The sequence below is a fragment of the Pelecanus crispus genome, chromosome 21 (genome assembly GCF_030463565.1).
Source record: "Pelecanus crispus isolate bPelCri1 chromosome 21, bPelCri1.pri, whole genome shotgun sequence".
NCBI classification, from domain to species: domain Eukaryota; kingdom Metazoa; phylum Chordata; class Aves; order Pelecaniformes; family Pelecanidae; genus Pelecanus; species Pelecanus crispus.
Genome location: NC_134663.1, coordinates 3300375 through 3372007, shown reverse-complemented (window position 1 = coordinate 3372007; position 71633 = coordinate 3300375). Strand labels below are relative to the sequence as shown.

At 44.4% G+C, this 71633-nt stretch overlaps 2 protein-coding genes across 2 annotated transcripts; one reads left to right on the top strand and one right to left on the bottom strand.

The window, feature by feature from the left end:
- The first annotated feature begins 36160 nt into the window (after positions 1 to 36160).
- On the top strand, positions 36161 to 40726 carry NEFL (neurofilament light chain). The gene is made up of 4 exons (XM_075724070.1): positions 36161 to 37213; positions 37764 to 37888; positions 38836 to 39155; positions 40234 to 40726. The coding sequence occupies exons 1-4, from the start codon at positions 36161 to 36163 to the stop codon at positions 40410 to 40412; spliced, it is 1677 nt and encodes a 558-aa protein (XP_075580185.1). The 3' UTR covers positions 40413 to 40726.
- A 6392-nt stretch (positions 40727 to 47118) lies between these two features.
- NEFM (neurofilament medium chain) lies at positions 47119 to 51334 on the bottom strand. Its single transcript, XM_075724068.1, has 3 exons — positions 50273 to 51334; positions 49754 to 49878; positions 47119 to 48487 (listed from the first exon to the last, which is right to left on the bottom strand). The coding sequence occupies exons 1-3, from the start codon at positions 51332 to 51334 to the stop codon at positions 47119 to 47121; spliced, it is 2556 nt and encodes an 851-aa protein (XP_075580183.1).
- Positions 51335 to 71633: the final 20299 nt, after the last annotated feature.

Sequence of the window (71633 nt, the reverse complement as noted above, 5' to 3'; positions counted from 1 at the left end):
CTTATCTGCACCAACTCAATGTGAGAAGGCCAATACCTTACTTCTGTAGGTAGTTAGGTCCCAAATCCAATATTCCTGAAATGAAACACAATGGGAAATGACACCTTAAGGGGTAGAGCATTCAGAGCTCTCACTTGTAAAATTGCTCTATCATCTGTAATTCACTTGAGTCCACTTACTGCTGCCACACGCACTGAGAAAGAGCCTCACGGGCCAGCAGCAAATTCAACTCTTCAGCTCATGAATGAGTAACTGCTGGAAGCCAGACTTTATTATTCATATTAGTAACTCCTTCAGTGGTCATGATCCTCAATCAATGTAAATCAGCACAGTCTCACTGAAAGGAATTGTTTTGCTTGCTTTTCACATTTCATGCACCAAATGTCAGTCTCAGTAATGTCAAAAAGGGTTGTGACATTAATTTCAGTTAGAAATCATCTCACTGATATATTTCAAGTTGTGATGCCAAGACCTTTCCCAACAGCTGGATATTAAATTGTTTTATCTTGCTTTTGAGCTTCTTTTAAAAAGGTCAGTAGAAGGCATAGGCAGAGGTTATCTTGCAATTCCCTTTGTCTGAAAGACTGCTGCATGTTTGATGAAAGGTTTTGCAAGTCAGTGGCCTTGGGTAAAATCTCATAATCAAAATTGCTGGACTGAAATTTGTGACTATTGCTAGGTCATAAAAGAACAAAAAAGTTTGACAGAAACAGACCTTTAGTACTTCAAGCTTTTATTACAAGATCTGTGAAGTAAGATGAAGATCTCTGTTACCTTGTCCTGTCAATAACTGATCTGATGAGGTATGAGCTACCCAAAGGAAGCCGGCCATAAAACTATGCAAGCGAAGTCAGCAGATTCGAGGAAACAGCAGAATACCCATTGTCAGCTGCTGTAAACGAGCAGTTCTTCACCAATGTCAGTGTTTCTACGAGGATTTACATTAACTGAGGTTCTGATCTGTTGCCAGAGGGGCAGACACATGAGCTCTTTAGTAGGTGACTGAAATGGACTGGAACCTTCCACAAGAAATGACCATTACCAACTCATCATTAGCTCATTAGAGAAGGAAATCTGTAGGTGTCCGAGTCTTGTATCTAGTTAAACTCTGCATTATTTAAAACTCCCTCAGCTACTGACTTGAGCTTTACAAATTAAGAATGATGAAAAGCAAGCAGCAAGTTAACTCTTCCTTTCAAAAATACTTAAGTAATTTCCTTTCCATTCTTCACAGTAAATCAGCCTAAAGAACAGGCCCAGGAAAATTCAGCAAATGGGCTTAAAGGAACCGATTTCACTGGTTTCTAAAGGGACACTCGAACTCACAGAGAAAGAATAGTAGAGGTGGCATTGCTGTTTAAAACTATATTCCATGGCTAATTACTGTGAAGAGAACAGCAAAAATCTCCTTTTTTTAACCTTTGTGTTAAAGAAATTTTCAGAGCCTGGAACATAACCTAGGGATTCCAAATTCCCACACTCTGTTTTGATCGCTGTATTTTATTCTTTTGCTATTTTATTAAAAAGCATTTGATGCTGGAGGAAGAACTCTATTTATAAATTCAAGAAAGATCACTTTCACAACTGGTGGGCTGATTGAACTCCTCTCTCTCAAACTGGTATTTGTCTAGGAAAAAGCTGTAATACTGATGGCTTTTCTTGCATCTAGTTGTTGATTTCTACATGACTAAATGGTCACAGGGTTATGTTTTCGGCCCCTTGTTCCTAACTATATTAAAAAACATATTCACACACTTTCTAATACTGTTTTCTATGTAAGCAATTGCATACAGCAGCTCCATGAATGGTTTGGAACTGTCAAAAGGAAGCACAGAATTCTGCTAGATTTGGAACAGCAAAGAAGTGTCCCCAGGGCAATATCTGGTTTATGACACCATTCACACCGTTAATATGCCTGGGCCCCCTTGTGCTATCCAACTGAATAATTACTGTGGAGATAAATGTTTTGTAGAAATGTATTGCTGATAAAAGACTTAATTTCAATACCAATGTACTATGGGGTTTATTATGTTATATTGTTCCCATTTGCTATGGAAAATTAAACCAGTTTTGTAATCAGTGAGATACAACAGAGCTCAGTTAACTTCCTGATAGAAGAATAAACTTTGTTATTGCTGCTATTGTGGCATTCTTCACCTACCCGTAAGAGACATTTCATTGCAAAAGACTAAAGGATAAAGGAAAAGATTACTGAATACATAATTACTCTCTATTTGCAACGCATGGAACAGCAAGGAAAGCTGTGATGAAAGTTTGTTTTAGCATTAAAAACAGTTAGAAAGGTGCTTTGCCAACACTTTAGGAGCTGAGAGGCGAAGTCAGTAGTAATGCTTGGACTATTAAGATGAAGATTTCAGCAAAATTCTTGGTGTAACAGCGTGAACTTCAAGTAGTGTTAATCAACGAAGGGTACATTTTGCTCTAGCCAGTAGTTTAGTATCTTAGACAGAAACTCTGCTTATTTATACCAGCATGAATGCAGGTTGAGTTTTTATCTCCTTCTCATTCCTGCTTCTCTACTATCATATAGGCCAGCACCCTCAACTAGAGCCACCACGACACAACTGCAGTAAAACAACAGGTACCGAGAGACTTGCAAACTCTGAATTTATATTTCACCTTCTGTGCCAGTAAGTCTGCTCCTCCCTCCTTTTCGAGATCATGTGAAAGATTAAAAGGAGAGAGTGCTGGCAGGCATTTTCATTAAGAATGACTGGCTAATTCCAAAGCGCCTATTAGTAGAAGCCCTCTTGCAATGCCTGTGGTATCTATCCATCACAGCGGAATCATGGGTATCGACTATTTTATATTTAATGTATCTCTTACATCTTTAATGTCTGAAGAGCTTGTTCCCGAAAGTGTCCTCAGCAGGGTGTAGTGTGGTCAGATTTAATCAAAATTTCCAAGGCTGGAAATGAGCTTCCAATAATTCTTAGGAGTTGTCTTCAGCAGACTGCAATCAATAACTCCTTTTTAAAAAGCAGTACTCTTTCTTCCTCTGCTCCTGGGAAGTCTATATGAAAAAGTATTACTACAAAATCACGCCTCTGATCTTGGCAGTCAGGATACCAGAAAGCTCAAAATACCTATTTAAGTTGGAAGCCTGTTACATGCAGGAGTAGAGTGGTTGTTTCTTAAGGAGTTCAGATGCATTTTATAAAAAACAGTAAATGTTTTTGCCTTACTTCAGAGGTTGCTTCCTTACAAAAAAGTCACAAACATTTGGTTGGTGATGGGGAGATGCAGGTTTAGATAGCGAGAGACAGCAGCAACAGTGGAAGGATCTGACTCTGATCTCACAGGAGTTTGATGCCTGCTTCTCTCTACTGTCATATGTAATTATTTCTCAAATAATAAATCGATGCTCATAAAAAGAAAAATCAAGATCTTAGAACTGATGAGCTCAAACTAAAACTAAATGCTGGAGTTAGACCTAATCACAAACAACAAAGGCACCCAACCTAATACCCAGATACATATTTTGTGGCTCAGACTAATCTCCACTTAGTATGGACCTAAGTTATAAAGACGTGGATGTGCTTTATTTTGTTGCAAACAATTAATGGTTATACGCAACTCTTCAGAAGTACTAATCAGCAACTTAAGGGTTCTGGACACAGCATATTCTTTGCATCCTCAATAAAGATACACCCCCTATATTTAGTTACAGGGCTCAATTTATTTGCATAAGCAGCAATTAGAGATCTTTATAGGAAATGCCCTGAACAAACACAAAGTTTTATTACGTGATGCACACTTTAGAATAATAAAAAAAAGACCCTATGCTTCTTATGACTCAGTGCTATTTGCATAGGAATAAATGAGCACATGAATGATACATTCATAGCCCTAAGAATGTCTCCATTCATCTAATACTGACTCTTTATGAGTTTTATCTTTTTAATTTTTTTCTTCAACTTTCTTATTTCCCTTTTCTCCCATTGAAAAAGAGGAAAGAGACATATTCACAATATGGAGAACCAAAACTGAGAAACAATACCAAAACAATAATCACTTTTTCTCATGCATGCAGTACTGCTGATAAGAGACTGTCTTCAGAGCTTTAAATGTCCTCTGTGTAAGTCAATTCTCTCTTGCTTGAAATAGGCTTTCATTTTTAAAGGAAATTTATTGTAATGGCTCATTCAGTTTTGATTCTCCAGAGGTAGAATACTTCTCCTGGGACCCCCCCTCCATTCTAGAAATAAAAGTTCAGACGACATTCAAAGTTTTGCACCTCTCCTGCATATGTAGACCTTCAAGAGAGTATGCCGGCTCTGTGCAGTGCATCAGTCACATGATATAATATACTGAAGGGGGAGCTTTTTTCTTTTATAAAGGGGAACAAAAAAGAGAAAAAAGGAAGCAAAGTATGCTCGGTTCTCACTGCTTGCAGGAATGGTGTGGAACAGGCAAAATAATAAACACCTATGAGCAGTACAGTCTAGGGGTTTGAAGACCTCTGGCATTAACCCTTAAGATATCTCTTAACTTACACCACGCTTCTCACGGCTGTTCCAGGTATTGCCTTCTTCCTCTCCCTTTCCCACACAAATCTCACAAAAGGGGTACAGAGCTCGAACACCGACTTCCTGCCAGTAATGTTCACAGACACCCTCTTTGTTGTCTTGATGCTCCTATACCGCATGGTATAGGCTTGTTCTAACAAAAAAATCCATTAGATTGTTTCATCTCTCCAGAAAAGCAAAATTTTTACAGCCATACTGGGAGGGAAACATCTCTGCTATGGGGAAATGGAGATTAGCACTGAGGGCTGTGGAAATCCCAAATCCTTAAGAGTGAGAATTAATGACAAATATATTAAAGTTTAAGAAAAGACTCACTAAATACCAAAATCAAAGGCAAGCACTGGGATGTAGGGAGAAGGAAGGTATTAGAAATGGTTTCTTTTAAAAGGTCTAAGCCTACAGCCCTCAGGTGGGAGTGGACAGTCTCCCTAAAAAGAGACCTACAAATGCTTTATCTCAGGGGAAGTCCTCAAAGTTACTGCAGCCCCATTTGCAAGACGACGCTGTTACATGTGTTAAACACTAGATGCCACTAAGAGATCAGCATGGAGAACAACAGTGCTAGCCCAGACAGCGGGGAGTAGTCCAGCCTTTGGTAGGAGAGAATGCTCTTCACTGCGGAATGGTAACAGCCCCGGACCATTTTATAGCAAGGCTACAGCACAGTTTGTGATATTTGGGATCAATGCGCTGGTTCCTTGGCCGCAGCAAAAGACAGACAAATGAAAACAGCTCCACATAAATCCGTGAAGAAGGAGCAATCTGCACTGAAGAGTTAGCATGCAGTATTTCAGTTTCTGCAAAGTTATTTCCTGCTAATGTCCTTGCCTGCCTCAAGTATTTCTGTAGCAAGCATCAACAGCAAACAAGAGATTTAATTTTCTTCTACATGAAAAACTACCTCCTCCAGCACAGAGATATAAGATGAGATAAAATCGTCATTCAGTTTTGCTCTCAATATTTGCTGTGCAAGAGCAAAAAGTGCATTTGCGGAGTCATGCTCTGTAAGGATTCTCTACAGATGTGCACATGAACTACAACTCAAAACATCTTCACTTTTCAAAGCCATAAGTGGCAGTCCAAAATTTTAAAAGTGATTAAGTGGCCATTGGATTTTTACAATCCACACTGAAGACAAACTTCATAACAATGTAACAAATACCCTCTGCAGGCTTCCCTCTGTGTACTATGCCAACCCCATTTTACTTTGAAGATATCACTTTTTTTTTCTTTTTTTTTTCTTTTTTTTTTTTTTTTTTTTTTTAAGTAAAACTTCATATTCTGAGTAACTGTGGGAGCCCAGAAGGGCCAGGAGTCACTGAGATGAGATACTGTCAACCAGCTGAGTGGTAACTCACTGCAGTAGATCGCTCCACAGGTCCTACGGGAACCGGGAACCACTGCCTTGCATGGAACAGTATTTTGCTCTACGGAAGACAGTGGCTCTGACACTCTGCTATGCACAGGAGTTGTCACCAGGTGACAAGCAGTCACTTGCTCCTGTAGGGAAACAGCTATTGCTGTGCTCAGACCCATGCCCGCAGCACGTAGCAGGTACCACGTACCCACTGCCAGCACTGTTTATAAACCCCCTCTCTAGCCAGGCCCAGCATCACGTTTTCACTCCTCCATGCAGCCAGGACATCTAAGACACAGTCTACCCCTGCAATAGCATGATGTAGCTCACTCACAAGGAGAACACGTTGGCATGGCACTCTATTGCTGTTGCTCAGGAGTGTGCCTGGACTGACGTCAGATCACTGTTGCCAGGCATTTAGAAATATATGCACTGCCTGTAGCAAAGCAGAACCAACCAACCAAGCAAAAGAAAATAAAATTACTTGCTGGCAACTGGTAACTCTCCATAGTAGGTAAGAAGAAGCTTCCCTCTGCCTTTGTATTCGTCTGGGTTTTAATTAGTAAGTTTAGTATAGACATTGAAGAGGAACAGATTGTCAATACCCTGCCCAAGTAATTCAGCCCAAGTAATACTTATCTCTACACAGCAGTCTAAAAACATTAACTGATTTGTTCATCAAAACTGCACCACAAGAAAGGCAGGGAGACTTGAGTATATTATTGCTTTACTGACATCAAAGACTAACCAGAGTAAGACAAAGTGCTTGATCCAACACCAGCTTTCAGGACGGAGGATTAAGCACTGTGGGATTCCAGGATCAGGCACACATTCTTTTATAAGCTATAACAGAAATAGAGAGATGACAGCCTTTAGCCTGGAATATTAGTTCAGTCTTGAGATATAAATTAGAGACACACTTTTCTGCTTAAGAAATGGGGGGAAAAAACCTACAAAACTGCAACAAAAAGGATGGAGCCTTTTGTCCTAAGAGAAAATATGTGCATTTCTTACGTGTGCTCATGTGCAACCTGTAATTACTAGTCCAAAGTCTGCATTAGAAAGCAAATGAGAATGCTGGATCTCAGCTGCTGTAAATCAGCACCACTCTGCTGCCTTCAATATCATGCTGACACTGCTCAGGCCTGTTTCTCACATCTTAAGATAGAAATCCATCAATTAAGGGACCAGCTCCAACTCTTTTCAGTTCGGTGATTCAGCTCTCTTTGGTTTCAGCGAGTCCCAGATGGGATGACTGATTCATAGGTAGCAGTTCAACGTATTGTTTTATGGGAGGGAAGGCAGAAGCAGACGATCTGCAATTTGATGAAGACATCCCCAGTCCTATAAACATGGAGATGTTTGTTTCAGCACTGCAGGCAACAGGCTGATCTCCTGGTGAGGAGCACGACCGTCTTGCCTGGGCTAAGGGACTCTGCATTCTTTCTTCTAAGATAGAAAAGGAAAACAGAGCCTTATCTATCACTTGGCTACTTCTGGTTTTTGCCTACTTAGGAAACGTCACTTAGATTCATATGCAAGTAGCGATCAGAAAATACACTGCAGGGAACAATTCTTCACTGGGCCAGAGTCCCCATTCTGAGAGGGATCTCCTGCAAAAGACGCAGGGCTATGTACTGATATTGCAGTCAATAGGTTTAATTTCTTATACAAGTATTCCAGTCTTATTAACAGTACTGCTGTAGTAGTACAGTATGATTAGCCAGTATAAAATCTTCCAAATTTTGTTCAAAAGAAATCAAGGACTAAAAAAAGACCCAACTCTTGAAAATACACTGCCAGAGATGGTGCAATTCAGTAAAGCTCTACTAATGGGAAGACAACAGCAAGAGTTTATATCACCTGAGCTCTAAAAACCAGGCATTATTCTATTCTCGTAACACAGCAGAAGGAATGCAGGACAAACCTGGATCACCTTGAATGGTACAGGGGAAAAAAAAAAAAAAAAAACACAGCACAGTGAGTCCTGGCAGATACAGTCCACTTGAGAATCAAGAAGAGTATATACCTAAAAATGTTCCAGCTCTCTATTTACGTCAGTTCTGGCAAGCTTGCTTCTCTAAGATTACATAAGATTAATGCATTCATAGGATGTACTGTCTCATCCACCATTGCTTTAAGGCTGCCATAATTTCATACTAGTATCCTTTCTCCTTTCCTTTTCCTTTTCTGTTACCTGCAGAACTAGCATTTCAGAGGCCAACAGAGTAAGGTCCTTTCCAGCTCTTTCCCTGTATGCAAAATCCAGCCCAGCAACCTCATGTTGGCTTTCAGGCCACCCCTTCGCAATTCTGCTGAATGTCTGGCTTGTGAGGAAAAGGACATGATCACGAACAAAGCATCTGGTACCTTTTTGGTCTAAACTGTGCTGTAGGATCTATGTCTGGTATATTAACTACTGAATCATTGCTTCTATCGTTTCAGTCAACAAATTTAAGCTGAGAATGTGGCTAAATCTGTTATTAATAGCTAAGTTGCAATAAGTGTCAAGGCTTTGGAAGAATCCATGCTGTAAATCCCAACTTCAAGCCTTCAGATTTCTATGTTTCAGAGATTATTTTAGCTCTGATCCCACCTGCTGAAGATCACTGCCTTCCCCAAAAAAGATCAGTTGGAAGTTAGTTGCCTGAGTCTATCAGGCAGGGCTGCTTTCTTACCGTGGACTGGCGCTTGGTGGCACTAGAGTTCACATAAGTAAAGATACAGATGAATCAGCAGCATTTATTTCACTGTTCATATAGCTGATGCACAGTGTCATCTAAAACAGTTTGCTCTGTAACATCGCTCAATGAGCTTTGAAGTCTGGCTCTGCACTTCCTTTGAAAATATATGTGCTGTATAATTCTAAGTGAAATGCTATCTGCTTACAGTTTTCTGCAATCTTCTCTGAAGTCTCCACAGGATTTAGAATTGTGAATTCTCACAACAGCAGAGAAAATTGAACAACTTATCTCATTTCCAGTGCCAGAAGTACAGTGAACACTTCACAGACAAGCAGAAATTATGTCTGCCATGTTATAATTACAGAGGCTGATCTTGCAATCAGTCCTTAATATTAGCAGGAAGCCTGATCAGTTTTATCTGGGTTCCACATATTCTGCAGGAGCCCATGCATACAAATGAGCTAGCAGCATGAATCTGTAAGAATGTGCAAGTTGCTATTAAACCGATATCCTAAACTATAGTTTTGTTTTGGTTTAATATTACCTTTGGATTTAGGTTAACAAAACATCTGCCACTGCTTCAGCTTCTGAGAAGAAACATCAAGTCTTGGATGTGTATTATGACAAAAACCTCAATTAAAAAAGGATGAGATTTGAGCATGAAACAGCAAGTACATTTCATGACATTGGAACTCTTCTTAACAGCAGCACTTTGTGTCAGAGTAGTAATAAATTACAAGGTAGGCTAAGAAAGTGCCTTCTTTTTACATAAAAAGAACTGCCAACACTGTCTACCAAGTTCGCAATGCCCAAATTCACAAGATATTTAAATACACTATTTCTGTTACGGATGGATGTTTTCAGATAAAGAGAACAAGCACTCAGGAGACTATGGAAAGCTTTGTATAGCTAAACCAATACACCATCAATGACTGCCCAGCACAGTACAGCTAGCACTGCAGTTGTGAAGGCAGAGTATACAATTTCAAAATCTCTTGTCTTTTAATTCTCTAAAAACTGCTTCCCAGTACTTTTAAAAGCCAATGGCTTTTATGACTACCTGTAAAATGAGTTTAAGGGACTGTTAAAAATCTCAAGGAAATTCAACAGCCCAATAATCTCCTCCTTGTAAGTGCCAAACTGATTCAGCAACTGCTGCAGAAAATGTATGATGACTATGCAAAGTTACTAACAGGGTAACGTGCTACGGAGTGCTGAAATCTCTGGCTAGCTCCTTTTTATATACAGCAGAACCTTTTAACTCACTAAAGCACTGAATCAGTGAAAAAGTTATTCTGGACTAAGTCAAGTCATGGGTGACTAAGCTGGGGATATGTGCTGTAGAAAGCTTCCCACCCTTCCCGGGCTAATTGTCATACTAGCACTATGTCTGAATATGATCACTATCCCCAATTAGCATTAAATAAGGGGGGTTAACAAGACAGACAGTCAGAGCTCAATTTAAACCTCACTGCAGCAGAGACTGCAGCAAGTGGATTGGACACACCCTATTAAAGATGCAGTACATCGTTTCTGCCCTTCAAGCTTACTTCATCCCCTTTGCTGCAATGCTGTCGACAAACACAAAGCTTAACTCTTTTTAGAGTAAACTCCCACAAAAAAGCAGGCATCAAATTATGCAGCATATAAGCTAGAAACACAGGATATAAGTGATCTGTATTCACCATAGATACCCTCTTTCCTCAAAACAAAGTTTTTTTTTATATATATATATATATATGCATGTATATGTGTAAAGAATATTTTGGTTTGTTGTTTTTCACGTAGGAAGCATTTGCCGCAGAGCACAGAGTTTGCAAATGCCTGCCTGAGGATCTTAATTCCTGGATATTCACTGCAAAGATGCAATACAAGGTAAGCATGACAGTGCAATTTTCCCAAACCCATCTGGGTTATATGGTAAACTGAGGCACAGGTTCCACACAAATTCTTACAGTCTTTGATTAAACTTTTGATGAAAAATCAGCTGTTTGTAAATCCAGGTCAACTTCAGTAAGCAGTTTCAGTCAGAAGAATGAAGGAAAAGTGGAACTTTACTGAAGCTAAAGCAGAGAAACATTTTCTAAAGGAACACCTTTGACTTTTAATTTCACAACTGACCTGAGTTTCTTTCCAGGATCAAAATTTTGTCTTCATCAGATTACTAAACAAATCAATCTATTACACACAAATATTTATCTTTGATTGCTGTTCTTCCTTGCCATTGAATAAAGCTACTGTGCAAGGATCTCAGGATACCTGGAGAAAATATTTTGTATTTCACCTATTCTAGGCTGTCTGTTACTGGCTTGCAAGAGAGCTGCTGTAGACGATAAATTAGAGCAGCCCCAGACGTTAGACCTATTTGAATTTGGGAAGAGCCAAACTAGTATTATCCTTACTCCCCAGTGAAGGGCAGCCCAGATTCTGAGCCTGAGAGCACGCGATGAGAAACCTATGGGACTTTATTAACGACTATGCAGTATGGACAAGAGGGATGCACTGCAGAATCATATGGCTTGCTGTTCTGTTTTGGAGCCTAGATTGCTGCCTTCCTCCCATCCCTCATCACAAGTAACTATGTTAACAGTCTAATTGCCTGAGGCTGCAGGAAAGAAAAGAAAATGAAGACAAAATGTAGTACTGTGAGGAGGAAAGCACAGAAACATTCCTTTCCAAAAGTGCCCAGTTAGAGAGGAAAGAAGAAAAAGAGATGCCCTGGGAAAACGCAAACAAGGGTGACATTGAGCCCTTATCCATAAGCCAGGCACACGCACCTAATGGAGAAAACCATGTTCTTTTGTATTCACATCAATGCCTAAACCTCCCCATTAACAGAAATAAAAATCTGTCAGAAGCTTTTCACTGCTCTCGCTTGTCTGTAGCGGCTCCAAGGGTGATATCTACTGTCTCACTGCTGACAGCTGAAGCACTGAATCCTTCTCGCTTCAGTCAGAATGAAAATAAAGTACAGTGGTTTCTGCTAAGTAGGTGGGTCTGATTCTCCTTTTACACTCAGGTAATTTAGCAATGACTCAGTCAAGCCAGTGGAATCATTGGTGCGTATAAAGACATATATATATATGAGAGACATTCAAAGCAGTCCACGTCATATAAGACTGCTGTACAATTTTTATATCTACATTTACAGATACCTTCCTCAATAACTGTGCCAACAAAAGCAAACCCCTTGTCTAGTAGTAGAGACTACTGGATATAGGACTTGATGTTGTAGGCTGTAATAATAAGCAAACAAAATAACAGAGGGTTCCTTGAACAGTCAAGCACTTGCAATCCAGGCTACACATACACATTTACTTTTGCATGTACAGATCCTTTACAATTTACAGACAGAAAAATCCAGGTCCAAACTAACTCAGAGTTCAAGGATGTTTGCAGGGAGTTATTTGGTACTGACCAATATAGACTTACGGTGCAGAACCCAGATCTTCAAGCTGGTAAAAACAAGATTTCTGTAGAGTTTTCCTAATTCACTGTAGCTGATGATACACGTTATTACATTTAGTGATTTATGAGAACAAAGCAAAGATAAGCTTATGTTTCTTTCATCTTGTTTTACTCCTTCCTCAAAGGCTCTCTGTAACTGGTGCTTCCCCCTGTAGACCGGACTGGACAAAGCTAACTGGACTAGAAATCCGTTTCTTCCTACTATCGACCCTATAAAAATAGCATCCTTAACCTCTGCTGGCTAAAGATGCTCTGCTTGAGACCCTTATTTTGTTCCATTTCAGTTGGTGACTGGATACTTGAACAGCTGGCTTCCATTACTAGCTACTTCACCTCTGGGCATCCAGTATGAGAATGTTGTGGGGTTGACCACTGGAAATTCTGGTTATTTCACTAGCAAGCTGAATGGGAAAGGGGTCTATGAACACAGATCTAATGTTCGGAGGAAGGAGACCTAGAGATCAATATTCCTGGTTTCTTTAACAAGCTTTGCGAGAGCAAACAAGTGATTAGGGCAGGAACTATTGACCATCTGAGTTAAAAACAACTTCTGCACACTCTGACCTTGCGATTTCCAGATCTCTGCTCAAATGCCTAGGATGTATTTTGCAAGCTACAGCATCTACTTGGCTCCCAACCCAGTTTTTCACCTCCAATCCTTATCTGAAGTGTAAATGCCAGAATTTATGACTACATGTCTGTTAATTCTCCTGGATGTGATTAGCTGCTCTGTCAAAGTAAGATGATGCATAGGTGTTCTTTCAAGACCACTGAAGCTCAGGTACTAATTCATGTAAATCATGCTAGCAAGAAGCACAAAGGTACTGGCATTAAAGAAGGAGTCCAGATAGCCCTGATCCTACTCACTAGGTATGTTGTCTGCCTAGTATTTTCTGAATAATGTGTCATAGATGCCTTTCAATGCTGAACTCCTAAAGTCTCAGATAGGCAGACTCTTAGGCATTTTAGCCTTGTCCTTACTTATCCTTGTTCTAAAAAGAAAACAAAAAAATCCTGAAGAAATTGCATGCCATGATGTATTTCAGTGTAAAATGGGAACTGTTCAGGAAGAGGTCAGCAGTATACTGAGGTGTCTGGTACAGAAAGGAGTATGTAGCATACAGGACAAGCATCAAGAAACAGAGAATGTGGTAGAGAAAAAGTGAATCTGCACGGCACAAAATAAATCCTCTTTTCTGTAAGTCTTTTGTAGAGGAATAAAGGACATCTGAAGGCAAAGGATTCTGCTCTAAGACACCCCAAGGTTAGGTGAGGTACTAAACCACTACTGGGCTATTGGTCTCAGAACCCAGAATAACATGCAGCAGCCTTTGGCTTCTTGTCCTCAGAATAAGCACTCAAAATTGGAAGATCTGTAGCTTGGTACATGAAGACTACCTAAATCAGAACTGAAATATCTACATTACACACCATTGGTTCTACCTACTGAAGAACACAAAAAGGCAGGGGGCAGGGAGAGGAGAGAAAGCAGGAAAGAGGGAGACAGCAATTATTTTCAGAAGAACAGAGCTGCTTGGTTGATTGACGTGCGTAATACGTAAGGTCAATTTGTTTGCTGCTACCTGCCAACGCACAACAGTGTCATGTTCTGCTGTCACCATTGATCGCTAGACAACTCACAGACACTGGCACTTCTGCAGACATGCCACAGCTAGGCTAGACAAAAATGATCTTGTGAAAGATAAAAGGCAAAATCTCTCTTGAACGTATCCTTACGAAACACCCTTTGGCTAAAACAGAAGTAAAGTAAGCAGGATTTAGCCCATGGTGACTTGGTACCAAGAATTTAAATCCTATAGGATGATTCCTGATTTTTCATGTAACATTTTATAACCTTACTTACAGTGGTCCTGTGGTCTATGGTCAGATATCCCCTTCCTTTAAAAATCACGGGATCTATAGAAAGCTCAGGCTGAAATGTAACGTATACTGGAACACGATGGTTCAAAGCAGTTGTGGTTGAGAATGAGTATATTAGCAGCCTGGTAAGAAAGAGACAACCCTTTCTTCCTCAAAAGCTTTTCCTTTCATGTTTGATAACCCACCTGTTATTAAAACAAAGATTTATCACAGCTACAGACTCTACTCAGAATTCTCTCCACACAACAGTTTCTGCCACTGTTTTGCATTTCAAAAGAACACATTTGTTATAAATGTGAAAGAGTAAACTATAGGAAATATTAGCTGTGGAAGAGAGAGTAAGTAAGGACACCTTGGTACGCAGAAATAAGCTTCACTGAGCACTGAAACAGAGTATTTCATAGACAGATATTTAGAACACAGGGTTAGTTTAATGTCTGCGGACCTCAGCCACTGCTGTTATTGACGTAAAAGCACTGCTATGACAGCTCAAAATTTTCTAAGCATTTATGACCCTTACATAGGAGGATGGGGGTGCACAGAGATGTCCCCCATTCCACAGCACGTCTCCTGCTAACTTAGTAAGAAGTTAGGTGTGTAAATATTCTTCTGAACTGGGCGGAATTGTTGACAAAGCTCCCAGTAACTCTAACAGATTCAGGCAGGTTTGTGTCAGGACCCAATTAAAAGTCCATAGAACTCAGTAAAGAGTCCCACTTTCTTTACCTACTTTAGGATATAGTAATACATTAGCACATACTGCTGACAAAGACGGAGTTAAACACTTATGGGTGAGATCACAGCCAGCACTGGAGTCTGCTTTCTTATATGGATACTACACTATTATGTGGGACTGTAAGGAGGGACAGTAGCATCAGTTAATGGATAACTGAAAATAACAGCCAGGTTCAAATTCGTGGTCTTCACTGCACTGTGCCATTTTGGGTAAAACTTCTTCCGTTACTTACTTACCTTATCAATTTAAAACCTTATCTCTGTGGGAATCTGTGCTTGTACAGTTCCTCCTACAAAACTTTCACAAATTTGTTTATTTCATTCTCAGCTTTTTAGTATCATCTTAACATTGGAAAGATCCTTAAGAAGTATTAGAATATCAAGTTGCCACATACAAGAACATCAATAAGTGACAAAAGACATATTGACAAAACCAAAATGTACACTTTTGCACATCAAATGAAAGGACAGAAATCACGATTATGGCATGTTAAAAGATCCAGTGAATTGCTCATCTCCATTACAACTGCACACACTGCTTCCACCCTAGTCCCTTCAGGATGGGAATCAGGCAAAATGACGAGAGTTAATTGCTTTGCCAGTGTATATTAGGGCACTGTGTCCAATGATACTGATCGGTGAAGATGGGCTAAAGTAGGCTTTTCTGATGTGAAATTCTTTTTGCCTTGTGCAAAGAACAGAATACTAAGAAAAGCTGAAACAAATTTCTGGTTGCACCAGCCTTGTCACATAAAAAAGTGTTTAAACAACAAATGCATTCCAGCAAAAGAGTGAATGAACAGGCCATTTTTGAAACCAGAGAGCTGAGATGCAGGGAGACACTGCTGTATTTTTAAATCACATTTGCATGCAAAATCACAGCTTGCAGCTACATCTGCTGAACCTGCAATAGCAGTTGCCCTTGTAATGTGATCTGCAGACTTCTAAAAACGGGCCCATTGATTAGCTGCAGGACTGCAGGATGAGATTCTATTCATTTATTTATTTATTTGTGCCTGGAGCAGCACACTTAATCAATGAACACCGGCCAAAAATTGACAGGGGAAAAAAGCAGCAACAATCTAATATCAAAGACGACTTCTGTGCACAAACACTACTAATCAGATTGGCCTTCATGACTACCTAGAATGAAATTCAACCTTAAATATGACTCCAAGTTACCAGAAAGACTGCAAGTAATTATATTTTAGACAGCTTCCTTCTTGACATTATATATTATTTCTACTATGGAGGTACACTAGAGTCAAGTCCTAAGCCAGGAAACCATAACGTGAGATACTGAATACCTCTTAAAACAAAAGCAAGATAAGGTGGTCTGAAAAGCAGTAGTCTAAACTGGACTGAAACGCTCCAATAAAAAGCTTTTCAAGAAAACAGTATAGCTAGAACTAGCCAGCTGGTTCATACATATAACAGCTAGAACAAGGGTCTGCTGGTAAAAAAATCTGGATTTTATTCCCAGCTTTTGGAAGGTAAGGACTAATTAGAGCAGCCTCAGAACCCTTTGATTATGTTTTACTCTCTGGGCAGGAAGTAGACTAGTAATTAGGCCACTACATGGAAGACGCAAACTGAAAGTCATGACATCTGATGTGTATTTCAAGGTGTAACTGTACAGCAGTCATTTTAGAGCAGAGGATAAAATGTTGTAACCCTAGCTTACTTTTCTGTGAAGTAGTGACAAGAGCACATGCAAGTGGTGTTACTGGTGGCTTTCCATCTCTTAAAAAGAAGAGCAGCAAAACTGTGCGCTGATGACGTCACCTGGTGTCTGGTATTGGGCCTTATTCTGCTGTCTTTCCAATCAATGGCAAAATTCCTGCTGGATGCAAAGGTGGCAGATTGGGCTCATTAAATTTTGAGTAAATTCACAGCAGCAAGCTCAGCATGATCCCCTCTCCTCAGCTATTGTTCATGCCATAATCAGGCATATCCATCACACAGCTTTGCATCTGTCTGTGTCCTCTTTCCCTCGCCCAAACCCCAGTCCTTAGTCTGCATGAACAATGGATGTGATGACCCTGTAAGTCCCTTTCATATGAGGTAACCACGAAGGGGAATATGCCTTTGTTCATAACTTACATTATAGTGCGGACGAGGCTGAGGTTAGCATATGGCATTTGCTAATGGTCCCTCCTATCCCACATTTCTCACAGGCAGATAATTTAATAGAGCTGATGTCTATATCCCTTAACAAATTGAGTTAAAAATGTTGCAGCAGCTGCCCATGTAATAGAATCTACATGCTCTTCAGCAACCTACTTTACTATGGGCTACTGTTTTAGGCAGTAATAGAAGGTGCATAAGCAAATACATGCAGAATTTGGGGCGATGGACAAGACGACACCTGCCTTTCACTATAATACCATACCTAAAAACAGTTAAGTGCACTTACCTTGTCTCTGTGACAAATGTAGCTATGCACCCATTTGTCTTCTCTCATTTTTCATTAGAACCATTAGTTATGTATCACAAGAACAGGGTATTTCTGGGGTAACAATGTAACTAAATTCAGGTTCCTGCTCTCCCATGGACATCCTCAGAAAAATCACTTAGAGCTATTACTACAAAGACCTTTCAGAGTACAAAATTGCTAAAAGATGCATTGTGGGACTCACGGGAATGCATAAAAGCATGTTAGTTGACTAGCTGTCTTTGAAAGTTCATAAATGTGTGCCATTCTCAACTGCTGAACAGGGAATGGTGTGCCATTAGAGAGACGTGTGTACGACAATACATGCACTAAAGTCTTGTGAAGTTCAGATACTACAGGAAAGGGAGACGCCTGGTTCATGCTCTGATGAAACGTGTTTATTAACAATTTTACATTATTTTCTAAAGTCAGGCTCGTGCTTACATATCTCTAAACTAGGATGTGCAGACAGTTTTTCCAAGCTATACTGCCAATATAACACCAGATTCACAGAGATGTGAGAGAGAGAAAAAATATACTTGTTATACCCAGGTAATAACAGATCCTCTATGATAGGATCCACCAAATTTCCTCTTGCCACGATTTCAGCTGATATATGGCATCCACATAGGTGGTCAAGCTATCCTTATAACAGCTTGTAACCAACTCTACTACCTGCTGATGCATCTGTTTCATAAACTGTTTTACTGTGGTCTATAAGTGAAGCTGCATACTCATGCATTTTTCTCCCTTCATTAAAGCCTCCAGGACAACAAAGAGTTGGCATAAATAATTCACAGTATATTACCAAGAAAAGCAGCAAAGCTGCAGCACTTGCCTATCTTGGTAGCCTATCCTGCAGTATTAGTCCAGCGATGTGACTTGTAAGTGCTAGATCTTGAAAAACACTGAGGTTGGAAGGATCTCATCATGGAAGGCAACATTTGAAGAATCAGAAGACAACCTGTCTGAAACAAAAACAATCATGCAAGTCTCTGTCTTTGTATTTATTTATTGCTATGACAATAGTAAATTGAAAGATTTAGCCAGAGCCCCAAATGAACGCCCAACTTCCGTGAGAACTAATGTACAAGTGTCTGCCAGACTCCTGTCATGTCTGGGTCATGAGGTCTAGCAGCAATGCCTATATCCCATCCCTGTGAGGGGGGTGCTACTGTCTGGAAAGCTTCCCTATATAATGCTACCGCTATTCCTAAAACAACTATTCATGCTTGGATTTTCTGAGGAGGACGGGTGAGGATTTGGTCTCACTACTCAAACTTGTAAAACTGCCTGTTCAGTGAGTGCCTGATTAACAGAAATAAATCTTCAGTAACACCAACCTTGGGACCAAGTTCATTACCTTGAACTACTTACATTGACAACTTTGGCTCTGAAGCTCACAGATTCAAATTTTAGCCCTCAGCAAGGCAGCAGGTAGCAACAGATAATGTCATATCTGTAACACATAGATACCCTTAGATGTTAATAAATGAATCTTCTTTAACATGCTGATAGACAGACCCCTAACTTTGTATTGTTAGTTCATGCTTCCTTCCTCTCCAGTGAAGTAATTACATTCAATCACCATGTGCCTCCTGACACCCGTTTATCAACTCCCTGATTGATAACCTGTATCATGCTTTCACACACAAAACATCTGGGATCCAGTCTGAATCCTAGCACCTCTCTGACTCTTTTCAATAGCTCTTCTGCATTATCTCATACAGATGGAGCACTGTAATTAAACCTGTCAGGTCCAAACACATGCACTGAATCTTTTTTAAACACAGTTCTTAGAGAGTGGGTCTCTGGTGTGTGGGTTGCAGTGGTGGAAGGTAAGGAGATAAATGTTTCACAGGGTAAAGTAACCCAGAAGAAATCCAGACATGGGTTAAATGTTACTTAGGTCCGTGTGCTAAACATTTTATGATATTAAGCTAGGCAATATTATCCTGATAAAGAGCTAGGGTGGGAGTGAGCCATACCTCAGGTAAATTTCATATTCTCTTTCCTTTCTGACCATAATAATGGATTTATGATTTATGGAAAAAGAGAGCTACTTTTTATTATTTAAAGATTCGTGTAATGAAAAGTTGTAATTTCTACATACTTGTCCCACTTCCAGACCTCTGATCCCATAAAGTGTGAAGGTCAGGATGTTAAAGGGTACGTATATCATTACTCCCCCCAAGTTGATCATATATATACTGTTCCACAACAAAGGATGTTACACGCACAGAATCCTCAGACTCCAACAGAATATAAAGCTTTTTCTAAGTTGGGCTGATAGAGGCTAGAGTAAACACGGCCCGTACTACCTCCTGCTTACCCCCTATTCACATCTGCCTGGTTTGCCATACAAGTGCACTGGGCATGTTCAGGGATTTTGACAAGGCCCATCTGTAATTCCCCAGACCACAAGGCAGTTTGATCCGTACATGCAAGCACTTTTAACACACAGTCTGGCCAAACCGTACAAATCTCAATCTGTATTAGTGGCTGCAGCAAGGGCTCAGATGGCAGATATTTATTCCAATTATTCATGGGATGGCAAGCCAATTTTGTGCCTTGTTAAGTAAATTACTCCTTTAATAGGATGGGTTTACATATCTGGTGTACTAGCCTGGGGAAAGAAGAGTTTTCATTTTGCACATAATCATTCCAAATGTTGACAGACTGCAGGAAAGACACAGCTAGTATTTTCCATTCAGAAAGACACTGATCAGATTCTTAACCAGAATCAATAATCAGATGTATTACCATAAGACACTAACAAAAATGTCCTCATTTTGGTTTCATTTTGCAGCGGTGTAATTTTGGAGCGACTCACGAGAAGCCATTAGGTGACTGTGGTCTTTATAATGAGCAAATGCAATAGGACCGTCTTTAGAAAACATTGTCAGTACCACTTAAATGTTCTTTAACTAATATTTAGCTAGGACAATCCAAATCTCCTTTGAAGCTAACTGATTAGTATTTGCAATGCATCTTGAGATCTGTAGATTAAAAGCTCCAGAACAAGACAATGTTTTACCCTCTTATTAGTCAATCAAACATATAGCAACACACATGGAAATTAAATCACTGGAAAAACCTTGATGCTTCCTCTCCCCTTTATTTTCCTCCATCCTTTAATTCTATTTCTTTGATAAACTACTACATTTCAAGTGCCTGGTCTTTAATCCTTCTTCTGTAGCTACACAAAGTGCATTAGGAATGATCTGCCCATTAGCTACCAGAGAAGATTCATAGGCATCGGTTCCAAATGTTCTAAAGCAGTTTACTAGGCTCAGAGACTTTGATGATAAGCGTGGGAGGAACACAGAGACACACAGAGAAGGGAAAACCGGCAGACTTCCTACACACACTCCTTATTAACTTGAGTAATCCCCTTAAAGCTATTCAAATGAAATCTTGAAGCCTGATGTAACTGATGTTGCAGGCAGACAGAGAGATACTTCTGTCTATACAAATAACTTTATGAAAATTGCAGGACTTGACAAAAAAGATTTCCTAATTCCAAGCCTCCACTCCAACCCTCTTGTCTTTCTGCAAGAAAAATAACTTATTCATTATGTAACATCTGCATACCCCTAAAGACATGCAGCTAGGAATGGCTGAGCTAAAAACAGATTTGAAAAAGGAAGCAATAAATATGTGAGTGGATTCTGGAACACGGGCTGAAAAAAAGGAAAAGGTTTTTCCTGCATCTGACCAGCAGCTCACTAGAAGCCAGAATTTCAGAGCTCAGAAACAAGTTTTCAAGTTCTTATCCTTCTAGCAAATTCTCCCCAAAATTCATGTTCCCAGACACATTAGGACAAGGACTCAATAAGATTTAGAGCAGGTCTGTGCCAAGGACGGCTGGCTAGATTTAGTTTTGTTGCTAGCAGTGGCCACTGAACTAAAATAAATTCTAGAGTTAGAAGCAGCAGGAACTAATGATCAAGATTTTTTTTTCATGTGTAGCTAATGTACCCTGCTGGTCTCATGGCTATTTTTAAGCCTATAGTTAGATTTCAGGGCAGAAAGAGCCAATGAGCCAGATTTATTGTGGGACTGGCCGCAATTGGCCTTGCTTCATCCTAAAACTTGGAGGAGGAACTGGCTTTCAACGGTTTGTTAAATGGTAAAATGTTTCTTCTTGCATATATTTCACCATTTTATGCATTTTAGAATTAATTAGTGTGATCACCATGGGAAAAAAACACATATAAAAATTAAAGGTATTCCATGCAGAATTTGGATTGCATGCTGTAAACAGTACATGGGGTTAAACACTACAGGAAGAGGATTAAAAAAAAGTATATTAATATTAATAAACTTTAGTTTACTGTATAAATCTACAAGTGTTCTGGAAAAAAACTGTGCATAATCACCTAATTAAAAGACTTCATCATAATGAAGCAAGATACAACTGTGCAATAATGCTCACCATTATTAAATTTCAAGACTCTGCTTTAAAATATGGGAAGACAAAAGAGTTTCGAAAGCAAAAGTTAGGCTTTGTTTTTTCTGTTTAATATTAAATGTAGACGTTCTGAACAAACAAAAACAGGATTTTAAAATAGGAAATGTGAGCTAATCTTAAAAAAAAAATGCAGTGCTAACACATCTTTGTAATAATACGAAGGAAGTAAGATCATAGGATAGTTCAATATAGAGCTGTACGCAACAAATCATCATCCACCAACAAGGAAGCTTGCTCAAACAAGTACTTTGATTTTCAGGAGACCAGGACCCTTCGTTTAACAAATCCCTATCTGGTATTGCAGATGTTAACTGCCACTAATGTTTGGAAAGGACAAACAGTGGAATGTTAATGGCAGTTTTTTCCTATACCAGCCGTCATCGTTCAGTCAGTACCCATTTCTCCCCAAGCCCCTGCCTGTGTGAAACAAGCACAGTCCTGCACCAAGACTCATCTCTTTCACCTTCCTATCCTCCTGCAGAGCATCCACCCCAAAGCTGCAAGCTGCATGATTTTTGAGGTTTACTGAGATGTTCTGCAGCAATCCCCAAAGAAAAAGGAGGTTAAAGGAATAGCTTGTACAGCAGGCAGCAGAAAGTAGCAGTACAAAGTGCTTTATTGCTGCCTATTCCAGCAAAACACACAAAGAAATCATGTTTCCCCTGCCCTAGCCCTTCTTCCAAGAAATGTCTGCCCGATGGATAATCATTGCTGATTCAATGCCCAGGAGGGCTCCTTTAAAGAAGCAAATTGCTGCAGCATTCATTGTATTCATCAAATATTATTGCTGCTCTCTAGAGGAACAGGAAGATCCATTACCAAAAGAGAAATAGATTCAGCATCACCTTATGTAGCTACAGCGATAAATTTTAATTTTAAAGCAATGCCTTCTTTTGCTTGGGACCCAGAAACAGAAAAAATGAGAGCACAAGAGAGAGAGAAAGAGAGAGAAAAGCCAGGCTAGAGGAAAAGAGGAGTCTGAGCTGTCTCCATCAGTTTCACTGCGGGAGACTAGGGAAGACTGGAAGTTCAAAAGGAGGAGCAGGCACTGCAGGAGTGACTCAGCATCCTTCTGCAGCAAAAAGGGAGCATGTCAGCAGCCACCACCCTTCCCCGGCTGTGAGCGCAAGGCCTCCCCTTCCCCATAAGCAATAGCTGCAGAAGAGACACCGCAGCCACGCCAGTCCCCCTCCCACGGGAAGCTGGTCTCCTTCTGCCCAAAAATCTCCCTGCAAATAACTGCAAGAGCCACAGCTCCCTCCAGAGCCATTGCTTTTGCAGAGCACCCATGGAGCCCACTCCCTAGGGCCCGGCTCTGGGGAGAGCATCAGCAAAGCTGCCATGCTCCAATCTCCCCACTGCAATCCAGAGAGACCACCGCACTCCCTCGGAGCTGCAGAAATGCTATTAACTCCCACTCTGCCACATTCACCTCCTGCTCGCTGGGAGCAGCGGAGCAGCTGACTCCGCTCCCTCTCCTGCACCCCATCTAAATCTCACATAGCTATATTCCACTCACTTTAATAACTGTATTAGGACAGAAAAGGAACAAAAGGGCCAAGCAGTACTGCATGTCCAGACCCACACAATTGAAGCTGCTCTCCAAGATGTACATACAAAGGTGCACATGGGAAAGGAATCTCATGCTTTGCTTTGACAGTCACCCAAAAGTTGCTCGGTGTGCAAGAGCAGGCAGAGAACTTGAAACCCTCATGCTGACCAGAGTCAGAAACTGGGCTCTTCCCACTCCCACTGCAGAAGTGGGCCCAGTTCCTGCAACCTGGACTTGGTGGGGAGAAGCACTTGGTGTCCACAAATACAGCCGTTTAAGTTAGTGCTTGGCAAAGGCTGCAAGGAAGTGAGGGACCTACAGCTGGTACAAAGCCCGCTCGTTTGCTCCTCAGCTATTCGCTCATGTTCTGCTAGGTTTGTCTTGATTTCCTATCTGTTTCCATCCTACCTTTCTAGTCCTTATTTAACACCTGCCTCTGGAGTGTTGTTGATTTTTTTTTTTCTCCTCCCTCCCCTCACCAAATTTTACCTGTCCCCTTCTCTCAGAACACTTAGGAAAAAAAAACCCACCACCATCCCTGAGAGAAAATTGTTCTGATCCCATGGATACCCCACTCACCTTATTTTGTTGCATCATTTTTGGCTACCTGGGGGAGAGTTTTATGCAGTATAAACCACAAACACTAGCTCTTGGGGTGAGGCGGTAAGGCCACTGAAAGCTTGTTAACTGTATGAAAGCTGGTGCAAAGCAGGCATTGCTGCTGAACGGGAAAGGGGAAGCTTGCTCTTTCCAACTCTTCTCCTGCTTGCAGCAGTTCGGCTTCTGGCCAAAGGGAGCCTGGGACACGGTAGCTCCTCCTCTATGCGGGACTCTCCTCCTCTCCCCCTCCCTTCTCCTCTCGCTTTCAAAGTTGGTGCAGTGTTGAACTTTTGCCAGAAACTGGACCTGCTGCAGAAGCAGCAGCTTCCCAGCAGGAGGAGGGAAGACACTGATTGAGTAATGCTTTCTCTAAGCTCCACTTGACAGCAGCTAGTCAAACAATCCCTTCTGCCTCTTCTCTCCTCTCTGTGCTTTTAGCAAGCCTCTATCAATCCATAAATTCCCACCACAGGGAAGGCAGTGCAGGGTCCTACCATCACATCCCTGCAGTGACAGGCAGAGGACACTGCCAAGGACTGATGCAAGAGAGTTTGCTCCCTCTTTTTCCATCTCCATTTCCTTACTATGTCCCATCTCTCCCTAAGGACGCACAGTGAAACTTCACTTAAGTTTCCTCCTTGGGCTGCACCTGCCCCTGTTGCGATCCCTGACACACCAATCCTAGGCCCTTATTAGACCTCATGCAGGCAGATTCCATCCCCATTCCTGACAAGTCCAGGAAAAAATAAGTTTCTGCTGCCTTTCTGCCCTCCCTTGTCCCCCTACCCTGCAGCTCCATGGGGCAAATTCCCAGCAGGAGGCGCTGGAAGAGCACACGGAACACCCGGAACACCAACCTACAGCAGTCTTCCCCCAGGGAACTGCAAATCCAGAATTAACCCTTCCTGCAGCCTCTTCCTTTCCCACTGTGCCCAGCATTTCTTACTCTGCTGCAGGCTGCTCTGAGGCTTGGCAAGCTTCCTGAAGGAATGATTTAGGTCAAATTATATGGATAATAACTCTGCCCCTCAAGGCAAGCCCTAGATGCAGCTGTACAGCCTCGGCCAGCCTAAATGAAATCTGCAATGCGTTGTTGGTTTGTTTTTTTTTTTTTTTGTCTCTGAATACAGCAGCATCAAACCTTGTGGGGCACTGAACTCAATAGGTTGCCTCCTGTCTTACTCATCAGGCTGCACTACTATAAGAAATGACTCCTCCCTTTCTCTTTCCTCCCCCTCAGCTATCCCACACATATGCACCTTGAGGAGACAGCCCCAAAACGCAGCTTCACCTCTCTCTGACTGCGCTGTGCCTACAAATAAAGACATTTGCTTCCAACTGGCTGTGCAGTGCTGCAGAAGCAGCTGTTTCCAGGGCTGCAAGCTGACAGAACGGCTTCTCCTTCTTCAGCAAAATCTGCCGACTCATGGCATCTAATCAGTTTTCTGAACATCTGATCTCCAGACTTACGAGTCTTAACCCAAACTTCAAATGTTACCAGATTTAAAGTTCGTATTAGTTACAGGAACAACCCAGGTTGTGCCACTTCTCTGTGGAGATTAGCAGAAACAAGAGCACTGCCATGCTCACAAACCACTTGAATAAATACAACAAAAGGGAGCATCCCAGCCTTACAGAAAGTTCCACATGTCCCTAGATGTTGTGGATAATGCGACAATTTCCTCTTTGCTATTTTCATGTACACACTCAAAAGAAAGATTAAAAACAAGTTGCATGTAGCCACTCTTGAAGTAAAAAACCAAAAGAAATCAATGAAACTGCTTCCCATGTTGAGCATGCAATGGGTATAGCAAACAAACTAGGTATCTTTTCCTGAAATCACAGAAAGTTATCTTGAAATCTTTTTCCCTGTACTTCAAAAGCACAAGTACATATCGGAGCTTGTACAAATGTCTCCACTGAAATCTGTTAAAGCATAATCCTCCTTATGATGACAAACCACTGTCTTAACTGATCAAGAAGTGCTACTTCTATGCATTATTTTTACTGCTATTGCCACACACTGTAGAGCCACATCACTTTGCTAGATCCTGTAAGTATATAAATTCAGGGAAAGAGCCCACTCTTAAGCATTTGCAATGTAATTAGGCAAGCAGAAGCTGGAAAGGACAAATGTTAGCTAGAAATCTGAGGCAATGAAGATTCAGCCTCTAAGCCGTTGCTTTCCAGAGCAAAGGAGCTGCAAACACATTTCAGCAGCAGTGCCTGACTTGCCTAAGATTACACAAAACACAGGGACTTCCTCAAATCCAGTTACAACCATTTCTGGTCTGTGTCTATGGACTGTGCTTAGATCTGTATTTCTGATTATATGAGAGGGCTTTTTAGCCCATGAGCATACAAGAAACATTTCCCAAGAATACAACAAAAAAACGTATGCACACAGGATTATTCCTCTGAACAGAGTGACATGAGATATAAACTACTCCTACCATTTCTGAGGTGTCACTGAAAGGTGCAATACACTCTCCTTAATGTTACAGTATGTGGTGCAGTAACACAAAGAGGTTAACTGGTTTATCCTGTGGTTTTATCCCTTACCAATTGAAAATTTCCAGGAATTCCAGTTCACAGCACACAGAACTGGAAGAGATATTCTTGGTTGGATTTATAATCCGTGAACTCATGCAAGCATAGCAATTCAAACTGGAACAAAAAACTGCTGGTTTGATGGTTTAGTGAAGTACATACTTGAGAACCCTTTGCTACAATCTCTTGTCTTCTGGTCATTTCTTGTTCCCATCCATTTTATCATTCTGATGCCCGTATTCCAGAAAAAGAGTGTTCAAGGACATGTAACCATTACACTGATGTGCTGTAGGTCAGAGAGCTCTGTCAGCTTTCCCAAAGGTCATCCCATCTGCAACCAGGCAGGAACCAGGAGGCAGTGAGAACCCACCCATAAAGCTCTGTTGCAAACAAATAGCTTTTACACTACTGCCCAGCTGTATTATTCTGTAATGCAGACCGCTGTATTGAAAGGTGAAACATGATCTTTCATGTTTGGCTTCAGTATTTGAAATATGTTTATTATAGCTTCACAAACATCCTCTCATGGATTCCATCAACAGAAGCAGAAAAAATGAGAGAAAAAGGATCTATCTGGCTACCTCATCTTTCCTAATCCTCTGTCTAGTCAGAGCCACCCTCTTACAGCACCATCTCAAGTTCTTTATCCTACGTCATAATAAATAGCCAGGTTATTCTCCTTGAAAAGCAAAGTTAATACCATTTCTAGTCAGTTCTGATGGTTGTGTTTGTGAATCAGCAGACCCTTGAAGATTTGTCTCTTTTTTTTTTTTTACTGTGGAGGCCTAGAAACTACACTCCTTTCAGCTGCTGCACGAATTTCATCCCAAGTGCAATGGACCAGCTAGGTAAACCAAATAATCTCCTACGCCCCTGTTGGTTAATTAATGGGGCCAGTGTAAGAGCATGTTTCACCATTTCTGCTGTCAGACAGGAAGCAGAGAATCACTTAGAAGGTAACACTTAAGAACCATCTGCTCAACAGCCACAACACCCCTTTGAGACTTTGGAATAACTAAAAGAAATGACTGAGTAGCTTTTGGCAATGCCAAAGACAGACAGAGACTGGTTAGTTATAGATGCTAAGTGCTTCTGAAGTTGTTATTTCAGTAATACATTTCCCTTATATAAAAGCCAAATTCATGCTGCAAGTTTCTACTAACCTGAGGGCTTTTAAATGGTCTAAGATAGTGACAATGCAAGTGCTGAAAATACTAAACCTGAAAGTCCTTAAGGTCCAGATCTTCAGAAGAACATCGGCTCCGAACGCCTATGGCATCAATTAAGTATAGAGGAAACATACCCTGAGAATAGGATTAGACAGAGGGTAAGATTGTGAAAAGAGTTGATGAATGTGCATTTAACAAACAAGAAAAATATGATTATGATGATTAAGCCAACTGAAAAGAATCAGTAAAGATTTATTCATGTAAACATTTTGCAAATGCTTAGAAGATACAAAGAAAATGTCTGGAACAGCTAAATGTAGCTCACCATTTAAGTTTTCACCACTAGCCACAGAAAGGTCTAAGAGCTTATCATCCAGAGAGTAGAAATTTTAGAAGAGCAAGTATGATAGATCCTGATCTAACCAAGTCTTGCCTTCTGTTGTGAGGATCATGGAATGCCTAAAGGCAGAAGGCATTACTTAGTACCTGCACAGGGCTCCCTGAAACACCTATCATGTTCTCGCTACTAACAGCAAAATAGAGACTATTCCCAGGCTGAGCTGATTCTCCCACACTGTGGGACTAACTATATTTCAGCCTTCATAATCACAGAAGGCAATGGCTGTCACACAGCATTATAGCTACTCAGATGTAGTAACGTAAGACAAAAGCCTGGGAACCTGTCAAAACTCCAAACCCTGAAAAAATTAAATCTTTTTATTACTCAGCAATGAAAGACCATAAGATCTGCCCGTGACTTAAAGTTTCAGGGTTCCAGTTTTAAGCAATTCCCTTTTCACTCCCACACACTCAAAAAGGGGAAAAAAAAAAAAAAAACACCAACCCAAGAGCAGTTTTAATGGAAGTGAAATATTTCTATTACCCTCAAAAAATTGCACAAATAAAACCAGCAACTTCTCATCTGCCCTTACTAGTACTATCAAGAAAACACTTGAATTCTCACAGCTAACATATGCCATGAGAGCCTCTCAGTCAGGCTGTATAATTTATATTTTAATCTATGCATTAGAGTGGTGCAGAGCCATTTTCTCTCTAGAAGTAGTAGTGCCAGAGATTAAACCCCTGCAGACCTCCGCAAATGTTTCAATTAAGTTATATTAGCGTAAAACCAGAGCAATAGGCTGCATTTGGTATTCTATCCCACATATGCATAAATCCTTGACTACCATCCTTAATAACTAAATATCATACCAAGAATCTGATGTGTGCAAGAAGATCTGATGTAGGAAATCAGGTGCACTGGCTGCAGAAGTTTAGTAATTTTTATTCATATACTGCAGAGCTGAGCAACCTCACCTCGCTGCTGTGAAGCTTAACCAGTCAACACACTGCAGTACAACAGTCAGACAGTTTTATTGCTCACTTTTCTCCTGTGTTTTATGGTCAGCAGTACATGCCAGACTATTAAATAATGGGATGCTTATATCTTGCTAAGAAATGCTTGCACATGTACATGGGGGAAGATTATACACATACTAAAAGGTAGAGGTGGCTTTGCAGACACACCACATAAATTTTATTGCTGCATATGCAGCAAGGAGAAAAATCTCTCAAAGGTTTAAAGAATAATTGAGTTATAGGGAAAGTATTCTTCAATTGTTCATCCAGATTCTGTGATCAAAGGAAGAACATATCCTAGTAATCAGGAATTCAGACTATACTTAAGCTCCCTGCAGACCACAGATGGAAGATCTCTCTGCCTTTTAATTGTGCATGCAGTCCACAAATAAATACTCTTTCTGACCCACAATTTATCTTTATTGTCATTCATGCTGGAAAGTTTTTGGAAGGAAACAGGGTCTCTAACTGCATTATGAGCCTTTCATATGCTCTCAACTGTATTGTAAATGCAACCGCCTCTCTTCTACCCACTGTATCACCAACAGAACTAACTTCAGCTGGCGCAGCCAATACGTGGCCAGCAGAAATGGGAAAACAGGGAAATATTTGTACTGCTTGTCTCTGGATATTGCTGCTGATATGAGTATTCAGCTTCAAAAATATGAGGGGTATTAAATTTCTCCTATTATTATCATCTACAGTTGCACAAGCACATGTTCTTACAGCATCCATCCCTCTAACAAAACTACATATACATAGTTATTTTCACTGAATATTTAAACCTTCGCAGTAGTCATAGAGCTGGTTTCCCAGAGCAACTCTCTGGGGCACACCAAAGCTTAGGGTTCACTTTGTGCCTTAATGTTCAGGTAGTTCACTGTACTGATCTCAGGTCTTATAACTGAGTCCATTGCTTAGCATGCATGACTACAGACCGTAAGTAGAAAACACCACCATATAATGGCACGGGGAAATGAAGATTTGTAGGCATACATATTCAGCTGCCCCTACAGATAAAGACACATGCATGACACAAGGCATGTGACTCATCTTTACAGCAAAAACAACTGTAACAAGCTGTAATTTTTCAAGGGAGCTTGAAGGAGTTTTGTGTCCAAATTCCTTTGGGATTCAATGGAAATTGGGCATTTAGAGACATGTGAAAATCCCATTTGAATCATTTTGCTTGGTATATATTAGATATGTAGGCAGAGCACTCTGCTTTCAGTCAGCTGAAACAACTGCGTTCACTTCAACTTAATATTACTTTGAGAAGGCATCGGGTAAGAAGAGTAATTCAGAAATACTGAAGACTGAAAACTATTACAAACACATTGTGAAGAACACTAAAATGTAGTGGAAGAGGTTTCCAAGACAAAAACAAAAAATATAAGGAGTGACTTAGATAAGCCACTGGAAGGGGAAAAAAAAGCAAGGTAAAAAGACAGACATTGATTCTATTCTTTCTTCCAACCCCAGAATGTTACTGCTACAGGATAATATGCTTATCAGTTGCTCTACGATGCACCATAAGATCTAACTGACTGATTCCAAACTTGCACAACCCAGTGTAAACTGGATGGTACAACCATTAAGATTGATGAGTTAATCCTAATGAATACAGAATAAGAATTGTGTACTTGGTAGTGTCAGGTTAATGGTTGGACTTGATGATCTTAAAGGTCTTTTCCAACCTAAACAATTCTATGATACTGAAACTCACCAAATCATCTGAGGGGGGAAAAAAGGAATCTCTGTTGCAATTCATCAGAAGTTGGTTCAGCTGAGAACTGTCACAATTATTCTTTTGTATTTTATGGCGTCATAAAATACCACTTTTCAGGTAACAGCTTTAATACAGGTAAGATCACTCACAAGGAGTGAAAAGGAAAAGGTGAAGCTCAGATCGTCAGGTAGCCCTAAGTGGCGGAACTTCAGCGAAGCCTACAGCCCAGCGCCGACTTACGACAAGCTTCTGATGTGGCCCTCGGACTCGAGTCTAACCCCTTACTTCTCACGTTGGCAGAAGACCCATTCAAAGCAATGAAATGTTGCAAATGAGTAAATGATCTCCTTCAAAAGGGGCTGAGAGGGCTTTTTCAAACCACATACATTGCTCTGCAGCTGGCAGGCTAGGGGAGTTTTATCTTATTTGTCCAAGAACCTTTTTGTTTATGTTTAATTGCTGGAATCAAACAAAAGCAGAACATCTATTTAATTCATTCTGGGAGTTAAGAACTAACCCTTGAAACTGCAAGGAAGAATCTGCCATCAGATTTTGTGGCCTAGTTTGGAGTCCTGATCCAAAGAGTAAACAAAGCTAATGAATCTTCTAATTAAGCATTCATTGATAGAGCTCAGATGAAAGAAGTGGCTGGCTGTTTCCTCTAGCTCTTGTAATCAAGAGACAGAGCAAATTCAAAGTGAGCAAATTAATGTTACTGTGCGCAGCAAAACAGAATTGGTGTAAGCGATAATAAAATAAGGAAAGCTGCTCAGGCACTTACTATATATGGCACAAACAAAGCAAATAGCTGTTCAAAAGAAATAAGCGAAATACTTATTAGCATTTCTTCTGTGTCTTCCAGATACTGTATTTCAGTCCTTGCAGACAAAATTCCACGTGGGCTCTGACAATTCATGTAAGTGTCGTCTCATATTAAAAGGGCTTTTTGGAATATAGGAAGCAGACTTCCTAAAATGTAAGATTCAGTCCTATTCACAGAAGAAAAATGCAGCAGGTTTAAGAGAATCAAAGTAGAACAGAGTATGTTCATTCGCACATTTCAATTCAACTCATTCAGAGATTTTGACTTAATTTTAGACATATGCATAAGGTCTGGATTCCTAACTTAAGGACAAGGGAAAGAAAACGGGACCCATTACTCCTGCTTGTGACTTTCAAAATATTCCCCTGATAGGTAGAGTATTAGTGACAAACAGCAGCAATTTTCAGGTGTGTTCAGCATAGGGTCAAAACTTAAAAACAGCCCAGACATATGCAGGAATTCTAGCACACATGAGATTAGACCCTGAAGAAAGTTCTTCAGGGCTTCCCACCCCCACCTCCCCCCCCCCCCCCCCCCCCCCCCCCCCGAAGTTTTAAAGAAAGAAGTAGCTATAAACACAGAAAGCATTGTAGGGCAACTTCAAAATCAGGAACCAGACTTTTCTCAGATGTAGCTCCCAGGGGCTTCAACGAGAATCCTCTTTTTCAGTTTTTGCAACATGCCTCTCTGTGGTAAGATCAACAGACAGACCTATAGGGACAGCTCGGCCATAGGCATGCTTTACTGCATTCCCATAGCACTAAATACTGGCACGAAGTGTTGACTGCTACAATGGACCTGTTCCAGCTCTCCCCTTTATCCTTCAGAACTGCTCTAATCAATCTTAAAATTAAAAATCAATCAATCCATAAAACATGGTGCCATCAAATACCAATATGTTGATTTTTGAATTTGCAGTAAATTTATTAACAATTACAGAACACTGGGAAAGGAAAATGCTTATTCATACTTTACTATATATAGTATCTCTCAGCTGCCTGTTTTGTGAGTATAGGTACCATGCATAGATCAGCTCTTACCATCTCACGTTATGTATGGTATAAAAAATACGATATTGCACAACACATCAGAGCTATATAACATTTTCAATAGTGGGAGTGCCTGATTCCCCACTCTCTCAGAGCTGTGCCTTCATAGAGTAGAAACTATTAAAAAAACCAACCCCAAACAAGTACAAACAATGTTTTTGCTTTTCTGACTTAAGACAGCTCAATTTCTGTGCAAGTTCAAACTAAGCAGGTACAGCTCTTTCTACAGCTCTGAAATAAGACCAGGTACAGACAATGAAGACTTCATTCCGCCATCCACCTCAACCCCAAACGCACCTGCTGTACTTACACTTTCTGATGAGGAAACCATTCTGTGATGAAGGAAAAAGAAAGGCAAACCCCACTAGGCTTCAGTGCCCAAGTGTTTTGCAGCATAGGTGAATTTTCACTGACGCTGGTTGCGTTCAGGTAACTTCTTGGTGCTCAGTGAGGCCCTAGCACAGGGCTTAGACCTAAACTCTTCCTTGGGGAAATGCCATTCCTAGACTGAGTACATGTTAATTAGACAGTATGTAGCAGAGGAAATTGTACAAACGGGAACGTATTGTCATGGAGTTGCTTGCTTTTGCTTATACAGCAGTAGTATGTGACTGCATAGCTGCCATTTTATCATGTCATTACTGTTATTTCTGTATCATTCATCATGATAATTTGCATCATTTAGGTCAGCCAACCTAGGGGAGGTTTTCAAGGGGTGCACCTGGCCTTGGGATTCTTCCACCAAAAGTTTGTTAGCTGAAATCACGAGACTCACGCCTAACTAAAACAGCAAGAGAGCAGCTTTAGCTTCAGCAGATGAAAAGGGACATAATGCTAAGCTGCTGGGTGACTCAGCTCATCTCTAGTGACTGCCTGCCTGCTTTCTTCAGCATAGTCTTAAACAAAGGTGAGACAAATGGCACAGACCATTTCATTCTAGTTGGAAGCCAGTCTCTACCCTGTTCCTCTGTTCACTACTACTTCAATGATTATTCTAACAATAATATATCAAGGGGCTAGATTATACTCTGCATTACGGCAAAAAGCAACAAAAGGGAGACAAAGACAATGGGGAAATCAGAGTCAGCACTACCCTGGTACCTGGAAATACAAGTTTCCAAAGTAGGATGCCTCCAGTAGTAGCTTTCTTTTCCGAGCTTCATCCTTACCTCTGAGTCACACTGAAACTCAACACTGCAGGGCTGTCTGCAGACACACTTTCCCATCTTCCTGGCACACACTGCTGGCAGAGAGGAAGGGGGTTTCCACACGTTTTCCCTCTCTAAAAAAATATGAGAAAGAATCTTAAACAGCCTACAATTACAAAGCTTATTTTCCTGGGATATGAAGTAGAGTTATTTTTAGAAGCTGAGATATATTCGTTTCTTAATACACGACATAATAAATAATACCATTAATAATTAAATCTTACGCTCAAATCGAATGTAAGGGAGATTAGCATAAATCCCTTGGCATGAAACAAGGTATGCCGATTTGCATTAGTTGAGTATCCCAGAACAATCTGCATTTAGAAGCTCACTGAATCTCTGACCAAGCCCGCTGTCAATCTTCCCATCTGCTATCATGTCTATATTCCTCATTTCTTCCCTGGGTGCTCTGCAAGCTACCTCTTTTAAGCAAAAGTCAAAATCAATTGCTGTTAAAGCTAAAATGTATTAGCATGTAAAACTATACCTGTACTGCTGTACTTTGCATATTCAGTGTCTGAATAATGGATAGCTGTTCTAACACACATGAATGCAACTGCTACTGAAATTTAAGATTTTGAATAAAATTTTGAGTAGAAGCCTCGCTTGCAGTGCTTGTAAATCGAGAGCAATTCCACTGATCTTCATGGGGACAATTTAGATTTGCAAAACAACATCTCTTATCAGCTCTACTGTGATACAGTGACGCATAAGCCTTTAGTAGCTCTTAGTACGGTTCATTCCATCTAGCATGAGCTCAGATGAAAAGAGACTGCAGCTTTGTACCTCTGATAGGCCACTGCTCTTCACAGCTTAATATCCCTCATATTCAAGTACCCTGAAACCTATGGAAATGATACCACACAACAGGTCATGTTCTGTTTGAGATCACTAGAAGACAGTAGGAAACAGGATTAAATCAACCCTGCTCTACCTTTAGTAAATGACTGGTATTAAGCAAACATATCTTTGTGCCAGAAATACTTAAGTACCATTGCAATTAGTGACAGACATACAGATTAATTTATGTACATTACTAAGTTTTCCCCCTTTCTTTAGGAAGCAACTAAGCATTTTTGTGGTATCTCTCTCTTAATGAGTGTCCCCCCCAACCCATGCCTATGTTTATTCCTTCCTCAAGAAAACTTTGAGGAGTTTCGTTTGTAATATATTCACCCTTCTGACTCAGACAAATTATTATTATCTTTTTGAGCATCCAATGAAGGCTATACTCAATATATTCCTAGCTTACTTCTGATAAATCTCTACTACATAAATACTGTTTTGTTTTAATCAACCAGTGGCTAATAATGTGGGTCAGAGGTAGCTGCAATGCAGCTGCCCAGCTTTAGCCTCTGTATTAGCCAGATTACACAAGAATATTCATTCCCTACGGCCCAAGCCTCAGACATACCTGCCTCTAGAGAATTTGAAGGAACAGAGGAAGCACAGCTAGATAACCAGATATTAATGTCTTCTGCTAGGACTGCGAACCACACACCGTATTTGTTCCTTCATTCACATAATTACCTCGTTATTAGGAACCACTTGTAACAAAGGACATGGCGAGGACAGCAGGAGCTTGAAGAGCACACACACCTCACGAAAACTGCAAATTGAAGGAAAAAAACCGCTACGTATGCAGACGGTCTGGGGCTTTTGAGGTGCAGCGAGGGCTGCCTGCGCCCCAGCCTCACTGAGGCGCTGGGCCTCCCTGGGCCCCCAGCCGCGCTGGGGGGCTGCAACGCCTTCCCCAGGGTTTTTGCCAGGGCGGCTGGCGGGGAAGCGCAGGATGAGGAAAGAGGGGAGTTAGGGACAGCCCTGGCCGGCCGGGGGGCAGCGGCGAGGCCTGAGGCGAGGCGGGCCCGAAGGCGTTCCCAGAGGGGCCCCAGAGAGGCCCCAGGCGGGCCCGAAGCGGGGCTGAGGGGAGGCCGAGGGGAGGCCGAGGCGGGCCCAGAAGGGGCCGAGGGGAGGCTGAGGGGAGGCCCGGGCGGGCCCGAAGCGGGGCTGAGGGGAGGCCGGGGCGAGCCCGAAGCGGGGCTGAGGGGAGGCCGGGGCGAGCCCGAAGCGGGGCTGAGGGGAGGCCGGGGCGAGCCCGAAGCGGGGCTGAGGGGAGGCCGGGGCGAGCCCGAAGCGGGGCTGGCGGGAGGCTGAGGGGAGGCCGGGGCGGGCCCAGACGGGGCTGAGGGGAGGCCGGGGCGAGCCCGAAGCGGGGCTGGCGGGAGGCTGAGGGGAGGCCGAGGCGGACCCAGACGGGGCTGAGGCGAGGCCGAGGCGGGGCGGCCCCAGGCAGGGCCCCGCCGGAGCAAGCTGCCAGGGAGCGCTGCCCGGCCCCACCGCAGCCCCAGAGCCCGCGGCGAGGCGCGGAGCCACCGAGGGCTCGCAGCGGGCCGTACCTCAGCGCGGCGGCGGCACCGCTCCGCCCCGCCCCGCCCCGGCCCCGCCCGGCGGCTGCGCCTTCCCGCCCTCCCCGCCGATAAATGCGGGCGGCCGGGCAGCGCCGTTCCGCAGAGCAGCCGCTGGCCCCCTCCCGCAGGCATGAGCTCGTACGGCTACGACCCGTTCTTCCCGTCCTACAAGCGGCGGTACGCCGAGAGCCCGCGGCTCCATGTCTCGACGATGCGCAGCAGCGGCGGCTACAGCTCGGCGCGCTCGGCGTACTCCAGCCTGTCGGCGCCCGTCTCCTCCGTGTCGGTGCGGCGCAGCTACGCCACGTCCAGCGCCTCGGGCTCCCTGCTGCACTCGGTGGACAGCCTGGACCTCAGCCAGGTAGCGGCCATCAGCAACGACCTCAAGTCCATCCGCAGCCAGGAGCGGGCGCAGCTGCAGGACCTCAACGACCGCTTCGCCTGCTTCATCGAGCGGGTGCATGAGCTGGAGCAGCAGAACAAGGTGCTGGAGGCCGAGCTGCTGGTGCTGCGGCAGAAGCACGCCGAGCCCTCCCGCTTCCGCGCCCTCTACGAGCAGGAGATCCGGGAGCTGCGCCTGGCCGCCGAGGAGGCGACGAGCGAGAAGCAGGCGCTGCAGGGCGAGCGGGAGAGCCTGGAGGAGACGCTGCGGGGGCTGCAGGCGCGCTACGAGGAGGAGGTGCTGAGCCGGGAGGACGCCGAGGCGCGGCTGCTGGAGGTGCGCAAGGGCGCGGACGAGGCGGCGCTGGCGCGGGCGGAGCTGGAGAAGCGGGTGGACAGCTTGCTGGACGAGCTGGCCTTCCTCAAGAAGGTGCACGAGGAGGAGCTGGCGGAGCTGCAGGCGCAGATCCAGTACGCGCACCTCTCCGTCGAGATGGACGTGTCGGCCAAGCCCGACCTCTCGGCCGCGCTGCGGGACATCCGCGCTCAGTACGAGAAGCTGGCGGCTCGCAACATGCAGAACGCCGAGGAGTGGTTCCGCAGCCGCTTCACCGTCCTCAGCGAGAGCGCTGCCAAGAACACCGACGCCGTCCGCGCCGCCAAGGACGAGGTCTCCGAGAGCCGCCGCCTGCTCAAGGCCAAGACGCTGGAGATCGAAGCCACCCGCGGCATGAACGAGGCGCTGGAGAAGCAGCTGCAGGAGCTGGAAGAGAAGCAGAGCGCCGACATCTCCGCCCTGCAGGTGAGGGGGGCCGGGGCTTGCTGGGGAGCGGGCCGGGGGCACCCTGGAAGCGGGGGCACGGCCCCGAGCTCACCCTGTGGCTCTATTGCCTAGCCAAAGCCTAAGGTGCCGGGGGACCGTAGCGCAGAACGCCGCAGAGCTGCAGCACATGGTGTGTCGCTTGCCTGTGCACCGAGAAAGCCTTAACTGCATCAGTACAAAAAAGATATCCTTAAGCTAAAACTAGAAAAAGCACGTAGCGGCTAAAAATGGAACAAAGGGATACCCAGATTTCATGCGTGCTTTAGTCCTTGGATGGCGGAAAATCAGGCTCTGAACATTAAATAGGGATGGAATAATAGGGTATAGATACAGGGGTGGGAAAGCCCAGCCAGGGAAGGTGGGGTTTGGGAAATGGTGCCTTTTTGGCTGAGGGTGGAGTTGGAGCTGTTTGTTTTCTCTGCTAGAGCAAGATTAAGGTAATAGGATTGGAGGAATCCCTTGCAAGGTATTACGGCTAGACATGGGAGAACTAAGAATTTTATGCTGTCAATAATGTTGCTTCCAACAGGATACAATCAACAAATTAGAGAACGAGCTGAGAACCACGAAGAGCGAAATGGCTCGGTACCTGAAAGAATATCAAGATCTGCTCAATGTGAAAATGGCCCTGGACATCGAAATTGCAGCATATAGGTATGATGGGGGGGAACATTTTAGTAAGTCAGAACTCAGATCAGGTTCCCGTTCTCTCTTCCAAGAGAATTCATTTTATTTATCGTTCCTGCAGCGGAAACTTTTGTAGGTAGATGTCAGTTTAATCGGGTCTTCTCCATTGTCTTGCAATTGGAACAAGCAGTGTTTCTGAGGTAAAATACTTGCTTAAAGCAAAAGCTTCAGCATAGCAAACTTCAGTAAGTATAATAGTATGTATGTATGCATACAGAAGTCTCAGCTCAGCAACATACGATCTCATTTCTCCATCTTTACAGATAAAAATACCTGTTCTGTACTTGCAGTGAGGAGATTTTGTATCAGTGGAAAATCTTAATACAGATGGCTGTGTTCTCAAAATTGGAAATCCCATACATGCTTTTAAGAACAGTCTTTGTTTCTAACTTACAGAAGCAATCTCCTGCAAAGGAAACATTTTACAGCAGAACTGCTGCTAAATAGCTCTTTAATGCTTTGTCCCAGATACTGTTAGCAATTGCAAATGCCAAAACAGAGCTTCTGTGAGTGCCACAAGGCGGGATATTGAGAAGGTGGCTATAAACCTGGTCTAATAGCTTAACATAACATCAAATTGTAGCATCGGCGTTGTTCTCTGCAAGCCTACAGGCTAACACCTCTAACTTCACCTGCTATAGGAACCTCATCCTAGAGGTTTTTTCCCCATTATTTCTTCTAACAAGGAAAAGTATTAATTCACCAGTAATGCATGCCTCTGAAACTTTAAAATTATTCCAAGAAGATAGGGTAGCATTGCCACATAGTTACGCATTATGGGCTAGTTTCTGCACTCCTACATGTGCCATCTCTAGGGCTTGTGTTGCTTAAAGCATTTTTGTCCATAGCTGAATTGGCTGAATACTGCTGCAACATAACTAAGTCATTTCTGTTTGCTTTTTTTTTTCTTTTAGGAAACTGCTGGAAGGGGAAGAGACCCGACTCAGTTTCACTAGTGTTGGAAGCATCACCAGTGGCTACACCCAGACTGCCCCGACTTTTGGCAGGTCTGCATACAGTGGTCTCCAGTCCACCTCCTACCTGATGACAGCACGTTCCTTCCCCACGTACTACTCCAGTCATGTCCAGGAAGAGCAGATTGAAATAGAGGAAACAATTGAGGCTGCTAAAGTGGGAGAAGCCAAGGCAGCCCCTGCAGAAGAAGGTGAGGAGGAAGAGAAAGAGGAAGGTGAGGAAGAAGCAGGAGGTGAAGAGGCTGAAGAAGAGGAGGAAGGTACTTACAGTTGCTTTCAAATCCCTCTCTTTCATGCTTCACCCTGCTTATAGGGCATAAAACCCAGAAATCTTGATGACTAAGTCTAATGATTAGACCTCTCCCGTTGTCTGCTCACATGAGCAAAGGATTGTGGGATTAAGCACACAGCATTTAAGCAGGAAAGCCTGAATGTTGAGTGGAAGAGAAGGTAAACTTCCAATATCAGGCAGCTTATAGGACTGATGATACTCCCTTGGAAATCACTGGGTGTTTTTCCATTCAAGTTTCCAAAACAAAGAATGATAATACTTCAGCAGTGTGTAATGTTGTAGTCACATGGCAGCAAACAGTACTTAGCTATTACAGACATCCTCAAAAAGAAGGAACAAGGACATCCTGAGCTAAATACTAATTCCCAGAGAGTAGCCTGTGATAACAGGAATATCAGCTGATGTCTGTGGATGTAACTGTTGGGTTCAGTGGATAGCAATAGCTATTGCCTGAGGTCTAGGTAGTTTTCTTGTTCAACCAAAGCATATGCCCCTTCCTTGCTGCCCCATAATTTATTTACTAAACTCACATTTTAAAGAAAACATAAAAGGAATGTTACCCAGAGTTGCCTTTCCCAACTTAAATTGTGTAGCCCTGAAGGATTTAACCTAAACATACCTGAAATGCATTGATTACCATTGAATATTCTAGGAGTCTGTTAGTGTAAAGGTTAATTATAACAAAATGGTAGCTAAAGAGCCAATTGGAGAGCAATGGCAAGGTTCCTTTTTGAACTCAAGTCTTTGGATAAGGCTTAAAGCAATGAGTCCACAGTCAGTATCTTCCAAGGCCATGATTTTGAAAAGACATACCGTGTTTCACTCCTCCTGAAATCTAGGATAAGTTGGTTGTGTAGTTTTGTTCTTCTCCCTTGCCAGTCCTAGATAACTGTCCCTGCTTTGATGCAGAATCAGTTGCCAGCCCCATCATGTTTAGCTGGCTGCCATCCACATGTGTGGGGTTGAAGGTGCAGGTATGTTGGCTCCCCCTAAATAGGGATTACGAACAGTACATAATGTGAAATACTGCTTTTTGTTTTTCAAAGGTGCTAAGGAAGAATCTGAAGAAGCCAAAGAGGGTGAGGAGGAGGAAGGAGAAGGGGAAGAAACAGCAGCTGAAGAAGGTGAGGAGTCTCAGGAAACTGCTGAGGAAGCTGGTGAGGAGGAGAAGGAAGAGAAAGAAGCAGCAGGAAAGGAAGAGAGTGAAGTGAAGAAGAAGGCTTGATTTTTTTTAGGCAGTCTAGCTTTCTCATCAGGTCAACAGAATAAACAATGATTGACTGAGCTAAAATTGCAGTCTCACATATTTAATTCAGTGACCACTGAGGTTTAAAGTTAATGATCTATGATGTTTCTCTCTGTGCAGAGTATCAGTATGCTTGCAGAGCACCCACTGGCTTGCTCCCTGAATGCCGCATGGTCTACACATATGAATTCAGGGGTTATGTCTTTCTTGGGTGATTCAGAACCTTAAAATTTAAAATGGGGGGAAAAAAAAATAAGTCATGGGAATGAAAGTTATGTTTAACTTGCATTTAAAATAACTATGGAAACCTTGGGTGGGTAAACTAATGGAGGCTTCAATAAGTATGTGCAATAAAGCTAGTCAATAAAGTTACAGAAATGCTTACACAGATTCCTTGTGTGTGTCATGTGTCTCTAATGCACTTAAAAGGTTGATGAAGTGGTGTATCGCACTTGTCTTTCATGCCTGCGTAACAGGATATGGGATACTGGTTTCTGTCTCTAGCTGATAGGCTTGGGGGACTAATAGGTGAACAAAGAATTTCTTGATGGGGCTGTAAAATTTCACATGGAAATCTCACAATGGTAAAAATACACTGGAGTCTGAATGTGCTTTGTGATGGGTCTCGCTGGGCTGTTGTATGCACACAAGAACAAGCTCAGTTTTGAAAAAAAGATTTTTAACAAACCAATACAGAAGCAAAATGCTAACATGGCTGTTAAATATTGTAGGAAGTTGTTCGATGTCTGACAGATCAGTGATGGAAGAATGACTGGATGTAGCTGAGACTTGGAGCAATGTCTGTATATTTAAAAAAAGAAAAAAAAAAGCTGGGGTGAGGTGTTAGAGGGAAGGACAATGTGTGTGGGGGGGTCTCTGCTACTGGAGTGAGTGGCCTTTCCAGGGTGCTCTCTTAAGTCAATCTGCCACAGACTGAAGAGGCTCATTTTCTATAGAGAATTTGTCAGGGCCTGTTAAAGTTTTGAGTGTGAGCTAAAGAAAGGTCTCATCTGTGATCAGGCACGCAATAGGAACAGCTCGAATGGCAGCAAAGCCTGGCAATTCTGAAAGCAATGACCTGTAGTCCGAGCCTATTTATTTTCAATTGGCTAAAGCCAATGCATAAAATTAAACCTTGTGCTAAGGGTGAGTACTAGACTAATGCTGCAAATCAAACCATTTTAAATAAACTAAACCCATGGAAACCCACATGAAAATAGGCATTACATGGCTGCACTAAAACTTCTCACAGTCACTGTCAGCTAGATGGATGGTTTTTGTGTAGGACTTGGGGTAACTTTTAATTTTGTACACTGACTTCATGGTATCGGCCGATTGGCATTGGTTCTCCTTGATGACTGTTCAGAGAGAAAGGAAGTGTCTTTGTATACAAACTTTAGGGGTGTTCCAAAAGCATCTCCCTCTTTGATGTTGAAAGAGTTATAAAGAAGATGATGATGGATGAGGTAAGCACTTAATTATTTCCTTCCATGTTCCCAGGAAAAACAGCAGGAGAAAGAAAAAGAAGCTTTGGTAAAACCATTCAGGAAACAGAGTTTGTACTCCTATGTAATAATTCCAGTAACTCTTGTTCAGGGAGTCCCAGTATAATTTCCAAAAGCGCTTTTTTTTTTCCTCCCTACTTTCTTGTATTTTTTTTATGCTTTTGAGAACCAGAAGGCAAACATGTGAATTAATTTTCCCTTTCTTCAACAACATCTCTTCTTACAAGTCTTTCTTTTCATGTTTCCCTTCTGCTTTTAATGAAGATTTTCCGACATCTGTATATGCAGACTTATTCTTACAAAGCAGGTTTTGTTTTCCGTCTCCAGGAAAGCGGTGGCGAGCAGTGGGGGGAGCTTGCAGTACTACGGGCCAGGAACTCGACCACGCTCTTTGCTCAGTGCTTTTAAACGCTGTCGATGGGATTGCAGGAGACCTGCTCCTTTTGGTATGTGATACCCTGGTTCAAACGCAGCAGAACGTTGAGTCTAAAGAGATGGTACTTGGAAATTCACCTAAGTGCCCTATCAGAAAATGCTTAGCATGGCCCTTCAGTTGCGAGAGAGTTTCTGCTCCTACACAGCAAAAACCATGTTATGCACCAGCTTAGAAACCATCACAGCCATTGGAGACAAACCACTGTTAAATAGATGGGCATGTATTAAAACCACTGCCCCCATCCTGCCTTTCTCCACGCACTCTGAGCTCCTTTTAACTTGGCAATACCTGATTTTTCTTCCTCTTTCATGTCTGTCTTTGCAGATAAACTCCTTCTTCATTCAGTCCCTTTTATCCCTTTCACTTCTGGGAAGCAGTACAGCTTGCAGCTCTCCAAAGCGTTGCAACCAGGCTGCTAGGGATGCTCTCAAACCAGCACATTTAGAGATACACCAGCAGCCGCATTTCTCCTTGCAGTCTGTCTCAGTCCGACCCCGCTCCTTATGTTATTTTTAATGTATTGCAGCTAAAGGAGAGATTTCACGACTCTGCAGGAAATGTGTGAGTCACAGCCATGGCAATGAGCTGCAGAGAGTGACAAGCTGCAGTGACCGTCCAGCCTGGTTTGTCACCCCCAGTCCTGCTTTGCTGCTAAGGTAAACTGGTGGGAGGGAGGATGGAAGCGTGCGTTACGTGCCGAGATGCTCTCAGGGTTGTGGGGATCCTGCTGGCAACCCTTGTTTTACCTTTGAAAACCCAGGAGCTTGCTTTGACGCAATGCAGTAAAAGCAGGCAGAGGGAGACACGATAGAAACTTCAACCCCAGTTGCAGCTGCAAGTAAAGCCGTAGTCTGTCCCTGAGTTTTCTCTTGCCGTTGGGGCAGATGGGGTCTCCATCAGGCCAAGACCTCATCACATGGAAGACAAATACAAGGAGGTCCTGAATGCTTTTCTTGAGATACCCATGCACACACAGTCACTCCCCTTCCACTCAGCAAGAGGAAAACTTGTACAGGTATAATATCCAGATTGTACGAATTTACCTTCTAGTAACTAAATAATTGACAGCGCATCGTTTGCTGCCTTCCTAGATAAGTTAAGGGTAGTTTAATCCTGAACAGAGAAGGAAGAAAGCTCACATGGGAATGGGAAAAGCACGGGTCCTGACGCCTGGAGAAAATTCTAGTGCCTGACTCAGCTCCCTGGCAAATGCAACCTCTTTGTGTTTTGTAACGCTTCCCAGTTTGTTTCCACCTGGAATTTAGTTCTGGGATGCTGAAAATCTCTTAGTCATAGCTCTTCCACAACCCGGTACGGTAAAAAGATCCTGGTTTAGAGCCCTCCAGCTCCTGAAGTCACAGGGGTCTTGGTAGCCCACCTTAAATAAGAAGCCTAAATCTTCACAGTAACTTCCTTTAATTATTGTTTTTCCCTTCACAGAGTCTTTAGTATTGATTAATGAACGTCTGTGTCTGAAAGTAATTAATCCCTTCACTGGTTATGCACAGTCTGAAGAACTAATTGGTGCAGAACAGGCAAATAACATACTATTTATGCATCTCTGCCCTGGAATTATGCTATCTTTTGAAACTGTTTGATTGCAGATGTCAGTAGACAAAACCTCTTGGCAACATTAAATATTAATCGGTTCTTATAGTTTTATAAATATTTAGAAATGTGTTAACCAGTTGGTTATTTCTCTTAGGGTTTGATGGAAACATTTGCAGTGGGAAATAGACTAAACTCCCAAATTTATTTTGTGTGTTAGAGCAGAGAAAAAAAAAAAAAAAACACAGTTGTGGGTAATAACTAAAGGCTGCAATATGTTTTGGGTGGAAAAGGGGGGCGAAATGAGGATATTTTGAAATACACCATGCCAGCGGGTAGCCCAGGAGTTTGCCTCCCACGCAGGCTGTGCAGCAAATTCCCAAAACCATTCGGGAAAGTCGATGTACGCTGGGCAGAAGCATCGATACAGCCCCCTTGTACAAGAAACTGCAATCCTGGTTGGACTGCCAATGTGCAAGCAGAATCAAAACACCACAGATAATAATCTCGAGGTCCTTGCACCTGTATCCTACCAGAACTGAAAAGAAAGCATAACATGAAAAATAGCAAGCTAGTTCGGGATCCCCCCTGCACCTCTGTAAGCCCATGTTAACAACGTGTTCGTCAGTCTCCCGCTGACGTTGAATTCGCTGTACAAGGTGACCCTTCTTCGTCTTGATGCTGAAGATGCCTGGCTTTCTGTGCTGGGGGGTGGCAGCCCACTGCCTTCGAATTTTGTGACATTTTAGCAGATTCTTGGACTTGAAGCACGTAGACAGGAAGTTTTATGTTAAATGCTGGTCTCTGGTTTAGTTTTTGGCTTTAGTGGTGGTGGTCTCTTTGAAAATTTTGAGTAGACCCAAGAGAAAAGAGCTTCAGTGCTCGCAAACCATTGGGTTTTTCTGTATTTTAACATAACTTGGTGCAAACACTTACTGTCAATAGGTGAGTGTGACCGGGCTGCTGCTTATTCATAAAGGTACAGTTCTTTTTATGTCACATACACATGTAACTCACAAATAAGCTCGCTACAGAGAAGCTGCCATTTAATTTGCTAACTCTGCTTTAATTAAATGTCACTCAACCAGCAAGCTGTTGAGGATTTCATGAGGATTTCCATTATTGATATCAGCAGGAGAAACATTCATTACTTTGCTACACAAAGACATTCAGGTTTATTTGAAAGGCTTTTCTGCTGCGGACTTTTTACAATTTCTCCAGTGAAGAACATGCAGAAGCCTTTCAATTAAAAACTACTTGATCTTCAATTATTGATAGGAGGAAGAATTGGAAGGCATATACAAATCATAGATTTTGATCAGACCCTCAATTAGTCAACAGGTTTCAGGACAGTCCGTGTACTGAACCCAGGCTTAAAAATGATTTGCATTTCTCTGCTAGTTATGGGAGGTAAGGCGGTAGCAGCGTTCTTCATTTTCCTTTTGAGATGTGATAGAAAAAACCACAATATTAATCCCATAATAAGACATATTAGTTCCCCAAATTGGAGTTGGGGCTCTCCTCTTTTTCCCTTTGTTTCATTTGTCCCCATTTTTTTTCCATGTAGTCAGATTTTAAAGGGCCCTTTAACTGGCTGTCGTCTTAATAAAGCTGACCTGGAAGTAGCAGTAGACATAGGCTAACTCTTAGGAGGGCTTTCTATTGGAAATTAAAAAATGCTTGAATTTGGCTTTATCTGTCAGTCAAACCAGGTATAACCTGAGCCCTCCCCAGCCTCAGTTCAAACCCTGGAAGGGCCTCATTTCTAGGGCTATTTTTAAATGGACAAATAGGTAAAAAATGAGTTAGGAATATTTTTGATACATGGTACCAGTATCACCTTTGGAATGGTTTCCTTTTTCCAGGAATTTATTTGCTCTCAATTTTAGAATTTTGTTTAGAGGCAGATTGCACCAGTTGATCATTTGAGACAGGGTATTATAAGGATGTTCCCATATAACTAAGGCAGGAGGGGGGAAAAAAAGTTAATCAGAAGCTACCCTATTTTGATGAACATATGGTATCTTGGTTGAGATGACTTAGTGGGTCTTGGCACACTTAAGTGACAAAGTAGTATCATAGAAGACCCCATGACCAGTTGTGGTTCACAGACAGGCTATCTTCAGAAGGGGGGGGAGGGGGGGGAAATCAAGGAACAATCTGGAAACTGCCACATCTTTAAGGCTGTCCTTACACCTTGAGAGTAGTGTGCAGAGAGGAAAATTATACTTGTGGCAGAGTTTAACACTTTTACATGTAGTAAAAGCAGGATTGCTCAGATAAGCAGTATTAGCAGCATATGGCTTAGAGACCCTCTGCTAGCAAAAGCAATTGCAACCCCCCAAAGCACCTCAAGGCCAGGCAGCAGAATTCAATAGATTCTTCTTTACTCTAGAAAGCATGGGATTGGCTCTTAAGTCTTTGCTTAAACCAGCTCAAGTATTTGTGCTATGTTACAGAAAATGTGTTCATCATATCCCATTCAAACTTGTTTTCTATATGAGGACGCTAAGGAAAAACTCAAGCAACTTCTCAACCCATGCAACCGTGTTCCCATTCAGGACAGAGTATCGAAATTCAGGGCAGGATCCGAGTTGGAAAAGAAGTCACCAGACAAGTCATGTTTTCAGTATTGACCTTTATTGAGCAAGAACTGCTGTGACTGTTTTACATCAAACAACAAAAGGTTGCGTACTGTGCATGTCAACTAGGTTCTCCCATGAGCAAAAGTCCACCCTAATTGCACCAGTGAGGTAAACACAATTATTTATAAGTAGCTTTTTTTTAAGGCTAGGAGAGTTCTGGTTCTCATGAATATTCTATTACTGTTTTCTGTTTGTTTTTGGCTCAGTTGGTTCTTTGCATAATACATCTTAAGTCGTTCCTCAGATATGTCCCTCCAACAGCTCAGGAAATTCAAAAGCTTCCTTTGCACATTTCATCTCATGCACTATTATTAGTATTATTTTTTTAGATCCCCAAGCTCTGTGGAGGGAGTACATCTTGAGCCTGCATGCATTCCCCCCCCCTCCCCTATATTGCACAAAAAAGTAAAATACTGTGTGTCTGGAGCCTCCATGAGAGAACCCGTTCTGCTTTGAAGCCGTCACTCACATGCATTTTGCAGCTGTCATATGGCTTAACCTTTTGCACCGACCCAAGCTCTTTAATTATTTTAATTTAGCTATGATTTATTTTATTCGGTCTCTTTAATCTCTTTTACTACGGCATGTGAAGTAACTTTCTCCACTTTCTTGGTGGACACTAATTTCTCCTCAAAGCTTTCTTCACGTTCCTCTACCTTCTGAGTGACTGTCACTGATTTTGTGATATATGTGGTTGCACTGTCCCCACCTTCAATGATTTTCTCTGCTTTTTTGGTTACTACAATTTTCTCACCCTTATCATCAATTGGGCTCACATCTAGGCCATTGGTGACAACTCCCTTGTCCTCCTCCTCAACCTCCTTCTCTTTGGATTCCTCCTCCTTCTTCTCCTCCACCTCACCATTCACTGCAATGTCTTCTTTCCTGGACCCCTTCTCTACCTCTGCACTAATTTTTGTTACCTTTGTGACAGTGATGGTCTCCTCCACCACAGCCTTTTCATCTTTGACCGGGGAGGCCGGCTTCTCTGGAGAAGGGGGCTTCTCTGGAGTTGCTGGCTTTTCCGGAGAGCGGGGCTTTTCCGGGGTCGCCGGCTTTTCCGGAGAGCGGGGCTTTTCCGGGGTCGCCGGCTTTTCCGGAGAGCGGGGCTTTTCCGGGGTCGCCGGCTTTTCCGGAGAGCGGGGCTTTTCCGGGGTCGCCGGCTTCTCTGGGGTCACTGCTTTCTCCGGGGTTGCAGGCTTCTCTGGGGAGGTTACCTTTGGTGTCGCTGGCTTCTCTGGAGATGCTGCTTTCTCTTCCTCCTTGGCTGGCTTCTCACCAGCTTTCTCCACCTTCTGCTCTTTTCCCACTTCTGCAGCTGCTTCCTTCTGGACAGCCTTGGCCGGCTCCGTTACAGGGGATTTCGGGGGGGATTTAGGGGGTGACTTTGAGGGAGGTGTCTTGACCTTCTCTGCCTTTGCTGCTACCTCTTCAGCTTTGCCCTTGGCCTCAGCTTCTTCCCCCTCTTCCTCAGCCTCCTCCCCTTCTTCCTTTTCCTCTATTTCTTCTTTTTCAGAACCTCCTTCTTCCGCTGCATCAGATTTTGCGGCTTCTTCCTCCTCTGCTTCCTCTTCCTCCTTCTCTTCCTCAGGGGCAGCTGCTTGTTCTGCAGCAGCCTTCTCAGAAACAACTTCTACAGCTGCTGCTTCTGCTTTTTCTTCCTGCTGGGCCTTGGCTGCCATTTCCTCTGCAATAACCGCTAGGGCATCTTCCATTTCAGACTTTTCATCCTCTACCTTTGTCTCTTCAATGATTTCTTCTACAAACTTGTGCTGGACCTTCAGCTTTGGTGGTTCAATTTTTGTTTTCTGAATTTTAGTGGATGCTATTGTGACAGATGGTTGCCTGTGTGTGAATATGGGTCCAGTAATGCTTCCAGAGAAGGCACTGAATCTTGTCTCTTCACCCTCCAGTAGCTTCCTGAGGGAATCAGGAGGAGGAAAAAAGAGAATGAGCATAGAAACCCAACATAAGGGACGGCTATTAGAATATTTCCCTGTCAGCAGGATGAAACCAGCTTGTATGTGGAATATGCTAGAGCTGATCAGCATAATCCATCGCTCACAGCCCCAGTTCAGCTTTCCTTGAATCAGCTCTTTTGCAAAATTCATATTCAGCAAACAGCTTTTAGCTTGGTTTGCATGTGGCAAGTGAAACACCTTCGGTTTATCATCCTGAAATTCACCCTTAATGTCAAAAACTTTATTACAGCATAAGTCAGCACAGAGTATGGCAAAATAATTAACTTTACAGGATGCATTATGACTTGGGTGAACTGCAAATTTGACACAGCCAACAGACCCAAATCAATTATCGTGGCCGAGATGTTCAAAGCCAATTAGAGCATATGTCCTGGTTCAAGAGTTTGGACATCCACCCTTCTCACGCGGCTATGGAGACTGAAAAGACTTTGTTCAGCTAACTTTGGCAGCAAACAGCTACAGACCCTAGGGTATCTGTGTTTGTCTGAACAACCTCAGGAATTTAAGCAGATCTGGAGATGGGGGTTTTTGGTTTTACTGTTCTTATATTCAAATGCGTGTTTTTCATCTAAGCCTGTGACCCAGAAAAATCAGCAGTTCTCCAATGGGAGTTCTAAAGGAGACTAAAAAAACCTGCCAGGTGATGGCAATAGCAAGCAATGTTCCTGCTCCAGATCAGAGTGGATGCCTTTAAAGGAAAGTTGAGCAAGAAAAGCAAAAGTGTTTGTGACAAACAGATTAGCACTCCCTGCCTGAAACCATGATCAAGCAAGTGCACTGTCTCTCGAGAGAGATAAAAGGGAATTCAAGTGAGAAGCACCACTCGCTTGGCATATGCAAAGCGGAATAAACAGGGATTAAAAATAACCTTGTCTTTTGCTGCATCTTCTGCTTTTGTAAACAAGGGCAGAATGCGGCACCAGGGTGCTGCTGCACTGAGTCACGCTGCCCTGCGCCCACTGAGCCCGCCGGGAGCTCTGCCACTGGTTACCAGGGAGCCGGTCCCTAATGAACCCCGGGGTCTTTCTGCAAACGCCCTGTGGTCTGCATAGATTTTGGCAGAGTCGTAATGATTTAGTCAAGCTCTAATTTAACTTGTGTTGACTGCATGCAGATATTTCTTATCTGTGGTAAAGCTTCCCAAGCCAGCAGCATCTGCAGTGCTATTAATATTCCAGACATGTCCACAAGGATCCTACTGTACCTGTATGCAGCAATTTCAATATCCAGGGCCATCTTGACATTGAGGAGGTCCTGGTATTCCCTCAAGTGACGTGCCATTTCCCACTTTGTTCCTCTAAGCTCATTCTCCAGCTGATGAATCGTGTCCTGCAACGGAGACGCAGAAAACCTCTGTGACACAGACACACGCTTCGCACAGAGCCAGAGCAGGGGAAAAAGTTCTCAAAAAAAAGGGACTTTCAGAAACTCTTTCCAGCACTCTGGGGAGGGCAGTGCTGGGATCAGAGCAGGACCCACCCGCCTCCCACAGCCCACCCAGACACCTCCCTGCCGCTGCAGCCAGCCCTTGGGGGCCCAGCCCTGCAGCCAGCACCTCCCCTGCGCTCCCCCAGCACCCTTCCTTGGTGCCCCTCGCCATCCCCTGGCACCCCCCAGCACCCTTCCTTGGTGCCCCTCGCCATCCCCTGGCACCCTTCGCCATCCCCTGGCACCCCCGCACCCCTCCCTGGGCTGGGCGCAGCCCGGGCCGCCTCCCCGGTACCTGGTAGGTGGTGAGGTCGTTGTTGTGGCGCTCCTCGATGTCGCTGAGCTGCCGCTCCAGCGACTCCTTGGTGCCGCGCACCGACTCCAGCTCGATGCTCTTGGACTGCAGCTGCCGGCGGTACTCGGCGATCTCCTCCTTGGCGGAGCGGATGGCCTCCTTGTTCTGCTCGGCCGCCTCCGTCAGCTTGGCGTAGCGGCACTTGAACCACTCCTCGGCCTGGTGCATGTTGTGGTCGGACTGGCACTCCAGCTGGGCGCGGATCTCCTTCAGCGCCGTGGTGAGGTCGGTCTTCAGGTAGTCCTTCCTCTCCACCGTGGCGTGGGACGCCTGCAGCTGCGCCAGCAGCTCGCCCACCTCCTCCTCGTGGTTGCCCCGCAGGAAAGCCACCTCGTCCTGCAGCGACTGCACCTTCTTGTCCAGCTCCGCCCGCATCAGCGAGGCCTCCTCCATCTCCTTGCGCAGGGCGCGGATGGTGGCCTCCGTCTCGTCGCGCAGCCGCGCCTCATCCTCGAAGCGCTCCCGCAGGCGCTGGATGTCCTCCTCGATGTGCTCCGAGTCCAGCTGGATCTGCGCCTTCTCGTGGCTCACCTGCTCCAGGGCCCCGCGCAGCTCCCGCAGCTCCTGCTCGTAGGCGTCGCTCAGCTGCGCCCGCCCGGCGTGCTTCTGCCGCAGCGCGGCCAGCTCCGCCTCGATCTCCTTGTTCTGCTGCTCCAGGTAGTGCACCTTCTCGATGTAGCCGGCGAAGCGGTCGTTCAGCCCCTGCAGCTGCTCCTTCTCGTTGGAGCGGCTCAGCTTCAGCTCGGCCGCGCCGTTCAGCAGCGAGGACTGGCTGACGTCCAGGCTCTCGGCGGAGCTGAGCACGGCGGAGCCGTAGGCGGCCCGCGGCCCCGCCAGGTTGGGGCGCTTGTAGGAGGAGGAGACGGTGCTGCCCGAGCCCCGCGACCACGACTGCGAGCGGAACCCGCTGGACGGGGAGGCGCTGGCGCGGCCGTAGCTGGCCCGGGTCTCGGTCACCCGGCGGTACGAGGGGTTGCCCAGGGGCTCCATGGTGTAGCTCATGGCGGGGCACTCGGGGGCGGCAACGCGGCGCTGCTCGGGCCGCCGCCGCCCCTTATATAGCCCCGCCGGGCGGCAGCGGGGCGGCCCCGCTCGGGGGGGGGGGGGGGGGAGCCCCCGCCCCCGGCCCGGCCCCGGCCCCGCCCCCCGGCACCGCCTCCCGCCGCCCCCGCTCCTGCCCCTGCCCCGGCTCCCCCGTCCGGCCCCTGCTGCCCCTGCCCCGCCGCCCCTTCTTCCCCTTGCTCCCCCCGCTCCCTCGCCCCCTTCCCCTTCTCCTTCCCACCGCCCCTCCTTGCCCTCTCCCATCCCCTTCCCCTTTGCCCGGCTCCCCCTTCCCTTCTCTCCCCCCCTGCTCCCCCTTTCCCCTGCTCCTTCCCTCTTGCCCCTGCTCCCTTCTCCCCCCTTCCCTAGGCCATCACCCTCTTTTCTTTTCTTTTCTTTTCTTTTCTTTTCTTTTCTTTTCTTTTCTTTTCTTTTCTTTTCTTTTCTTTTCTTTTCTTTTCTTTTCTTTTCTTTTCTTTTCTTTTCTTTTCTTTTCTTTTCTTTTCTTTTCTTTTCTCCATCTTAGCTCTTTTCTGTCTTTTCTTTCTCTTTTTTCTCTTTTTTCTTTCCTTTTCTTTCTTTTCCCCCCCCTTGTCTTTCCCTTATTTATTTTATTTATTTTCTTTCTTTCCCTTCTTTCTTTCCTTTCTCTTTTTTCTTTTATTTTCTTCCTTTTTCCCCCCTTTTCTTTCCCTTATTTATTTTCATTCTTTTCCCTCTTTTCTCCCCGCCCCCCCCAGCCCCCCCCCCCCCCCGCAGCGGCCATGGCGGAGCGCAGCGCGGTGCGGGCTCCGGGCCGGGCCGGGGCCGGCGGAGCAGCGCCCGGCGCAGCCCTGCGGGTAGGGCCGGGGCCGGGGCCGGGGCCGGGCTGGGGCTGGGGCCGTGCCGGGCCGGGCCGTGCCGGTGCTGCAGCACCACGGGCAGCTCCCGCGGGGCGGGGGCGGGGGCGGGGGCGGGGGGGGGTCCCGGGGTGCAGCCCCGGCGGGCGCCCCCTTCCCCGGCGGGGTCTGGCTCGGGAGCCCGCGGGCGGGGGGAGGCGGGGGCCGCTGCTCTGCGGCACGGGGAGCGGCCGGGGCCCCCCCGCCCCCCCCGGGGGGCTGGGCGCTCTGCGGGGCGGGGGGGCTGCGGCCGGGGCCGTGCTGGAGCAGCCGGGCGGTAAACGACTTTGAAAGGACCCCCCCCGGCATCCCAAATCCTTCATCTGGATTCTTCTCCCCCCCCCCCCCTTCCTCTCTCCTCCTCCCAGCCTCGCATGTCGATGCAGTGCTCGGTGCGGCGCTGAGGCAGGAGCCCCCCGAAACCCCCTCAGCAATCGTGTTGCGTGTTGCGTGTTCCGTGTTTCGGGCACGGCGCGTCCCACGCCTTGCGTGACAGCGGCAAGCCAACAGCAGGCCTGGAGCCCAACAGCCAGGCCGGGAGCGGCTCTCGGGCGCATTTCAGCGAGCCGGGCAATGCATCGGGAAGCTGCAAAGAAACAAAAACCTGCCGGTGCCAGAAGGAGCCGGGCTGCAGCTCCCCGTGCAAAGCGGGGGACTGCTGGGGGGGAGGCTTCAACTCCTTCAGCAAGGTGCTGGCACTGCCTGCCTGCCTTCAGCAGCCTCTGCAGCTTGGGGCGGGTGATCTTGCCAACGGGCAAAATCCCTCTCAAAAATGGCCTGCTGGCCTTCCGCCTGGGCCACACGCAGTTCCTGGGTTTGATGCTGCTGTGTCTTCGCTGTGGAGAGTTAGGGAAGTCTGAGGGACAGGGTTAAACTTTGCAAGGCACATGGAGCATCGGACCGCTGCTGGCTCATTAATATGATGCTGTCATAGGACTGCAGCACTGCAGTCAGTGGAGAAGTCGGAATTATCCAAGGTATCTGCTGGATTGTGCTTGCGAACACAGGCAGGCAGATCCGCTGGTTAACCTCTCTGGGGTTTCGGATGATAAACAGAGAGAAAAGGTTTCATTATAATTGAAGCAATCACGGATTCTAAATCTGTTCCATTAATATTGCTAAAAGTTTTCTCCGTAGGCAGAAAGCATCCCTTTGGATTTAATTGGAAGTCAAAACAAAATTACCGTCTATTCTGGCACTGCATTTTGTTTCGTTTTAGGGAAAAAGATACGTTACGATCTGGTTTATTACTGCTTTTTTCCCGGTTAAGTGAAGACTGGGAGGGGGGAACAGATCATGGTTTTATACATATGGAAAACTTACTGTAAAAGAAAACATATGGTTAACAGAGGTGCTTGGGAGCTTTCATTATCCTTTTAATCTTCTGAAAACAAGTGGCTGGTGTTGAACAGCAAGTGAGGAGGAGCATATTGAACTTTGTAATAGAACTCCCTTTCGTTAAATACCTTGGTGCATGGGTTGTTTTAAATCCATTTACCCAGTATGCAAAATAAATTGTTGCTTTACAATCAAGCAGCGATAGCGTTTGACTTGTTTATGTAATATTGAAATTCAAGCAATGCCAACTTTTATAGAATAGCAGCATTTTCATAATACGTATTGACTACCTTAAAAATGAGGATATTCGGATGAGAAAAAGTTTGCATTCACGGGGGCATTTACAAGCACGTAGAGAAATCCTTCTGAAATAAACCACAGTGTTTGAATTTAAAACGCATTCTTGCACTGTTCCTTTCTGCTCTGTAATCAGATGCAGGTGGACGGTCCTCCTGCTCCCGTATCCTGAAGGTGATCTGAAGGTTAGGATGAGTCAGGGAAATCAGCCTAAAATGTTGCCTTATTTCTGATGAGCAGCTAATCCCGTTCTCCTTTCTCTCCATAGCCACTTTGGAGATTTGAAATGCAGACTCATATTTCTGCTTATAGAGAACTTTTTGCCTCGAAGTTTAACAAACAAGCGTTGCTACTTTTGGGGCAAACAGCAACCTGATGTCTCGGGCTTTGAAGCAGAAGGGAAGGAACAGGTACCCCCACAATCAAAAAGTGGCGGCATTGATTTTAATCTTGATTATACACTATTGGCAAACCTGCATTACAGAAATACTAGAGAGGATGAGACTTGAGTTCTACAGCTTCCTTAAAAAAAAAAAAAAAAAAGGAAAGAAAATACAGAAGGGGGAGTTGCACAACAGCCTGTCTGCTTCCAGATAAAGGAGTTTAAAATATATCCAATGATAATGAATTAACTGGAATATCTTTTAAAAAAAATATAGAATCGGATGAGTGGGAGAAAAGGGGGTTTTGAGTGGGGTTTTTTCTGTTATAGAGAGACAGTAGAATGAAGACAACTGGGCAGATAATACAATGCAGTTGGTTGGAACTATTAAAAAAAATACTTATCAGCTTAAAGGGGGGTTCTCTTGGTAAGTGGCTGCCTGTTTTTCAGGTAAGCCTGATTTAAGCTTAAGCTTAAGCAATTTAAGCCTGAATAGGACTTAATGATATCCATGCAAGGAGGGCAAACAGTACCACCAGAAGGAATTTTGTCAGAGTGCAAAAAGAGTAAGGAAATCAGAATTTGGTCCACTTTTTGTGTTCCACACCACAGAGGAATGTAAATTGGCGCGGCTCCCCAAGCCAAGGAAGTGAGACTGATTTATGTCAGCTGAAGACCTTGACGTCCGAGAACCTTATCTGGTCACCATAAACTTATAATAAATAATGGCCCAGATAATCAGCTGGCGTAAACTGGTCTCATTCCAGCAGAGGCAAGAGAGCAAGGACGGACATTTCAGTCCGGCTGAGGATATGGCCTGGTAATATTTATATAGCGACAGCTATGGAAAACACTCGGATCTGTGCGCTAAGGGCCCAGTCCTGTACGGTGCTGGATGCTTCTCGAAAAGGCTTTAGGACCTTCATTCCCAAGGAAGCCAAGAAGCGACCAGCACACACAGGAGTGCACAGCACGCTGCAGGATGGGGCCGTCACGTGAATGAGCAGGGCTGGCGTCCAGCCGCACGGGAAGCTGAACTTCTTACTTTTTTTGTTCCTCCTTGTAATTTGTTCAGGATCTTGAGATTTGAAATATCAGATTCTGGTGGTGGTGGGTGTGTTAATGATGGGTTGTCACGATCATTCACAAACTGTCCTCAGCATCACTTGGGGTCACTTGGTAAAATGAAGGGAAGGGGCGGTGGCGCGGGGGGGGGACCGAACCGCAGGCATTCACAAATTGTCCTCAGCATCACTTGGGGTCACTTGGTAAAATGAAGGGAAGGGGCGGTGGCGCGGGGGGGGGACCGAACCGCGGGCATTTCACCTCCGTCTGCCTCAGACTTGCTGGGCGCGGTGGTGAGGCCGGGCAGCCTGGCCAACGCACCTACGCCAGGCTTTTTGATAGCGTGCCACAGCATAAAACACAAAGGTCCTACAGGGCAACGCCTGTGCTTTGAAAAATGTCTATGTTCATTTTCTTTCTGTTCCAAGCTGGACTTTCTCAAGACAGAACTGTAACACAATAACATTTTCCCAACGCGTCCCGCTTTTCATCATTCCCATTCAGCCAGCTTTCAGGACCCTAAATCAAACCTTGCCAGACACTTGCATTATTTTCTTCATGCAGAAATGCTTTGTGTTGCATTTGAAGATGATAAATTTCTGAAAGCACACTCCTAAAGCAGCATTTGCATTCAGTTTACCAGCGAATGAAAATTTCTTGCAAATTCCCACAGACCATCCCCGAGCTCCTTGCTGCTGTTCGCTTTCCCTGACTTATTTGCTGCAAGATAATCGTACAGACCTGCTTCCTTCAGTGTCAATACCAAGAATGATTTCGCAGCTACAAGTGTACTTCAGTCATTTACTAACTTCAAAAAGCCAAACGTTTACCGCACCGCCTACATTTTTCAGTGGTGTTTTCCTTGCATTTTTAAAGCACTGCATCGCACACTGATTTTATAACAGCTGTAATGCAATGTTCTCTCCCATGGCCGCCTCCCGCCTTGTTTCAAAGGGCCAATTTTTTAGCTTGTGTGAATTCACAAAGGACCAGCAATGCTGAATTACTCCAGTGAAGGACTTAGCCTAGAGTCTTATGATTAATAATAGAAAGATATTCAAGAAAAGTTTCAGATCCCACTGTAAATTACTGCAGCTTTCTCTGGCGTTATATGGGATAATGGCATTCATTTGGGTGAGAGGGAAAGGGAGATTCTGTGCCTCCATCTCCATGACAGCTATTCATGTCCCCAATTTTCCACAGTATATTCAAGCAACAAGTTGAGTCCTTGGCCAGCAAAACCCCTGTCCACGCTACTTGAACTGGATGTTGACCTATTCCCACTGCTTCTTTAAACTTCTTTGACCAATTAACTATAGACGTGCGATGAACTTGCTATGTGAAAAGCAGGTTCAGCACACAAACGAACCGTGACCCTTCTTAATGACAACATTTCTGAAGCGATGGCCATGTACATTAGACAGATATTGGGAAACTCGGTTCCTACCAGAGAACGGCTCTGTAGATTCCCGTATCAGAGAAGCCAAAACCTGACAAAGCAGAAATAAGACTGCCTAGAACAGCTTTTTTTAGGCAGAAAGAGTTTGGAGGTGAAGGTTAATGAAATAGAGTCAGAAGCAAACTCGCACCTACGCAAGAAAAGGAATGAGCTTAGATGGAGACGCTGAGCCTCAGCTTCCTTTCTGGCCCTATTTTATATCATCAGTTGAACAGAGATGGACCTCTGATGCTACGGCCCTGTTATAATGCCAGAGTGGTGGCAATGGGTTTGGGTGCGGTATTGGATTTAGATCCTCTGCCCGTGTACCAGAAAATAATGAAAACATGTAGCAGCCGTAAGACCACGCTAAGGACTTCAGTCATAACGATGCTTAGTGCCTTTCTGCTAATACCACTGTCTTTTAACCATAGCAGTCCCATTTCATCACAGCCAGCTTTATGCAAGTGCCTTAGCAGAATTAACTCACATCCGACCAGGAGGACTGGATCCAGGTGTGGCATAAATGAGCGGGGAGAGTGTCGCGGTGCTTCAGGTGGATATTCAGCCGCGGTGAATACCCAGCGCGGCCTTTGATCAGACTGAAAGTACTAATTTATCCCTGGATTGAAAAAAGGGTTCATAACAGAGGTACATCGGCAGAGTTTACATGTTTTAAAACTAGTTTCAGTGGGTGGTTGCAAATCAATTTGTCAGAGAGAGCTGGCGTTGATGGGGCACACGATGGGTGACTCGGGGTATTACTGTATATTTGGAGGTATGTGCCTGGGGTTGGAATAGCATCGGGTCTGGAAGTCACAACTGAGGTCCATTAGGTTAAATTGCCTTGCCTGTTTGGTTAAAATTCACATCGGAGTTTCTTGATCCCATGCCGAACTGCATACTGAATTTCACATGTGACATCTTCTAAAAGCCGTAACTCTAACAGGAATCGTATGCTGCTGAGGAAACGCAGGCTGCAGTACCCTGGTGCCTGTGGTCATAGCTTTGAATTATAGGATTAGCAGGATGGCAGAGGAGGGAGATGGGATCATATACTGATGTTCTCTAATCAATGGTTAGGAAATGGTTGATTCCAGATTTTCTGGTCTCTCTTGGAAAATTTATCTGCATTCCAGGTATTAAATCACCCGGTTCCGCCTTTCGTAGAACTGGCCGATTCAGGCACACAATAGACCAGGCTCTGCAAAGGATCAGCTCTGAGCCACAGCCCAGGCAAAGAAAAACTCAGATTTAATTGGCTTAGATGAAAAGCAAAGGAAGTAACGTGGCTTTGTTCCCTTGACGCTTCTGTGCTCTGCTTGGTTTTATGGCTCACCGGTCATTTTTCCTACGTGTACCAACTGACGTTTCAAACTGAACTATCCTGAAAGTTGCCATCCAGAAAGTAGCACAGGTCAGGATAGCAATCTTTTAGTGATAAAGTGATCAAAAATAGCTCTTCCTACCTCATTTTGAGAGGTTTTTTCCTAGCCTTCCCTTTCTAAAAATACAGCTTTGAAAAGTGGCCACAACGCTTCCTTTTATGACCACTTTTCCTGGAGCTGTACATACCATATGACAATGCTGCCATCGGGCAAAGCTATTTCTAGAGTGCTGCTTCCCAGGAAAAATGGAGAGCAATTGCCGCAGGCTGGAAATTGGAGAAAGTTAGCCACAGCAACAGCTAACGTTGACATCGGTTAGCACAACATAGACATCACGCTAGCAGTTAGAGGCACTATTGGGATAGAAGCCCCAGGTTTTGATACGGTGGCAGCACACAGCGGGGAGGTCTCGCCCAGAAAGCCTGCCTGCTGCTTTAACCGCAGGGTTGATGTGCAAACCACACCTGTGTTTAGGATCCGTTTTTAAAATGCCTCCTCTCTGGACTAGCTTGCTCAGAATATCCTGGGCCTGCCCCATAACCCGCAATCAGTGGATTCTGACACAGCAAAACTGCTGACGGTGTAAATGGGCTGAGAGCTCTGTGCAGCATCTCGGCTCGGAGGTGGGGAGCTCCCGGGCAAACTGAAAGCAAATAACAATCAGTGTTGCTCCACTAATTTCAGAGAGATGCCTACATTTGCTCCAGCTGGGAATAAACCCTATAATCTATGAGGATTTATGCGTGTAAATGCCGGACCTAACTCTGCAGGCAGTTACTAGATGCTGCATGGCAGCTGTTACTGATCTGTCGGTGGGCTCGGCTCCCCCAAACGCATTTCTGCTTATCTGCATCCTGCTTCTTCCCTGTGACATCTGACTTTTCTTTCTTGTATTGGCTTGTTTTTAACTGAGGCAAAAAAGTGCACTTAAGTATGGATGATTCTTATTTCTAAAATAAAAGGCCTGATGCAAGGAAACATGTTCTCCCTGCTAGCCTAATTGGTATCTAGGTTAATTGCTCTCATGCTGGATGTTTAATTGATTTGTGTAGAGAAAGCCAATGAAAGGCTGCAGCTCATTGACGGCTCTACATAACTGCAATGATTCCTTCTTTTTTAATTAGTGCTAAAGGAAGAGTCTACCTTGCAGAAGGCTACTGAGATCTCTGAGGGATCAGTTATTACTTAGATGCTGTATATAAAGATAGTTTATTTTTCTGATGTAGACCTCTACAGTAAATGTTGAAAAGAGCTGAAGAAATTCTTCAGGTAAGAATGTTTTACAGCAAATTTAAGGAGGGGAATATTAAGGTAGTCCTGCTTGGAGGATTTACCTTGTGTGAAGGCTTTATGGATGAAAAATCTGAGAATTTTATGATAATGAATTATCTTATTAGCTTAGCCAAGGAGCTCAAAGGAGCCTGGGCATTCTGTTTTTCTTTGAATTGCAGTAGCATGGTGGCATTTTGTCTCTTAGGGCTTCTTGCTATGACCTGCTTCAGCTTTCTTCCTAAACAAATATGAGATTCAAGTGTTCTTCCAACAGCTTATCAAATATTGCTGGATGAGAACCACACGCTAAACCGCAAATGTAAAATCACACGAGGGCCTTGGTTAAATACAGATCGCTCTTTGTAGCAACTGGACCAACTTCCTTACTGTTGTAAAATGCAACAAGAGAGCCTGCGATTTACTGCATCATCTCTTGAAGCTGCCCGCGGTCTGAGAGATTGCCCTGTGGTTTTTGTGATAGAAATGTGAACTCTGCGTATCAAGGTCATGATCTCAGCTTGAACTGGATAGGGAATTATAGGGATGGGCTTGCTTTGTAAGATGTTCCTTACGTTTTTAAAGCTACATATGGAAACCTGAGCTGCTTTTTGGTTGGAACATCAGTTCAGTTTCTCTAGTCTTATAACATCCCAAGAATATTCTTAGTAGAAATAACTGTAAGCTGATTAGGAGGGAAGCAATAAATACAAATCAAATCGAACCATGCAGACACTCACAGTAGAAAAATCAATAATTTTAGTAATACATTTTGCAAACTCATTTTATTGTTAAAAAAAATATATATAGCTCCTTTGAAGTCTTGATTAAGAAGGAGCTATAAGTCTTCCTTTTGTCTCAAGGTCCTCAGCTGGAGTAAAATTCAGAAGGTTTTAAACAAGTTTAAAAGCAATGGTGTTGGATTATACCAAGTAAAGGCTGGAGTGTACAGAACACGCACACAGGACAGGCTAGGAAGGCCATCCATCCTGAGGGGATGAAGTAGAAGAGTGATGTTTACAGGGAGCTGCCTGTTCTGAAATGATTCCATAATGTGATTTAAAAATGGAAAGGACAAAGGTAATTTTTAGTGTGCCTTTTTTTTGTTTTAAAAAAAAAATCAATGACTGTTCTGGACAGCTGCACATTTGATTATACCAGTGACTCTCTAAGTTTGTAATAAGACAGGAGCTTGTTTTCCATTTGGAATGGAAGGAAAGGTAATCAGAAAAGTGGTTTTCTACATTTGACAGTATAAAATGTAATTCTATATTCCTTGAAACAATTATATTCATTGGAGTCCTGTCGGCATTTCGTTGCTTTGAGACTCCAACATTTCTGCTTTGTATTTGTCTAGCTGATCCTCTGTCAGCATGTTTGCCACTCGGACTTCTTTCTTTCTTACCCCCACCAAAGGTGAGTGTGAGAAGGACTTGGAGAAAAGAGCAATATACAGAAATTCCAGTGACCTTCAGTAATGGTGCGGTCACAGTGATGCTGCAAGACCATGACATGCAAACTTGGTGGAATGTGCTGCATTGCTTTTTTTTTTTTTTTAAATTTCTAAGCTTCAGATTAGCATTGTCTCTCATCAACTGGCTCCATGTCAATTAAATGCATTTAAAAAGCACTTTGAGAAAATAATTTAAAAGTTATCACCTGTAAATTTCAAGGTCAAAATATTCTGCTGCATCATTTGAAATGCTCCTTGCCTTGGCAGTGCAGGTTATGGCTGAAGTTTCATCAAATATAAAGTTTGTAGGTTTCAGAATTAAAAAATAAAGCAAACAAAACTCTCCCAACTGATCTCTTAACCTCATTTTCTTAAATAGCCAATGGGAATTATTCAATTTTTGTGGAGAACGAGAAGCTGCTTTATCTAATAATCTAATTTCTTCTGATATGCCATAGTCTGCTCCCTCTACATCAATGCATCCATTTCCCCCATGTCTCTGCCTCGCAGTGACCTCTCCATCATTATGCCAGCAGTCAAGATTGCAACCAACTTGTTCCAGTGACTCACACTGGCTTTTCTACTGATTCCCCCCCCCCCCCCATTTCAATGCAATGTCCTCTCTTATCAAGGGCAGAAACAACATCCATTCTGTAGATGTTCCCTCAGTGCCCCATAACGTATAATCATGTCCTACTATTTTAGCTGTGTCCAGTAGTTATAATGTCATCATATGAAACGGATCACGCTGTCATCCCAGTTTATGGAAGACGCCATCCAGCCTGACCACGATGACGTTCCTCACCTTTTCTCATCCACGGCTCTCCCCGGATCACCGGCTCCCCTGCTTTGTCCTCACATGGTATTGATTGCCGGGTGAGCCAGACAGCGGGCACAGACCAGCCAGCCTCACACGGCTTTTCCTTTGAGTGGAGTTCAATGGGAGTGTCCACAAGGTCAGACTCAGGCAGCTAGCGAGATTTTGCTGGGATTTTTATGATCCTTTCCATCAACAAAACTCACTCGTATGACAGATCCTTCACTGCCATAAATCAGTCTCCTTAACTAGCTTTCCCTCCTGTTCAAAAGCTTTTTCTAAATGAAATTATCTATTCTGCTATCACTGTCGTTTGGGGAACACAATCTTTACACGCTATTTTGTTAGAGGCATTAATATAATACCCCAGAGCAAGCGATACCATACCCTTCAGGAAGGGACGTGATACATCACGCTGTGCAAAAAAGCAGTCACAAATGGACCTGACTTTGGCATTGAGGATCAGAGTAGACTCTTCCAGTGCATTCCAGGGAAAGTCAGGAGTAAATTTATGCCCTTGCCAGGAGTGACATGCTGCAGAACTGCAGTGGAAAGAGAAGAAAGTCCCAGGGGTTGGCTGCTAACGTCAGTGGCACCGGTGCAAATGAGAGCAGCCTCCTGCCCAGGCACCTCCTTCCAGGAGCGCGGGAGCCTGACGAGTCAACGATACGGAGGGAAAAGGCGTGCCCTCGTTAGCCCCCGTAATGAGAAGGAAAGCCAGGTTTGCATGAGGACCTTGCCCCGGACGCACCACATAGTTTGCCTTCCCCAGCTTGCTTCCCTGGTTTTTCTGCTACAGCCCTCCTCTCCCCATCAGCTCGTGCTCCCTAAGGCTGCCACTCGCTCTACGCTGCCGCTCGTTTGGCACCGAGGATGCCGAGCGCCTGTTTGCTGTGCGCGGGGGCCTGACTCGCTCCGAGCACTGCCGTGGGGTGCGGGGAGCCTACCTGAGCCCCACAGATAAACGCTGGTGGCAGTGCTGGAGGCAGCAGCCCAGGGCAAGGTCTGCCTCATCGCCTGTCGCAAATTCCGGCCGGTTTTATGGTCTGCAGCGCTGCACCGGCACCCAGAGCCACCCTTCCCCACCAGCTGAAGCTGGAAGAAAACCCTGTCTGGTTGTGCGTGCACAGATTAGTTCCATCTTCCATGTATTTTGTCTACTAGGGAGGAGTGGTACCTGCACGCTGCAGCTGCTTAATTGCAGCACCCACCGTGGGCTGTAATTTGGCCTAATTGTGCACTTCCTTCCATTCGTGGTGTGAGTGTTATTTGTATAACAAAATGCAATCCGTGGCGTGTTTCTTATGTGCATGGTGCAAAGTAACCGAGCCTGCTTGTTCTTCTGTGGGGCTTCAGACTTTTTCTGTGAGCAGCTCTTCTTTCAATAACTGTAGTTCTTGTTAATAAAATCTTTAATCCAGTAATGAGGTAGCACGGTTTGCACGGGCTCCAGATATGGCCCCTCTTCCCACCTCTGCCACTTGTTCACCGGGGAACCGTGGCTGCAGCGTTTCATCTTGCCGTGCTTCTGCTCCTGCCTAATGAATATGCAGATAATGAAAGTAATGAAACCGTCTTTGTTGCAATGCATTTGAGATCCACTGATGAGAATTGCCAGATAAAACGGAGGTGTGTTTTATCATCTCTGAGTAATGAGAACAACTCATGTATGAAATTCTCTGCTTTAAGTTGTAGCTCGGTCTCATCTTGATCCCCTACAACAAAGTCAATTTTCCTCTCTCTGAGTAGGGTTTGCAGAACTGGCTGCCATGCTGGTGTCCATTCTGGTAATTAAATGCCTTTCAATAAACCAAGGATAACTTAGCATGGCATTATTAAAACGGAATTTTATGGGCTGTAACCTGCCATCATTTTGTATGCAGAGCTCCTGCTGAATTCATCAAGATAACCCTGCCCAGGGTGATGGTGCGGGGGGAATGGCCTTCTGGTTCTCCTCTGCTTGCTTATCTGACCGTTCTCCGGGAACCGAGTTGTCTCAGAGAAAAGCAGCCACGTGGGCTAAGTGCTACAGGCGCTAGAAAGGCGGACGGAACTAAGCCACTAAGGCTGCTATGTGCCATATATAAAAGAAGAAAATATTTAAAGCATTATTGAGTTTATTAGACACATTCACAACCCTAGCAATTTTCCTTCGGAAGAAATGTCACTTCTGTCTCCAGTACTGCGCTCTCGCACTGGCTGGATTGCGCATCAGAGGCGCTGCCTCGCGCAGGAACCGCACGAATGCAGTTACGAACAGAGACTGGTGCTCGCAATGCTTCTCGGCTGAGAGCAAAAACGATGGCTAAGGATCCATTGGCTGTGTAAAATAAAGTTGGTATTTAAAAAAAGAAAAAGTTTTTCCTCCTGAATATTTTGGTAACATTATGACATCATCCCCACTGCTCCCATCAGACGTAGGGATGAACAGACATCTCATTACTTTACACAAAAAAACCCCCATATGGTATAGAAAATCTATACTTAAGTACAGATTCAGTATAGCTTCAAGCTGGCCCCAAGAAATTGCTGCTCTGCTGTTCTGCATTCCCAGCAGTGCATCGCTGCCCCGAGGCTGCTGAGTTAATAACTCCACCACACAGCATCCAGCAAAGTAATTTGTTTACTCTTCTGCGGTGCATTTATTAGATCTTAATGTTCTCCACCTCTTTGCTAACCCTAATTATAGCAATATTAAAATACAGTTCTCACCGTGAGTTTAGCGGTTTTGGAAACTTTTGCAAGAGGGGGATGAACAAATTTGTTGGATTGAGTTTTTAGTGCGTTTCCATCATAAGCCAAAAACACTCCTTCTGGTCCCCAATTTTAATTGTTTCAGCTAATTGTTTGAACAGGTCATTAAATCAAAAGATGCAATATGAAATCTTCTGTCAAGCTGAAAGGCTATAATGAAAAGCTAATGATTCTCATCAGTCGTCTGGCTTCTCTGATGCTTTGTCCTGATAGAGGCTGGTCACAAGGAGAAATAACTCTGGGATTAATGCCAGAGCATTTCGCCTTTTCCCAAAGAAGCCTTATTAGCATTTTGCATTGGTCAGGCTGATTGGCTTCACACCCAAAGTGTGTGTCTGCGGCCTTCAGTTCCCGGTTTGCCACCAGCATGCTCGTACAACTTCTTTTTTGCACTGAATCCTGCTTATAGAAAGAGTTTAATAATGTTTAGTTATTGCCTGGAGGAATCCCCATCCTCTTTCCTGACAGTTCTTGGTGCTTTCCTTAATCCCATACCTTTTGCCCTCAATAAAAGAGAAAAAGGTGGTGGCTGGCACCGTTTTGGACGTTGCCTGTCCTTGATGTGGCCGTGGTCCTCTCCCGCAGAGGCTGGGCCGCCTGAGGGACCAAGGCTGAGAACAGCCACTCTTGGCGTTAAAATACGAATGCCAAGAACCGCTTTTATTTTCTTTCCTTCTGTTTCCTTCTGCAGAAAGGGTTGGATCCTTTTCAGATAGTTGTTTTTCACCCACAGGAACTGCATTACCTCCTTTAAACGGAGAAAGGAAACATTCTACGTGCCAGATCTTATCCTCATTTGCCATTTTTAACATCCTTGCGTACTAGTGAAAAATGTCTTTTAATTAGGATGAAGATGTTTGGAAAGCAATATGAAAAGGAATGGAGGCAGGTTCACTTGGAGCAGCTATGAGTGATAACTCTGTGTGTAGGGGCTCGATATAACCTTCAAATGCCGTTCCGCAGTAGCAGGGGGATGTTCTGTAGGTATAAATGGAGCCTAATTTCTTTTACAGAGCAGCAATCAATAGGTTCCAGAGGTCAGGGGGAAAAAAAAAAAAAAACCTGTGCTTTTCAAATTTTTCTTTCTAAATAAATAATGTGTGTGAGCTCAGCAGTGACAAATGAAGCAGGGTTGGTAACAGCCCCTGCGCTGGGTGAGCCCTCGTTCCGCGGGAGCCGGGGCCGCTTTATCAGCGCAGCCCGCGTCCGGAGCCTCGCCGTTTTCCGCGGCAAACCACTGCACGCCGGTGGTGCGCAGGAGGCTGCCGGTCCCTTCCGCACAACCCGGTGGCTTGACGGTATGCCACGGCCTTGGGAAGGTTTTAAAAGAGTTGCCTTGCTTTCTCCTCCTTTTGTTGCACAGCAGAGCAGCGCCCTTCTCTCTCGCAACGCTGTGGGTTTTTATCTGTACCTCAGGATATCTAAACGGCACAGTCGCTAGCAAAGCCCCCTTACCAGGCAGTGCGATTAGAGATGCGTTTCACAGACGAGACGTTTCCCTTAGCTGCGCATCCGAAAGTGGCTTGGCCCAGTACAACCAGTAAGCCAGCACCCACGGCCTGAACGCTGGACAGGGATCCTGCTGCTCACCCTGGCTGTCCCCCAGCTTTGCTCGCTCCCTCCTGCTCCTCAGAAGCTGGGGGCTCATTTCTGGTTTTCCCACCTTTATTAGACTCTCCCAACATAGAATCATAGAATGCTTTGGGTTGGAAGGGACCTTGAGAGATCATCGAGCGCAACCCCCCTGCAGCGAGCAGGGACTGAACCTGTGAACTTGGCGTTATTAGCACCACGCTCTAACCAACTGAGCTAACCCGGCTGGTCAATAGGTCCCTTTTCAGAGCAATTTTCTCTCGCAGAGTCGTTTCCATTCGCTACGGGTAGTTGTGCTACCTCAACGGAGCGCTCCGGAAGGGCTTATTGCCTTTTGTTCAGGCTGGATGATTCTGGAGCAAATTGGGTGCTCAACACGGCTGGTTGAAAAACAGGATTAAAATGTGCTGGCAAAAGGATCGTTCTGCATAAAACCCAAGAACCAGAGAAGTTCGTGAAGTAGAAATGCATCCTGGCGGGAGGCTGGCGTCCTGCAGGAGCCGGCAGGACGCACGGGCTTCGGGCTTGACGTGAGCCTTTGCCCGACGCGTTCAGCTGCGAGAGGTGATTTTTGCGTCCCCGCACGCGACGTGCCAGAGGCGCTCGCTTTCTGGGAGGGTTTGATTTCCCTACTCCCCCTACCTGCAGCCACCTCTTTGTATCAGGCCATTTTAAGGCTATTTATGTTTAACATCAAAAATAACTAGGTTTTATCTGTAGAGGGGGAGTAGAAGAAAAAAAAAATACTTTTTACGAAGGTTCAGGACAAGGGCAACAGCAAGAAATCCCTGATTCCTCTCTCTAGCTCTGCGTGTGCTGTCACTGTGGATCGATATGTGGGTCACTCCTCTCCCTCTCCCGCTTGTGCCTCTGCAGGTAAAAGCCTGAAATGTCTTAACCCAGACTTGCGTGAGTCAGCGAGACCGTGCTGCAGCTTCTTCCAACAACTTCAGCTACTGCTTGATGAATTAAACATGTCCAAGTATTTGCTTCATCAGTGTGCTCTCCACTAGACTGCTTTCGAGGCTTTTTTTATGTTCCACCTTCAGAAAACGAGACAGAAACTGGGAAATCCTTGATGTGCAGTTTGCGAACGTGGAACTCGCAGGGACGTGCTGATTTCAGAAGAAAGGCAGCTACGCGCAGAGGTGTGCCTGGGGGGCATAGTCTTAAATGCCTGATTACAGGAGGGGGGTTGTGCAATTTATCCTTAGGAAAGTGTGAAAAACTCCTGAACTGAGCAGCTGAGTGGTGCTGCTGCACATCTTAAAGACATCTGTGAATCAGAAGACTGTGAGAAGAGGTGTGGAGGATGTTCGGGATGATAATGGATGTCTAAGTGATAATGGGCTTGAAGCACAATTAATGTTAATGGATAGCATTTATATGTAATGCAAAGAACATGTTCTGAAAGACAGATACAGAAATAGATTTTTTTTTTTAAGACATGAAGTTTTAAGCTCCGAGGACTAGACATTGGAGCTACTGTGCAGTTATTTTATGCATTTTATCTATGGGAAAACCTTGTTCTTTAGAAGCTTGTGGGGACTGGGAAATGCGTGGCCTGATTTTTTTTTTCACATCCTGACAAATGACGGATGCTCCATCTACCTAGCAGTGTCATTAAGCTGATACGGCTAAATTTTTAATTTTTTTGTGCATTGAAATCCAGCAACAAAGGTGATCAGAGCCAGAATAATAAAAATAAAAATGAAGAGGAGTTCTGTAGAGGGGATGAAATGTCAGGGAGGGGGTAGGAACCAGCAGCTCTGAGGACGGAACTAGTGAAATGTGCTTGCGTGGCTGCGAGTACTCATCGGTTCGTGCCCTTCTGGCAGCGCCGGTTGTGCCGCCTTCCCCAAGAGCGGTCCCCTGAGGATTCAGTCTATGGAAGGATCAAGGGAGAGGAGCCTTCCCTCTGGCTCAGATGGCAGATGGGGATGCTCTTGGGGCTGGCAGTCTGATGCGGCACTGGCCGTGATTCATTACAGCAGTCGTTAGACTGGAAACATAATTTTCCCATGCACAGTGATGTTAGAACTCGTCAGTGATTGTGTTGTAGCACCTCTGCAGTACCGCTGCCCTGGCTGGCCAGGTATTGCCAGATATTTATAGATATGGAGTAATTCTTCTCTGGTAACAAGACAGGGAGAGAAAAATCTCTGTGTCTGTATCATGAAATACTTCCAGCTAGACTGCACACATACTTATTACTTCCCTTGATTTGTATTCCTTGGGTATAAATTTATTAATGCTCACTGTGTATTTTCCACCAAATATTTCATGGCTAGCAACTTTCTATGAATATTTACCATCTGTATTCCAGACTATTTCCCTTCTATGGCAAACATTTCATTACATTACATTTTGCTGTCTAATGCGTACGGCTAATGGTTTTTGCAAAAGAAAAATGGGCAGAGAGCTTTATGAGAATATTATGAGGAATGGGCTTTTTTGGTTGTATTGAATTCTTCTGAACTTTTCATTTCATGTAATTTTAGAAAAACCAAACTCAGGTGCCAATCATTTGTACCCTTGCTCAAAGGACTGTATGCTAGCAAGCAAGGGTTCCTATTTATTTATGGAAGGACTACTCAAATAGAGCTGAAGAGATTTCTTTCTTTTTTTTTTTTTTTTTAAATTGAAGAACAGGTACTGAGTGCTGGTCCCTCACACACACAATGTGCCCAAAGGAGCTTTTATTACCACGCTATTGCACTGCAGACCACAAGATTGCATTTCTTCCTCCCTTCCTCAGACAACCCCACCGGGGAGAAGGCACTTACTACGAGGCGCAGAGTCTCACAAACACAGAGGAAGATCATGCTGGATTGGTAAGCTGCTATTAATATGTATGGAAATTAATGTGCGAGACAAATAATTAAGGGTAAAGTAGTCCAAGAAAAGCAAGGCAAATGAATAACACTAAAGGTCTTTTTTCTGGTGGCTGAACTGGACTCCTCAGACCTTTTGCCTTTCTATTGATGGCTCCTGTCAGGTTTCTGACCATTAGCATTTTACACTCCCCTTCTGCAACGACCCGAAGGACCAAAGCTTGAGATGGGATTAACAATAGTTCAAATTTAGCACCAGCTGCATTAGATGACTTCAGTTTTGCAGAGCAAATGCTAATTAACTCCTTGGACCTGGCAACATTAATGGCACACCTTCCTTCATGTAAGCAGGACCAGAACTACCTTGAACGTTAGAGTGGGTGATTGATCCCTGAAGGTTGGAGCATGGAACGCTGTTGGGGAGCTGTCAAGGAAAATGCCAAAAGCCTCAAGGTTTACAGCAGTCCTCGAGTCCCCCAAGGAGCAAAAACCTCTTTCACTGCCTCTAAGAGTAGCTTGCTTCAACAGCACTCCTGAAACAGGGCTGTGATACGAAAGTATGAGCTAAGCCTCACTTCCAGAGGGTGCTTTTAGCCCAAACGCGTTTCCTCTTTCTCTCTTTTTCTCTTTTCCCAGCTACAGTCTGTCCTTTCTCCTGGCATGCCTCTTCAGTTCTGTCTTAGGGAAACTCTGGCAACAAACAGCCCCGAAGGCCGGGGGAAGAGCTTTAAAGCCGCGATGCTTTGTGGGGCACACTCCAGCACGCCCCGAGCGAGTGATGCGGCCGTGTACCAACCCCGGGCCACGAAACGGCCACGGGTGCGGAGACGTCTGCGCTGCCGAAGCAGGGGAGAGCACGCAGCAGCGCGGTGAGGGGGGGATGCGATGGGGACGGGTGGCCCCCGCATGTTAGCGAGGCTCCGCTCTACCCTTTCTCCTCCGCACACGAGGTGTTCCTGAAGAAGCTTGTGTCCCAGTTTCTGCCTCTCGGTTTCTTTTCTGTGCATGTTTTCTTGCAGGAAAGGGGCAGACCTTTCTGGTTTACCTCTCTGAAAAATCAGTGAAGCTCCTGGCAGGGGATGTTACTTGCTCATGCAGTGACCTTTTTATTTTCTTCTGCTTCTATGCTATATTGCTCGCACATTTGCACTAAAATGTCCTCCCTGCCTCCCTGTAAGAAGCTCTCCTCTCTGTTTATCACCGCTGGTTTTGCTAACCCTGAATGCCATCTTCCTCTCCTACCTTTATAGCGGTGCTCAAAGCTCGGGGGACCTTTATGCCATTGCTAAGTGTGAAAAACCTCGCACTTGGAGGAGCAGGGAGAAAGCACACGCATTCACGTATTACTGACTATGCCAATTAAAAAAGCACCATGGGTAGGGACTGCTAGCCCCAAACTCCCAGTAACAGCCACAGCAACCCGCTGCATCACCTCGTTTGCACATGGGTCATAAAAGATCCATAAGGGCACGGACTCCCCGATGCATCGCATGGTGGCAGCGAGACCTGCACGAGGTCCCTAGCAGATGCTGTCCCTTTGCAGTGGGGCGCATTTAAGCGAAGATACCAAGCTGCTCGTATTTTCTGGATCCGTTTCTTAGCATTGCTGGTACCCACTGACACGAAATACTCGTGGTACTCACCTCCTTCTGTTGCATTTCTCATTACTCTGGCTCACAGAGATTTAAAAGGAGGGTCACTATCTTTAAGCCCCTTCCACAGACACAGAGCTGGAGCTAAAAGAAGAATGAGAATTAGGAAAGAAATGAGCCTTACAAGTCTCATGCCCTGGCCATTAGGAAATACTTCCATCTGTTTTACAGGGAATCAGCCATAGATACTCAACCAGATAAGCTGTTCTGGTTTCTTTTGTCAGTGCTGGCATATTTACAGTACTTTGCTGGCACATTGCTTGGGAATTACAGGCAGATCCTCTCCAACATAGTGGGAACAGGCGCATCACATGCTACATACTCCTGTCTAGAGGCTGTTGGCAAACCACAACTTGTAGTCAATCAAGGCAGGATTTTATAACCACTTCTACCCCCACCCCCTTCTCACATCCCTTATTTTCATCCTTGCTCTTCAAAGCAGGATGATTCACATGTTATAGTAACCTACATTTGGCTTGGCACCACTTATGGGCTATATATAGATGACAGAGTCACCCTGTTCTTCCTCCTTGATTCATTTTGGGTTTTGGTGGTGGTTTTTTTTTTCCAGACATGGAGCAGTGCTGGGTGCCCTGTGGGCTCGGAGGAGAGCTGGGAGGTTAAAAGAGACATCCAGCATCACATTTGGTTATCTGGGTCTGGTCCAGGGCTAAGGTGGCTGCTAAGATCGGGTGGATGCCTTTTGTGGCTATTAAAGAGGTCTGCGTTTTAGCAAACCCCAAGTGCTCTCCTTCCAGCAGTCGTCTCTCTCCGAGATGTTTCAAACTGAGAGACTAAAAATAAAGGCAAATGAAATCAGTCATTCTGCAGCAGATAGTGGGCAGTCTGTTCCCGTGTTGGTGGCTTGCGCGTTTCTGTGTGGGCATAACGGCTCTGCTGTTATCTTTTGCACCTCTAGAACCAGACTATCCACAAAAGTGTGTCTTTTTTTTTTTTTTTTTTTAAAGCAAGCTGGCTCAGTTCCTTCTTTCATCTGAAACTGTAGGAGCCTCCTTTGTTTCAGTGACTGCCCATTGGGAAATACTGCCCTGTGTGCCCCGAGACTCATGCCCTGATAGAAAATGACCCACGGACAGCACCG

Bases quoted from the DNA above. Each gene is read 5' to 3' on its own strand.
- NEFL (XM_075724070.1), top strand. From the start codon at position 36,161: ATGAGCTCGTACGGCTACGACCCGTTCTTCCCGTCCTACAAGCGGCGG. The intron at 37,214-37,763 runs GTGAGGGGGGCC...TGCTTCCAACAG, and splicing joins CCGACATCTCCGCCCTGCAG to GATACAATCAACAAATTAGA. The intron at 37,889-38,835 runs GTATGATGGGGG...TTTTTCTTTTAG, and splicing joins ATCGAAATTGCAGCATATAG to GAAACTGCTGGAAGGGGAAG.
- NEFM (XM_075724068.1), bottom strand. From the start codon at position 51,334: ATGAGCTACACCATGGAGCCCCTGGGCAACCCCTCGTACCGCCGGGTG. The intron at 49,879-50,272 runs GTACCGGGGAGG...TCTCCGTTGCAG, and splicing joins ACGACCTCACCACCTACCAG to GACACGATTCATCAGCTGGA. The intron at 48,488-49,753 runs GTACAGTAGGAT...TGATTCCCTCAG, and splicing joins ATTGAAATTGCTGCATACAG to GAAGCTACTGGAGGGTGAAG.